Here is a 65,607-nt window from a genome sequence, read left to right on the forward strand (position 1 = left end):
TTCCACATAGAAGGAGACGTAAACTCCTTAATTAAACAGTAAGAAGTCTTTCTTATTGTGGAATAAACAGCTCCCGGCAACAAGGTGCCAATTCCTAAATAGGTCACAATAAAAATAATTATACATGTTGTTATTGTGCTTAAGCCCCTAACCCCTTCCCGCCAGAGGGAATTTTCGTTTTTGATTCCTCCCCCACCTTTAAAAAAAAAAAACTTACCTTTTTTTATTTCTCCGCTCTCAGAGCCATATGAGGTCTTAACATTGGCAGGACAAATTGTTCTTCATGAAGCCACCATTAATTATTCTGTACAATGTACTGGGAAGCAGGAAAAAATTCAGAATGGGGTAGATTTGAAGAAAAAGGGCATTTGAGCGACTTTTTTATGGCGTTCACTCTGTAGCCAAAATGACACATCACCTGTATTCTATGTTTAGATACAATTCCAGGGATGTCAAATTTAGATGGTTTTGTTTACAGTTTAACCCCTTTACAAAAATCTTAAAACTGTGCAAAAACAATATTTTTTCTAAGAGTCGCCAAAATGCAGATCAATGTGGTAGAATCCAAAGAATTCCACAAGACCAAGCTAGTGGTGCGCACTCCTTTGAAATACAGACCGAAGCCCATGGATGCAACCAAATACATTTTATTCAGATAATGCATTTCGGGGCATACACAACATTAAAACAAATGTAACCCTGTAACCCCCTTCATCAGATATGGGATAGATTGCTGGGAGCTGGGCTTTGGGAGCTTAGATTGCTGGGTGCCTGTCACCTTCTCATAATGTCACATATAAGCTCCCTAAATGCCACACCCAGTAATCTGTCACATATCTAGGAAAAGGTCCAGACACTGAACTCATTATCCAAAAGTGATTGGGGTGTCATCCTTGGTGTCTACACAATGGGGACCTCACCACAACCCCATCAAACACCTGTCCTGACCCTATGATCATCTGGCAAGGAATTATGACTGTTCTTAGTTATTTGGTTTCAAGGGTGCGACTTCTAGCCCTAATGGCATCACTCAGGGAGGAGACTGGGAGAGTTAACTGACCTTCCCTGAGGAGACAGAGGTTGTTCTACGTCCAGAAGTCATGTGAGGAGACTGAGGATCTCTTACTGACTAAAGCATGCACTCTGAAGACTAGCAATCAGGCTTCAATGAAATTCATTATCTTTTATTCCCATTTTAGTTATTGTATAATGCTTTTACCTGTATTTAATTATCATCCACTGATATGTATTTCTGCATATGTTCTTGGCCAGTACTGACCCACACGGGTTAAAAAATATTTAAAATTTATAAAGCTTGTTTTATATTATCCTACAACACCCAGGCACACTCACGGGGCACAAGTGGAAAGTAAGCAAGAAGGGCGATCACCAGGTGTACCAAAGCAGCTTTTATAAGGTGGCATCCTTCACACTCCTCTTCACCCGGTCTTCAGGGCCCAGGTTTTTTTTTGCAGATGGTCAAACACATACATACATATACACACACAAATATAGTTTTACATATCGATATAAAACTGATAGGAGATATACACTCACCGGCCACTTTATTAGGTACACCATGCTAGTAACGGGTTGGACCCCCTTTTGCCTTCAGAACTGCCTCAATTCTTCGTGGCATAGATTCAACAAGGTGCTGGAAGCATTCCTCAGAGATTTTGGTCCATATTGACATGATGGCATCACACAGTTGCCGCAGATTTGTCGGCTGCACATCCATGATGCGAATCTCCCGTTCCACCACATCCCAAAGATGCTCTATTGGATTGAGATCTGGTGACTGTGGAGGCCATTGGAGTACAGTGAACTCATTGTCATGTTCAAGAAACCAGTCTGAGATGATTCCAGCTTTATGACATGGCACATTATCCTGCTGAAAGTAGCCATCATATGTTGGGTACATTATGGTCATAAAGGGATGGACATGGTCAGCAATACTCAGGTAGGCTTTGGCGTTGCAACGATGCTCAATTGGTACCAAGGGGCCCAAAGACTGCCAAGAAAATATCCCCCACACCATGACACCACCACCACCAGCCTGAACCGTTGATACAAGGCAGGATGGATCCATGCTTTCATGTTGTTGACGCCAAATTCTGACCCTACCATCCGAATGTTGCAGCAGAAATCGAGACTCATCAGACCAGGCAACGTTTTTCCAATCTTCAATTGTCCAATTTCGATGAGCTTGTGCAAATTGTATCCTCAGCTTCCTGTTCTTAGCTGAAAGGAGTGGCACCCGGTGTGGTCTTCTGCTGCTGTAGCCCATCTGCCTCAAAGTTCGACGTACTGTGCGTTCAGAGATGCTCTTCTGGCTACCTTGGTTGTAACGGGTGGCTATTTGAGTCACTGTTGCCTTTCTAGCAGCTCGAACCAGTCTGGCCATTCTCCTCTGACCTCTGGCATCAACAACGCATTTCCGCCCACAGAACTGCCGCTCACTGGATGTTTTTTCTTTTTCGGACCATTCTCTGTAAACCCTAGAGATGGTTGTGCGTGAAAATCCCAGTAGATCAGCAGTTTCTGAAATACTCAGACCAGCCCTTCTGGCACCAACAACCATGCCATGTTCAAAGGCACTCAAATCACCTTTCTTCCCCATACTGATGCTCGGTTTGAACTGCAGGAGATTGTCTTGACCATGTCTACATGCCTAAATGCACTGAGTTGCCGCCATGTGATTGGCTGATTAGAAATTCAGTGTTAACGAGCAGTTGGACAGGTGTACCTAATAAAGTGGCCGGTGAGTGTATTTATAACCCCTTCTATTACTTAGTCCAGAGAATCCATGGTCCCGAGCAGCTCTCAGTGTAGTGGATTTGGGTCTATCATCTCCATGGACACCTGTTGGTTGTTTTACCCCCTATAATATTTACTTATATACATGCTACTTTCCTAGTGGTCACAGCCGTTCATTGGGGTCTCCAGCTGATGTACTATAGCAGAGGCTCCTATACGGACAGTACCATATACATTTTTATAGGTGGAGTACAGTACCTGTGATATTTCTGCAATCCTAGGAGTGACATTTCCTATTCTCATTTTTGTAGCAGAGGACGTGTATGTAATACATCCTTAATACTAATGGCGATTTCTCAGGATTGGTTAGGGCCAAGACAATTATCTTGGATTCATTTTACCGATGATAATCTTATCTTTACAATGATCCCAAGATCATCATCATAGCCCTTACAGATTCAGAGTGGTAATGGGGACAATGGAGAGAGCTTAGTAATCCTTACATCAGTGCTAATGGTCTTCTTGCTCCTTTATGTGTATTTATATGACTGGATGACTTGGCATGTCTCTCTTCTTGTTTTGTAACAAAGATACCTTAATAAAAATAAAAATTTGGAAAGGAAAAAAAAAACAAAATCCAAACACCTTGCAAGTGATGTTTTGTTTACAGGCATCAATGAGTATCGTGAGATAGCAAAACAATATATAGAAATATGGCCATTAACCATGCAACTGAATATAATGTTCACTAAAATTAATTCAATCTGATTTTGTTCATGTGTTGGATCTGACATGGATCTTGGGTCCAACTTCTCTGTCATACTTAAAGGGATCCCATCACTCAGAATTTTTTGTAGGTACCACTTCGGAATAGCCTTAAGAAAGACTATTCTTCTCCTACCTTTCGTAGTCTTCTCCGCGCCGCCGTTCGCCTACAATCCCGATTCTTGTCAGTATGCAAATTAGCTCTCTCACGACACTGGGGGCGTCCCCAATTCTGCGAGAGAACACACTCCAGCGCCGCCTCCATCTTCATCAGCAGAGTCCTCTTCCGGCGTTGGCTTGTAACTTCTAGGCCTCAGGCAGAGCCGACTGCACATGCCCCAGGCCACGAGAAAATGGCCGCTTGCACAGTATTTTAAGCGCCCATTTTCTCGTGGCCTGTGGGCATGCGCAATCTGCTCTGCCTGAAGCCTAAAAATTACAAGCCACCACCGGAAGAAGACACTGCTGACGAAGATGGAGGTGGTGCTGGAGAGAGTTCTCTCGCAGCATTGGGGATGCCCCCAGTACTGTTTGAGTGCTGGGGCCCGCCCCCAGTGCTGCAAGAGAGCTCATTTGCATACCGACAAGAACCGGGATTTTAGGCGAACAGCGGCGCAGCGAAGACGATGAAAGGTAGAAGAATAGCCTTTCTTAAAGCTAATCCGATGTGGTACCTAGAAAAAATTGTGTCTGAGTGATAGGATCCCTTTAAGGACCTTAGCCAACACTTGTGAAAGAAGTTTCCATATGTCAGATTTACTAATTGTACTAAAGTTGCATCTTAAGCCATGTTTATGTATCAAACGGGATATGGACTTTGTAATATGGATGTCCTATTTATTTATTTAGCTTACTTGTATAGCACCATCATATCCAGCAAGGCTTTACAGATATTTGTCAGTCACTGTCCCATATAGGGCTTACAATCTACATCCCCTATAAGTACGTCTTTGGAGTGAAACCCACACATAAATAGGGAGAACATACAAACTCCTTGCAGATGTTGTCCTTGGCAGGATCCTTAGGATAAATCATCAATAGAGAAGAGTGAGTACTATTCGAAACTACCGTTTCGAATATCACGCTCCCATAGTAATGAATAGGAGCGTCCATTCATTCCTATAGGAGCGTGCTATTCGGAACGGCAGTTTCTAATAGTACTCGCTCATCTCTAATCATCAATATTAGATCTGTGACGGTCTGACATTGAGGACCCTCGCAGATCAGCTGCCACAGGACAGCATGAATGGCAGTAATGTTTACATGTTGGGAGTTGTACTGCTTACTTGCAGTGGCTTTAGGTAGTGCAGCACTCTCCCACTAATGTCAATCCAGTTACCCCAAATAAATGGGTTTTCTAGGGACTGCTTCACAATTTTTTATTTTTGGACAAACTACAGGTTTCTGGAATGGCTCTGACCACAGGGACAAGTGAATAAAACAACCCCCTAGCCCCATAGTTGTTCTCCCATGGTCACTGATACTTACCTGTTAAAATTGTGGGGTTGGGGGTTGTTAGAGTATATCTTTATAATAAATCCAGCCTTTATAGCATAGGTAGCTAGCAGTGAACATGGGGAATGGCTCTGGGACCCAGAGTCAGAAACAGCCCAGAAACCCTTGGTTCGTCCAAGAGCTAAAACACTTCCTGGAGGACCCCTTTAAGACCGTCCTTGTAGGAGTCAGCAGCTTTTATAATTCTCCAATAGCTTCAGTAAATGTAATTATAATGCCATAAAACTCCCTCTGAACACATAAAAATGGATCCTCATATATCGCGGAACGGTTCAACGCAACATAAACCTTATTCTTTAGAGAGGAAGAATAAGAACAGGCGGATGGCTGTAGAGAAGATGAGTTTATTAATGGTAAAGCAGATCTGAGCAGACGGTGCTCACACAAGAACACAAGGAACGGGTGGGAGTGAATAGGGGTCTCCACACTCTAGATCCCGCTAAAAAGATAGCCAAAGTGGCGCCTCGCCACCTATTTTATACTTCACCCCCATACAGAACTGGCTTCTTCCAATAGGATTCTTACTTCTACACAAAATATCTGGCCCCAAGCGCTGTGTTAGGTGTATGTTCAATGCATGAGGTGCTAAACGTGCTGAGACACCCTAAGGTGCCCTCGGCATACACAAACACACACGGGGGGGGGGGGGGACCTGTATGACGACTCTACATAGAAGAACCACTTCTCGTTCCTTCCAGATCGACACGTGAGGCACTCATGCTCATTTTCACTCTAGTTCCACTTTGATCATATGTTCATCTTGCTCACCAGTCGCAAACATCCCGGCTCTCTCACTGCTTGTGCGCAATGCTCTTCATGTAGCTGGAGCAGTCTAGAGGACAGAACAATGTCTGTTCTTGCCTTGTGCTATGAGCTCTGGCACTTGCACCTAGTATTGCAACTTCATCCTACACTTCGGTTGCCCCTCTGCCAGATGGAAGGGACTTCGCAAAGAGGCAGGCTAATAAGAGGGAGAGGAAACAAAATGTCAGCTGTAATCTAGCTATAACCATAGGGCGGCTGTATAGCCAGGCTCTACTGATTCTAGGTTCTGCCCCGTCATAGAAGCACCTCCGCTAATATGTCACCATCCATCCGTCCATCCATCCATCCATCCATCCTGCGATACTCAGCTGTAGGGGGGACATTGAGCGCACACACAAACACACATGACAAATAAGCAGGCAGGGCAGGGAAGGACAGACACCAAAGTAGATTAAGGACACTCAATGGGAACAAGCAAGCATTCATAACTGTGACACAGACACACAACCCCTCACCCATTCCCCTCCGAGGGGGGAAAAAGCCACCCATTCAATCACACCTCCCTCAGCCAGCACAAGCTGGTGGGTGAGAGGGGACCAGTTCCTCCGTCTCCACTAATGGAGAGAGTTCCTGACATTCAGTTGTAAATTGGATGTGGGGGTGATCCTTGTACACCCGCCACTTAGAAACAGAAAACTCATTACAACTGAGGGGAGAGTTCTTATTGCCCCCACCTGCCTTGCACTGCTGGGGGATATTTCCTATCCGTGTGTTAGGCAGAGGTTCAGGGGGTGCTGTGAGAGGCATGCACAAATAACGAGAAAGATGGGGGGCACGTTACCCCTTATCCCCCCATACTCAAGAAGTCCCAAGCTCCCTCTAGATGGGAACTTCCTGCTGTATCCGTCAGGTAACTTCGTCGCCTACGGGCAGGGGTTTTCAGATTTGGTGGGATACGCTGGACGCTCCCCCACATGTGCTCCCCCCCAGATCGGTGAGGGGGGAGAGAGGGCTGCCCTCCTCAGGGCTCAGGACATATCCTGTCCTGTGCTGCTGACCAATCATGCCATATTATATGTCACTGGATTCTTCTCCTCGTCTCTCTCAGTGCGGAGGATTGAGTGATCCCTGTCCTCTTTGCTGCTTCTCCTTCTGCTGCATCAAGAGCTGTTCGAGGGCTGACGGACCCGGGTGCATCATTGTGGTTGACCAAATAGACTGAGGAGGAAAACGCACAGTCAGCGGAATCAAAAGACAGACATAGAAATGTGACAAGTTAAAAAGTCCCACTATCAAAAACTATCCTACAGTACAAATGTCTTCTAAATGACCCAACACATACAGTGATCCAGGAGGATAACATCAGGAGACGTCCACCATCGCACCCTCTGTATCCCAGGACTGATATCGGAGAATATGCCATAGATGTGTGATAGATCAGGGGGCCGCCTCTGGGATCTGCACATCTTAAAGCGGTTGTGCTATTAAGGATAACATTGCTAACAATAGCTAGCCATGAAACCGTGATCATAAAGCTTAGCATGATAATGCAGGCAATGTCGCTGTGCAGCCCTGGCCTTACATACCTGCAGATTACTGGGCTATAGGATATATTGGCAGAATTGTAAGACCTACAAAAACCACTACGATGCTCTAGTTACATGCAGGCTATAGAAGCATCAAGCTTTTCTGTGGCAGAGCAATATATCAAGTTATTAGCGAAGCTTCAGCTGTGACATGACATATGATGAGTGATGAAGCAGTAAATTTACAGGTTTCATGGTTTATTACAGCGCCCGCCATGACTGACTGCGGCTTTGTGGACCTACAGTGCCCTCTAGTGGGAATACTGTTGTGGTGCAATGGTAGCAAAATCTGCAAAATCCCAAAAGATAAGCTAAATAAACAGGGGGTGTTATCCAAGATGCTTGTCTGTTTCCTAGTAAAGGTCATCAATCTTTGCACTAAATTGGTGGAAAAAAACAAAACAAAAAACCTGCATTAGTGAGCCAGAGCAGGCAGCCTGCTATGTATAATAAAGAGGGGCTCTTCTGCAAGAATCCCCCCCCCCCCCATTCTAAATCTTTCACATGTGAACATCCAACATGGACACAAACCTTCAAGCTCTCCATAAGGGCAGCAGACGAGTCCTCTCTGGCATTACTTTGAGCTGCCCAAGCATTTGCGCTGCTGGAATTATTTATCTGGCGCCAGCTGTTCTCCGATGAGGAGGTCACAGACAGGTAGTCCAGACCAAAGCCGCCCATCGCTTGGTAGGGGAAAAAAACAACATACAAAAGGGTTAAATTTATGTACACTGGCAAAAGCAACCATTCATTGACCAAAGAAAAAGTCATTGAGAATACCTGGCTTGTCAGTCTTCCATCGGTCCACGCCACGTCGATCGCGGTTATCGGGGGTTCCTATAGGTCCGAAGTTTGAGAAAGGCTGAGCTGTGTGGTTATGGGTGGGTGGAGAGCTCGGTAAGCTGCTCGGGTTCGATGAATGAGGTGACTGACTGGCTGGTGTAGAGTGATCTACAAGACACATCAGTAGTCAAAGCATGAGACGCTTCCTCTATAAACTAGATCAGAGGTTGAAATATACACTATCCAGGTCTTTTCTCAATAGAAATATAGTCGGTTATACTCTATATAGCCTACATTCCCATTACATGATGCGTTTTCAGTAGGAAAGCTCCTGGGCGCATACATTACACGTATTCACGGACCCCATTTGCGCCCTTTTGGCCTCTGATGGGCTGATATGTCTGTATACCTTTTTTATTTAGCAGTATAGAATACATAAGATTGTACACTCCACAGTATACAGTTTTTAGTAAGGAAACCTATGGGTGACAAACATCCCTATAAGCCAATCATTAGCTCTCTGTGGTGTATAAGCCTCAATGTCCTGTACTCTTTATAGGGACCTTAACTTATCACGAGGACAAGGACACTGTAGGCTCTTCTGTATCTCTCTGCAGCTCCTGTTCACGTATTCTGCAAAATAAATGCCAATTCAGCCTGGTGCAAGTGAATAGCCTCGTTCACATGTAGCACGGGACCGTGTATTTTGGTCCTGATTTTGATGCGGGAAGCCAAGTCAGAATAGGACCAAAACGCACCTGCCGCGTCTTCCAACGGTCACGGCTTCCCGCTCTGGAGTAGGCCCAAATGAATGGGCCTAGTCCGGAGGGTGCTGTGGCGAGGCGGACGCCGGGGCTGACTCAGCCACGGAATCTGCCTGAAGGGGCAGTTCACTTCTTTTTTCTGTGAGCAGGAACATACCGATCACATAAAAAAGGAAGTCAACGGTCTGCATACATCTATATTGTGAGGGGCGGATTCTGAGGTGGATTCGGCGTCAGAATCCACCCCCTCTTGCCCTGTGTGAACGAGCCCTTATGGTACCCAGACTGCAATGGTGCTGTGCAGAGAAATGCAGAAGGTTCCTCAGCCCCGCCCTTTTTTGATCTCTGTCTGCAGCCCGCAGGTGACCGTATATCCCAGCATTACATGTCCAATTCTAACAGTCCTCCTTACCTGAGCTTGCTGGAAGAGATGGAGACCAAGGTTTCCCCTCGAATAGGGAATACAGAGAGGTCTCCTGCTGTCCGATGGGATTGCACACTTCAGACTTGGTGCCGCTGCAGGGTGACTTGCTGTACACGTCGTTGAAGACACTGTTACTGGGAAACCTTTCCTGTAAAGAGCAGATGGCAGCATTACAGAACAGTACGCGACCCCTTGTAATACACAGCTCCTGTCTCCTGTACATAGGCCGCTCTCCGTACCCTCCCTTACCTGGCTCAGTGAAAATCCAGTGAGGGAGAGGAAAGAGGGGGGCTGGGAGATCAGCTCAGATGGCTTTTCCAGAAGAGACTTCTCCAAAAGAAAGAAAGACAATTTACTGCCATGTCAAAAGTGCGATCTGCTACCAACGTCTGAGTGTGGAGGCAGGGGACGGGCACTTGGCTATAGCGGCAGCCTTTGTAGAAACACGCTCAAGTATACCTAGCTGGATCTAAGCTATATATACTGGCAGGCTTAGGTAGCCAATATGGCTGACATGCTTCCATACACAAGCTTGCGGCTTCCATCATTTTATAGATTCCTCGTCTGTGGATGACTGGTTTGCTCGCTTACATGATACTTAAGGGAGCAGTCTAGAGCTGAACACTTGCTCAGAAAAGAAAATCTTTTGCAGATGCTAAACAGCGATCGGCTTAGTTTATGGCGATTCCTAGGAATTGCCTATAGCAGACCACCACTTTACAGGGGCAATCCAATAATGACAACTTATTGTCTAGCCTGTGGATAGGTGGTATCTGATCTTCTAGGAACCGACAACTGGGACCTCCAATGATCATATAATTGGGGAATGGGGGAGGCAGCAGGAAGAATCCCACAATCCTGATAGGAGACAGCTCTGTATGCACGGCTGTTCTTTCCAAAGTCTATGGGATTGCCAAAGACAGGAGTTCAGTATTTGGGTGTCCCTGGCAGTTCCATAGGCTTTGTATGGAGCGGCCCCGTACTATTGTTCTGCACTTCACTGGATTTACAGGATCGGCATTGGCAAAGTATTAACATGGCCAGAGGAAGACACTAAAACACATTTCACTTGACAAATACAGGCACAGCAATGCAAAAATAGTATTAGTGTAGTATTTAGAAGTAATAATAAAGTAAAATGTGGCCATTAATAATACAAAGTACTTAGAAAGAGCCAGTAACCAGAAGCAGGGAGAAGCGCAGCACACAGAATACATACAAAGAGGCTTCGTCCAGGGAGTGTGGCCAGAGGGCCGAGCAGAGCTGGGTATAGGTCAGGAGGAGGGGGGAAAGCCAGCTCTTCCTCCTCCTCTAGAGCAGCCAGACTCTTTAACAGGTCCGGGGGAAGGAGAGGGGAACGCTTGGGTTCCTAAGTAAGAGACAGGCAGAAACAAAAAAAAAAAAAAATAGGAGGAAAGAGAAAGCAGAAAAATAAAATGGAGATAGTACGAGATAAGAGGTTATACAAAGTATATAGAATACAAGACAGTACACTACAAGATTCAGTATGCCAGGGGATACAGCAAAACTGCAACACGCTTCATTCTGTTCATAAGCCAGATACTTAAAGGGAGTGTGCCAGACACTTAAAGGGGTGGGAAGTGTACCTGAGTTAGTGTGTTACTTATTGCCGAGATATTACTGATTTTGTCATCCTGCAAACGAAGCAACAAAAACGCCCTCATTGCTCCAAAGAGCTCATCTGCGGCATTACAATGGAGGCAGCGATTCGCAAGGGGAAAACACAGAGTCAGGTGATTGTAACCTATCCATCTGCAGGGCTGGGGTGATATGCTGATGACAGACTCCCTTTAATGTTGATCTTATTAACAACATTTACTTGTCCATCTAAAACAAAGCAACTTTGCAAAACTTCAAGGTTTAAAACAGCCTTTCATTTTCTATTCATCACCATGGTTCAGACTACAAACAAACAAGGAGTATGACCACATCATTGGACTAGAAAAGAGGCAGCACGGTGGCTCAGTGGTTAGCACTGCAGCCTTGCAGCGCTGGAGTCCTGGGTTCGAATCCCGCCAGGAACAACATCAGCAAGGAGTTTGTATGTTCTCCCCGTGCTTGCGTGGATTTCCTCCCATTCTACAAAGACATACTAATAGGGAAAAAATGTACATTGTGATCCCTATATGGGGCTCACAATCTACATTAAAAAAATAATAATAATAGGACTACAAAAGATTGGTTTTAATCAAGACCAAATATAAAGTTGCTTCATTTTAGACGTAACAGACCAATTGGTGGAGAAAGCCTTTAAGACGACCAAACTTTGGTTCGGGTTTACAAAGAGGAAGCGCTTTATTCCTAAAAAAATGTAACGACCAGTGAAATAACTTCTAGTAAATATTACGGTGCTGGAATTTTGATGCCATCCCCATCAAATGTGCAAAAGAAAAAAAAAATGTGGAAAAGGAGGAAGAACTAGAAAGTCCAGGGAAGTCACTCACTCACAAAGTAAATAAGGAGAGGAGGAGGAGGACGGAGAGGAGCTGTCTGGCATGACACTGCTTTCACCCTATAAATAACATCCTACCTCAAATGGCAATCTCGTCATTGAATCCTGCCCTGAACGATAGCCAGCTGGTTGGCGTTTGCCCCTTTGGTTATTAAGCGACTGCTGTGCCAATAGAGCTCGGTTGTCATTTAGATTGTAGGATGCTTGGTCCCCCCAGTAGAAGTCGGACATCTTCATCTCAGAAGTGTTCTGGTTGTAGGCATCCATTGGGAAAGACTTCATCTTCTTCTCCAGGGGTTGCTGCTGCTGCTGCATGACGGGGTGCTGTAGGCACTGCTCCAGCATGCTCAGAGGTTCGGCGGGTAGACGGCCATCCATGAAATAGTTCTGCTTCATGGACGGCGGCAGCAGCTTTCCCAGCGAGTTTGGAAGTTGAGGAGAGTTCCATAACTGCTTAGATGTGTCTGCCGTCTGCTGGTACTACAAGACAAAATAGATAGTGAAATGGATAGAAGTCTTACCAGATGAAACTTATCACATATCACAATTCCCAGAGGGTTAATTGTGCACCATCACACCAAACAGGCACCTTATCAAAGCGCTTAAAGGGTTATTGCCATCATATAATGACATACAGTGTGAGCCCCTTCATTTTTAGGATTGGTGGGGATCCCTGTGGTTACAGTCTGAACCAATCATAAAGGTGTAGCATATTCTAGCAACATACAATCAATGTGAGATGGGAATAATCTAGGGCTGAGCAATGAATCACTAAAACCAACCATCAGTCTGGATGGGATTTATTTCGGATCAGTTAGTCCAGTATAGGCGAACCTTTACCTGCAGCTTTGTTCAAACTGAACACGTCTCAACTGGAACCATTATGATTATACTATGGGGTCTCTCCAGACCCCAGAGTATAATAAGCAGAGGCCCAGGGGAGGTGAACATACATAAAAATCAGAGTCAATCTTCCCTGGGCTCTGGTGCTGGTCTTTGTTTTCTTCCAGGCTCCTGAATAATGTCAGGGACCGCCAAGGCCCGTGATCAGGCCTCAGTGTGGTCTCAGTAACGTGGGGTCTTAAAAATATATAAACATAACAACATTGGTCGCGCATGCGTCTTTGGGTCCCAACGCCAAGTACCGCTGAGGCTCGATCACAGTTCTCAGCAGTCCATGACGTCATTCAGCAAAACTGAAGACTATGAAAACCAGTGGCGGAGCCCAGGGAATGTGAGAAGCACAGTTTATTTTTATCATGTTTGGTCACCTCCCCTTGGCCTCTGCTAATTATACTTCTGGGGTCTGGAGAGACCCCTAAAGTATAATAGCAGCTCTGGTTCAGACGTGTTTGGTCCGAACGGAAGCGCTGGGCGAACCTCATGAGATGAAGCTTGTAAGGGTCATCCTACATATACCAAAAAAGGAGTGGGTTTTAATTGCAATTTGATTAAAAGGTCATAAATCACCCAACCCTAGAATAACCCTTTGTAGTGGTTGCCCCAGAATAAGAGTCTGATCAGTAGGGGTCTGACTGCTGGATCCCCACTCATCATGAGAACAAGTGGATTGGTATTTGGGAATACACTGCTGCCCCATTCTATGGGACTGACTGAGACAGTAGAGTACAGCGCTCAGCAGTCCTACATGGTTTAAGGGGTACAGCAGTGCATGTTCTTGCCATCACTATATGTATATAGGAGACAAGGGATATCATGTTCTGATCATTACTAGGGTATCCCTATGCAACTGCCGGGACCATCACCAATCATGAAACTGCCGGTCCCGTGCATAGCCATCAACCATGTACATCGTTGGCACATTGTTAGTTTCAATTTTGGGAAAACCACTATAAATTAAAAAAACGAACAAAAAAAAAAACCACTCCACAATGACATAGTATACCTGCTGGAGAGAGGGGTGGTGTTGGGGGTTCTTTCCAAGTGACTGGATAGGTTTAGTCGGCGACTGTTGCTGCTGCTGCGCCATCACCTGAATCTGCAGCTGTGCGGACGTCGGTGTGCTTGGTTGAGTTGGAGAACTGGACTGTGCCTGTGACTGGCCAGGCAGCTGGTTACCAATGGCTCCTTGGCTAGGTGTCCCTGGGCCAGAGGGCCGCTGCTGACTGTAAGGAATGTGGGACTGTTTCCCTGGGGGCCCCTGACTCCCAGCAGCAGAATGAGATGAAGGCTGCAGGAAAGATCCAGGAACATTGACTCCAGGAGGAAAGGTATACCCAGAACTCATGGAGAATGCCACAGGTGGGATGACATAGGTAGGAGGGGGAAACCCTGCGGAGAGAATAGCGGTGAGTAAAGACTTGCAATACTGGGCATTACTAGAGAAATAAGCCAACATGGCAAGAAAGGTCATACCTGGTCGGCTAGGCAAAGGTGGGAAGGCTCCTGGATGGTGGATAGGTATGAACTGTGTGTTGGTGCTTGGACTTGATGTCGGGGTCACTGGTGTTTTCCTTGCCTCAGAGACCGGCGTTTTCACCTGCCAGAAAGACAGAAAGGCTCTTTCTGTAAATCATGGGAAAGCCACACTGTAATTCTACTAACCATCCATCTCCTCACAGTATACGGTATATACCTGAACAGCGATGCTCTGTTTGGCCGGCTCTTGCACCTTGTCAATACTGGCCTTCTTGGGATCGTTCTTCCTTTTGCTGTTATTATCCTTCTTGTTTGCCGCAGAATTAACCCCTTTATTAAAGTCTCTCAGCTCTTTACTAGCATTGGCTGTTCTGGAGTAGCTCCGAGCTGGCACCTCGCGGTTTACTTCCTGGGGTTTAATGTTCTCTTTAAAAGTAACCACAGGTTTTTCAGAAGATTCGCCATTGGGACTGCGCCCAGTGGAAAGTACAGACTTCAGACCAGGACTTCCCTCCGTTTTCTGAGTGTCTGCTTGTCTAATCTCCTGTGGTGAAGAAAAGTCTTCAACATCATCTGCATCTTCAATCATGACTTCAGGAATATCAGTGGAGAAGGAGACTTCACCTTGTACAGTGCGGTATTGCATCAGCCTGTCAATGTGATAAAATAGAAAAGAAATAGCTAAGAAAATTATGATCTATAACCCTCCATTCATGGTTACCTTCCATAGAAATAACAAGGTACTGGACTCCACTTTTCCCGCTGTTCAATCTCCAGGCCCATTATAAGCAGGGGGCCCAGTCTATTCACGTCTATGGAAGGGACTGAGCGCTTTACTTGGCTCTCTCAATCACTCCCAAAGAAATGATGGTCACATAGGTGCACTACTGTTTCATTCACACAGAAGACTTGCAGACTCCGATTTTTGCCATTGCTGAGGTCCCAGTGATCAGACACTTAGTCCCCATCCTATACAGAAGGGTTAGTGGAAAAAGCCATTTAACTTTTGCAAAAGGAAAGGGCAGTGACCAGGATCACTCATCTGTCAGCCTGATGATCAGATGTATAAAGTTCTATCAATAAATCATCTCTGGGTTACGAGAACTGGGGTGTTTGCAGTCCACATTTAAATAAAGCAAATAGTTGGACATTACATGCCGCTCTATTCATTTCAATGAGACCAACGGATATACTGCACAGAGTGCAGAGGTTTAGCCATCTATGGTGGTCCCACTGAAATGTATAGAGCAGAGGACACAGCCTGGCCTTACAGAGAAACATACCTGGGCTGGTTTTCAGATATCCACTTTCCTAATGATACAAGGCGAATCGGTCGCAGTCGGCGGTGCTGAGTCTCCCGGTCTCCAATAATGGCTTGGTGGCCTCTAGAGAAGTCAAGGTTTCTAAAATGGAATTTCGGAATTTTAGGCATTTTGCTTATTATTATAAGAATAAAAATAATCAGTGACGGGAAATTGAAACCAATGATGTATCAGTTTTGGATCTGATCAATGCTAAACTCTATTGACACATACAATATCATCGGTCACATGTTTACACTAAAATTAGACCATTTCAATGTGGTTTTCCACATGATTGTGTTCCGGTCCTTTATGATGGGCTGTCAAAGATTAGGTTCTGTCCTATTTGTGGCCATTGTCATTGACTGACAGATGAAACAGTCCGGCACGCACAACTATTTTTTGACTGCCAATTTCAGTTTCAAAACGGCAAACCCCATTACAGTCAATGGGTTTCATCGAGATCTGTATTTGTCTGCTATTGTAGAGGTCTGCCTGTCGGTTGTTCTGGTCCACAGACAGACAGACTAAAACAACAGACAGGCTGCTGAACAGTTTTTTTATAAAACAAAACCTTTCACAGTGATTCTAACTGGTTAAACTTTGCTTGTGATTTCCTTTATGTGTCAGTATAAAGGGACCCATACTTAACTATCTGCATGCTATACGGTCCCGGCACATTAAATGCGAACACTTTGTAATATACATTGTGTTGAATTCTCCCACCAAGTCAGACGACAAAGGGATTAGTCAGATTGCCTGCAGGTTTGTACTTCTAAGCCATGGCACAATGGAGCCTGCACTGTAAGACTCTATGACAGGCGGCTCATTCGTGCTGCAGCTGTTTTGACAGCTCTCTGCACCCCTGTACATTTACTTACAGGAGGGAGAGGAACATAAAAGTTACCAAGAAACAAGAGCAGCTAAAAGGTTTCTTAATAGGAGTCTGAGGAGTAAAAAACTTGCCTGAATGCTGGTCGAAGAGCCAGGAACCCTTGCAGCTCAAACTCCTCTGGAAGTGGCAACACTAGAAAACAAAAAAGTGAAAATATATCAATGTGAATGAGACAAAAGAACTTACCCACACTCCTAAGAAACAGAAATCTACATGTGGGGCCACACGGTGGCTCAGTGGTTAGCACTGCAGCCTTGCAGCGCTGGAGTCCTGATGTTCAAATCCCGCCAAGGGCAAAAAACCATCTGCAAGGAGTTTGTATGTTCTCCCTGTGTTTGCATGGATTTCCATCCCATATTCCAAAAAGACATACTGATGTATGAAAATGTACATTGTGAGCCCTATGTGGGGCTCACAATCTACATAAAAAAAAAAAAAATCTACGTAAACAAAAAACCCCACAGACAGACCAGATGAAAGGTCAACTCACAATGGGCCAGATTTATTATGCCCCACATGCCAGTTTTCTGCCGAACAAGGCATAAAAACTTTTTTTTTTGGCAAACCAGTGCTTTAGTTTCTGTGCCGCTAGCGACACTTCACAAAAATCGGACAAGGTGCGGGTGGGGCCATCACCCCATCAGATATACCATAAACAACCCCCTTAAAGGAGCAGTCTCCACCTGGGGTATTTATAACATATGTAAAGACATGTCATACTTGTCCAGTAGATATGGGCCCCTCAGCCATCTGGAGAATGAGGGTCTCTGACTCTTGTCTGGCAGCTATAGAGAGAGCAGAGTATGCTACAGCTATTCTTGGAAGTCCCATAGAAGTGAATGGAAAATACTGTGCATAAGTGACAAATTCTCCTCCCATTGCAGCCACGAGACTGGGGCTAGGGGCCACCATTCATACGACAGATGTGGGACCCAACGTGGGAAAGGTGGGATGGGAGATGGACCTCCTGTGGATGTGCCATAAAGGTTATAGATTGCAATACCTATTTTAAAGTATTGCTTAACAAATTTTGGCCACTACCTGGCAAAGAATGAAAACTAAAATTATACCGGTGGAAAACAAGTAAACTTTGACCTGTACAACAATGAATAAAAGCTCCTTGGTCATGTAAGGTCCATGATCACACAACTACTTACAGTTGGCACTGGTCAGGTCTTCTTCTAGCACATGGAAACTGTTTAACAGGGAAATCAGCCATGGCCATACACTGTAGGCAGAAGAACAAAATATTACACAATAATATGTCTGTGTGTACAAATAATATGGCTTTCATTAACAGCGGTGACGAGCGGCAGAGAGGTTCTCCATAGCTATCCTGGACATCCAATATCTTAGTCCCTGTGCAATGCAACACTGAAACCCAGAAATCTCAGGCCTCTGTCACAAAGTGGATAAGACAATTGATGTCACAGGTCGGTGTGAACAAGCCCCTCATTGTGCCACTTACTATTGTCTTTCCTCCACAGCAGTCTCCTGAAATACAGCGGGACGCAGCTTCATCCAGTCTAGAGACACCTTGATAGCAGGAAGAGGATCGGCACAGGATGTTTCATCACAGTGACGGGTCTTTGAGGGACTTCTGCAAAGGGTGCCAAGGAAAGACGCTGCAAATAGAAATGACACAGGATCTCAGTGTGAACATGGCAAAGGTACAAGTCATTAAAAATATATAGACAAAATGTAAAGAAAAAAAACAAAACACACACACACACAAAAGCATCAAGTACTGCAAACAGATGAAGTGACAAATGGTATTGTAGGCGACTAGCACCAGCAAGTGGTAAAATAAATATCTGTGCCGCTAAATTTAACACGATACTTTATAAATGTCTGATAGATGGGGCGCCATCTACCTACAGAACGGGGTCATTGACGTTATCATTCAGAAAGGATGGGGTTGGTTGGGATGGAGTAGGATGAGTCTTCCTATTGATAGGCAGGAGCAGGCCCTGTAGATCTGCCATAAATGTCTGAGATGGGGAGGAGCAGTAAAAAAATTGAAGTAGATATTTCCAAATGTATAAAAAAAAAAAAAAAAAAACGTGGAGTGGGGCAAATATGTAAAAATGCCAATCCATGTTCTGAATACAAACAATTTAGAAAAAGCAAACTTACTGAAGAGGGCCAGCAGCTGAGACCAGCGCAGGTCCTCGTCTTGGCTAAAGCTCTGTTGCTCGGCCTCAGTACCGAAATTGCGCAGGTGGTGAAGCTGAAACAGGTTGATGACTGTGATGTGGACCAGCTGCTGGGAATTGAAGGCTTTCTGAAATACCATAGTCTAAAAAAAAGAGGAAAACAGATTACATAATGTGGGTGAGGTTAGCGCCACATGGTTACTGCAGTACTTGTTTGCCGTATGTCACACATATCCACAGAACAGATTTACGCAACGGAGGTGAAATTAGTGTCCTCTTGGCCTCTGGCAGAATTTTTTTTTTTTTTTTTTGTATAATGAGACCTGTATAGGGCTACAAGTTGGAATCCCTCTGGTGATGTATACCTCATATATACACTGAAAACCCTGTGGGAACTGACTCAGACCAGTCTAAGTGGGGCTGAACTATAATGTTAGATATACTGGAAAAAGTGGCATTTTGTAAACTTACAAAATATATATATATATATATATATATATATATATATATATATATATATATATATATATACACACACACACACACACACACACACACACATATACACATTGAAAAGAGAAGTACTTCTGAAGAGTAGAATTCACAAGATGCTGCAAATCTGTCATGTGAAAATCCACTCTGCGGTCATCAGTAGTCTTACTAAGCTGGACACTCTGAAGGAAGGAGTTAAAACACATACACAAGGACTGGAATTTTTTAAGTCTAAAGCTCCACGCTGTGAAAATGCTGCCATATTTGTTGCAGATCTTGCTGAATTTTTTTTTTTTTTTTTTGGCGCCGAACCTAGTAGAGGCTACAGAGGAATGGGAAACATAAACAAACCTCTTAAGCCGAGTTCACACAGAGATTTTTAGACTGGATTTTGACGCGGAATCTGCCTCAAAACCCGGCTCCAAAAAAAACGCCTCCCTCGTCTAGCCGCGACTGGATGCCGCTGAAGGGCACCGGCATCCAGTCGCGCACTCTGCTCCAGATTAGGTCCAAATTAATGGGCCTAGTCGGGAGGGAGTCTTCACACCGCGGACGCTGCAGCTGATTCAGCAGCGGAATCCATGACAAGATAGGGCAGTTCGCTTCATTTTTCCGAGAGCGGGAAGAAACCGATAGCAGAAAAAAAAAAAAAAAAAAAAGAAGTGAATGGCTCCCATTGAAGTCAACAGGAGTTTTTTGGAACCGGTTTCTGTGTCAAAATCTGGTCCAAAAAACTCTGTGTGAATTCAGCCTAAGGGCTAGTTCACACGTGAACTGCCCGCGCGGGTTTTGACAGAGAGAGAGACGCGGCGAGCCACGTCTCTCTCTTGTCAAAACCCGCCCGCCGCGACCATCGCTGTCGCGGCTTAACCCTCTGCTGTCAGCTCAAATGAATGAGCCGACATAGGAGGGAGCTGCCGGGGACGGAAGCCGCGCGGCTGAGCCTGCGCGGATTCCGCCTGAAGAAAGGACATGTCCTTTCTTTTCGCCGCTAGCAGCAGCTCGCCGCTAGCGGAGAACAGAAGCCCGGCGGTCTCCATAGACCACCATTATAAGGGGAGGTTTTGGACGCGAAATCCGCTGTCAAAAACCTCCCCTTATACTCACGTGTGAACTAGCCCTTATATTACTTCTTTCTGCTCAATCCACTCTTAGATTTAGCTCAAGAAACCACAACAAAACCAGCAGAGTTTCCACAACATGGGACCATAGCCGGGTTCACACTGAGCATTTTTACCTAGAAAATGTATGTATTTTATATAAACATTTTAATTTTTTCAGCAAAAATGTAAATGCAGCCTCACCACCATTCCCAGAGCACACAGTTTAGAGGAAACAGCGGATATCACTGTGAAATCTGCAGCATGTGAATTGGTCTTGTTCATAGTCATGTACAACAGAATAGACATGGCAATAAAGGCAGACAGACAGACTTTAGGGTCAGTGGGGTAGATTTATGAAGCCTGGCATTGGCCACTGAGCCAACAGAGGGTGCGCCTTATATATGGTAAGGTACCTGACCCTCATAAATGGAGGCACACCCTGCCAGACTGTGAACCTTAGCAAAAATATATGCCACCTCCCCTATCATTTATGCCAGATTTCTGGTGTAAATGATTATACTGACCCTGCATGCCTTCACCATGGCAGAACAGGTTTAAATTTTAAAAAAAAGTCCCAATTTTTGGGGACAAAACCACATTTCTTAAGCCTTGTATGCCAGAAAACTGGCTTAGAAGGCATAATAAATCTGCATCAGTATGCCTGGGTATAAAAGACGTCACATTTTCATTCTGTTATCGCTTCATACATATGGTTCACGGTGTAAGAATGTGATAACAGCGTGCATGGCGGATTCCTGCAGTGGCCACAAAGCAAACTTTCTCAGATACGTGTTGCTCTGGAAACCTGGCTGCTTGGCTTCTCTTTTAATACGCTACTTACCTTGAACTGCTCCTCCAGTTGCTCTCGCAAATGGCTCAGTCTGTCCAAATTTTTTGCTAAATAAACATGTCCATGGAACTTAATGAAGGCCTTGATAAAATCCGAGACACTCCATCGTTTTTTCACCTCCTCCCGGCTAGAAAGAAAGAAAAAGAAAGGTGAACCCAAAATAACAAATGGAATAATAGAATGAATGGAGTGTAATGGAGATGGCCCGTACCTCTCTAGTGCTTTGGAAAGAGCCTTCTGCAGGTTTGTGGAGGCTGCTGGGAAAGGAAATTTAACAGCGATGCTGCGGCAGTAGTAAAAAATAGTGGTCAAATGATCCCCCTTTGAAGAGGCGAGAATAGCCAGCTGATTATATGGCTGACCTAGAAGAAAGAAGAAGAGAACCATTGGTGAAGATTCCCATCTGAAGTGTATAGGTTCTACTATCCAAACATAAAGGGATCGTCCCATCAGAAGATCAGAGGCCTCTGACACCCCATCAAACCTCTAAACCTACGAGGAAAAGCTGCGGCCAACCAATTACGTAGTATTACATGGAATAGTATTCAATGGCCCATCGTGAACACATCAGCTGGAAACAAAAAATAATCCAATAGAAAGTCTCTCTATTTTGGCTCATAAAATGGGGTCCCAAGCGAAGAATCCCATTCATGATATTGGTATACCCTATAAGGGCATAGGAAAGGGGTTATCCAGGATCATTTTTTTATTCCCAATCCTTAGGATAGGCCATAAATATCAGACACATGGATCAGCTGTTTGAGGTAGCTTCCAAACCCCATACTATACAGTCCATGGAGCTGGAGGTAGATGGCTCCGTGCCCTGTAGTGGCCAGGTGCTGCTACTGCAGCTCAACTTTCTCTGTCGTCAGTAATGGCACCCGGCCACTGAGCTATCCGCTTTCAGCTCTGTGCACTCTATCAGGAGTTACCTCACACAGATGAGCCGTGCATGGAGTATGTTGTTGGCCCCAAATGAAGACACCAATCAGATATCAAAGATGACCTTTCATGTCCTCATGAAGCCACGAGGAACACCCTTCTGACAGTGGGGAGATATCGGTGTCGAAATTAACGGCACCGATATCTCCACCACCAGGGCATATACCGGGAAAGAAGACAGAGCACTGAATTCAGCACACTGTCTGCTTCTGGCGGTATATAAAACCGTACATTCATGAGGTCATAAAAGGTCCTCTTTAATGGCATATTTTAAAGGAAAGCCCTTAAAAGACTTTTTCAAGCATTAAAGGGGTTTGCAAGACTACGAAAACATGGCTGCCTTCTTCCTCTTAGGAAATAACTAGAGATGAGCGAGTACTGTTCGGATCAGCCGATCCGAACAGCACGCTCCATAGAAATGAATGGATGCACCTGGTACTTCTGCTTTGACGGTGGGCGGCCGGCCGCGTAACCCCCCCCCCCCCCCCCCCCCGCATGCCGGCTACGTCCATTCATTTCTATGCGAGCGTGCTGTTCAGATCGGCTGATCCCAACAGTACTCGCTCATCTCTAGAAATAACCTCGCATCTGCATAAGACAGGGAATAAGTTGCAGATCAGTGAGGGGCCAACCACTCACACCCCTACTGATCAGGAACGCTTGGCATACACCAAGGTTAGGTCATCATAACCCGATTATAGAAAACAACCCCTTGAAGAGGCGTCTTCAAATGGTATTTTCCAGTGTCTTGAAACCTCAGGCCTAGGAAAACCTAAGAACACTACTCACCATTGGAAGGGACTAGTTGAGCAGCATGTCTGTAATAAGATTCAGCTTGGCTTGTCTGATTTCTATAGCGAGCTGGAAAGAGATGAGAATTATCGTTACGTTAAGTCCATTGACAACATTAATGGAAATGACTTGTGGTCTATTTTCTTGTCTGCTTCATTCCTGGTGAATCCACGCCCAATTCACATGATGTTGTTCTCATCAGGGAACATCTGACCCTATAATCCACAACATGAACACAACCCGCAATCCACAGCTCAGGTAGCAAAGTAAAAGCAACAAGCACCGGGCTGGAACCTTTACAGGAGAAAACCTCATGGGCCTCAGATAAGAGAACAAATAGACGGAAACATATTTGATATACAGTCTTCAAAGCGAGTGCCTACTCTAACAGGTAGCTTGTATACTCGTACGCGGCTATATACTTTAGATAGCGTTACTGAATGCTCTGTTGTGTTCTCAAAGGGGAGAGGCGAATAAGCTACTGGTAGAAGTGGCTAATGTCTGGTAAGAACAAGCTATTAAGTGTAAACATGCCCGACTCTTCCCCTGTCGCCCCGACCTAGTCCATCAGGAAGGACTGAGACACCCTCATGCATATTCAATGGTCAGCTGGTTTGGAAGTGACGGATTTGACCAACCTTCATCTAAAATGCAGTCGCCTTTACCCAATAAAACATCCACACCTAAGAGCTGTGCAGAATACACCGTACACAGCCACCAACTACAGAGAATGGGTAAAAGATTAGCCCGCACCTCCCGAAAACCAAAGCAGACTGAAAGTATTACCGATATCTCCAAGGTGAACCAAGCAGTGCTGGCAGATATAGGAGCAGGAACTAGACTGAGGTTTCACCACGGTCCCACAGTGCATCTGCTTATTGCTGATAATCCCCAGCTGAGAGGACTTCACACGGCATGGCAAATCCACATTGAACACAGTGCATAACTCCTGCAAAAGCTTCAGAGAAGCCATAAAAAAAAAAAATGTAAAAAAATTATGCAGACACAGAAAACGAGAAAATGAATACAAGTGATATTATAGGAGGAAGCTGCGGCCTCACCTGTGTATAGAAGCCACTAGCTGCCTCCAGGAATAAGGACAGATTAGCCTGCACCTCACTGCGATTTGGGTTGGACCGGTTTTTAGCTTGACCCTGCAGTGTCGTAATCTGGTTCTTGAAGGCATGATTCCACCTAAATGAAGAGGACATCAGGTAAATTCCGGCCCCGTAGATTTCCAGGTCCACACATGCAATCTGATGAATGTTATAGAGCAGGAGGAGCTGAGCACAGATGTGGTGATGAGAGCCCAGTTATGTATTTTTCTGTGGTGTATTATCACGTGTGCATATTAACCCTTTTGGCTTCAGGAATGTGGTATTTCTAGTTTGTAATCAAACCCCAGAGAGTCCCTTACACAGGTCTTTGTTGGCACACAAGTGCAAAACTCATTATCACAGCAGGGGAGACCTCGTGGAGCTGTGTATTGGCAAAAACCTCAGACTTATGGCTATAGCCAAAACTACAAAGGAAATACGGTTTTCTGATAATATTTCCCTAGGAGGACATGCTACAGTCACAGATAAATTCCTCAAGTGTGCAAGACGAAGGCGCGCAATTCCAGTCCAAACTCAGTACTGTTGAGAGCAGGTAAGAGGTCAAGACACTGAACGAATTGGGGTGTCATTCTTGGTGCCTACACGATGGGGGCCTCGCCACGAACCCCATCATACCCCTTGCCTGACACTATGGTCATCTGGCATTGAATTATGGCTGTTCATAGTTATTTGGTTTCAAGATGGAGGGCGGGACTTCCTTCCCCTCCTAGTGACATCCCTCAGGGAGGAGACTGGAAGAGTGAAATGGTCTCACCTGGGGAAAGAAGCTCTCTCTGACCCTAGAAAGGTGCGAGGCTTGTCATGCTGTGGAATTAAACCAGTGCCCTGAGGCCTAAGAGCTCTTTGTTCCTGGACAACATGTAGCGGACACATGCTCTTTGACTGACTTAAACACACGCCCTGAGGCCCAAGAGTGAGGCCTTAGCGAACCAGTCCACAATGTGGTATTATCCTTTTCTATTCTTTTATTCCCATTTTATTTTCTGCATTGCATTGTGCTGTTACCTGTATTTGCTTGACATCCACTGATATGTATTTCTGTATAGGTTAGTGGCTAGTATCGACCCACTCAGGTTCATAAATATATAAAAATTTATAAAGCTCATTTCATATTATTCTATGAACTCAGACACTCACGGGGAATGAGTGGAAGGTAAGAAGGGTTATCGTGGGTGTACCTAGCGGCTTGGCGAAGGCGGTATCCTTCACATTATAAGGGAAAGGATTCAGTATAACTTATTTTTTCATTTCAGCTCCTGCTCTTTCATGCTTAGGAGTCCAGTAGGCGGTCCTATTCAGTGCCTGACAGCTTCCTTGTAAGAGTATGTATACAAGGACCATCCACATGACCATGGTCAGAATGAGCACACAAGTTATCCTGGAACTTTTCTATCAAAACTATATCAATCTGCTCAGCGATTCCTGCGGACTGCAATGCATTTACAATCTGCAGGTATGTGTAATATGGGATTTCCAGGCTAAAAAATGTAAAATCTATTCTAAGAAGAAGCCGCTCAAAATGCTGCAATCCCCTTAGCTTCTGGGTGTAGTATTATGCAATCCACATATGCACAGTACACCCTCACCGGCCCTGGAACGTAAGGAATGGTGGTATGCATGTGCCACTAATGAACATCCCAGCCCAACCGTGAGAATACGGAGACTTTGTAATCTCTGCCAGGTTCTATTATTCTCCCATCAGCAGTGTACGGGTAGGTTCACATCCATGCCAGTGTCTCCTGTGGACTCACCGGACCCCATTATAGTCTAGTCCACGGCTTACCCCTGTTTTAGCGGTTTGGCTCTCAGTCATTCAGGTCCTATGGTGGACTCGAACGATGGAGAGCCCAGTGCAGGTGTGAACCTAAGGCAGGCAATAGATATGGAGGAGGCGTGAACAGTCTGCAGCGCCAGAGATGCCCTCGGTGCCTCAGGCTGATAGTTTGTGTAATAGGTTTTATAAAGATTACTTTACAAAAGAGGACCAAATTTAGAAAAGAAAACAACGTTCCATTCAGATGACCCTAAAGGTATTTTACTGTATGCAGAGGTCAATATGCCCATTACTGGTGACAGACTCCCTTTAAATCTACGAATACAGCAATTCCCATAGACAAACATAAGTCAGGAGCGGAGGGATGCAGTTACACTTAGCGTTAAAATCCTAATATCTAAAGTATGAGAGAACATATACTATGTATAGGCGTATGTGGACGTGTGCAATCTTAGATAACAAATTGGGAACTTACAGGTCTTGCTCCACCTTCTTGTCCAGCGCATACTCAAGATCGGTCACAAGCATCTTCTGGTACAAATCCTGTAGCGCTTGACGTGATGTCCACACCTCCGCTGTGCCAGGCTTGGATTCTGAAATTGAGAAACCGCAAGGTTATTTCTGAAAACAGACGACCAAGAGCTGCAAGAGATTGCTAATGCCCTACACAGAACACCCTGTTATGATGAGGGTATCCATAGGTGGCCTACGTACCAAGAAATTCCAAACATGTGCCAAATGTCTTCAAAAATAATGTTATGTGAACATGGGAACTAGCATGGGTTGGGACGCCCACCGGAGAACGAGGGGACGTGAATCACGAGATGTACTAATATCAGACAATGCCCATTTACGAGCAGCAATGTGTCTGAAAGGAGACCTCAAGAGTCTGGGTCCTACGGCAACTATGACGATATGCTGTGTGCAGAGTTATAAAGAGGGGTTAAACGAGTTGCCCAACTCATTGAAAAACATAATCTGGAGGGGCAAAAAACCTCCCTGGTGGCAGGGAGAGCTGAAACCAAAATTGAGCTATTCTCATCCCTCCTTGATCCTCTGTTGCAGCGCGGCGGCTCTGGTATCCTCATTGGTCCATGACGCCATGCACTACATGATGATGTCACCGACTACCCTTTCAGCCAATCAGAGGCTTGTAATTGGCTGAAGTGGAAGTTGGTGATGTCATCCTGCAGTGCTGGCCTCACAGCCTAGCAAGGGGAATGGGAGCTGTCGTCCAGCACTGGAATGAAGGCCTGTGAAACCTTGGCATTAGCACTGCGACTTATTAACCCTTTACTTGAAACCCCCCTCCTCACTAGTATACACAATTACTCTATGGTGAGCAGATTCCATTAAAGCCTTGTATACACAATGTATATGCACAGTGTGTAGCATTGTAATAGGAGGAAGTAAGATCGCTGGTGGAGAAGTATAGTAATTTCATATCCCGTCAATACCACCTTGCGTGATGAAGTCTATGGGCGACAACCACAAACCACCAGAGCAACATGGAGATCCAGGTGAGAATCACTTCCAGGATTACATAGGAAACTACAGAACTAGCAACTTCCTTATATATTATTATTTTTCTTGGACGTGGATCAGGTGATATCCTTACCATCAGTGCATGTTTTATCTGCTGTAAGTAGAACATAAACCTCATTTATAGCAGCCTGGAGTCCACCAGTGGAGCGCTCCTAGAGGCTTCCCATGGTACTGCAGGTAAGGAGGTGCCTACAATTTGAATTCCATACATCTATTTTTATCCGTACAGGTGGAATGAAGCTGAACTAGGTGATGTTCCCGTCACAGAGATTGTAAAACCCAGTAACATCAAGAGAAGACAGATCATAAAACACACTTACCTGTCATATCTGCTTTCAGGACTTCGGCCTGCCTGTATGAAGAGAAGAGTGGAAGATTCAATTACAACATGGGACATGGTACACTGAGAACCTATAGTAATAGAGCTGCTAGCACAGGGATATACCCACTTGTTCATCATTATTATGCCAATAAATTGTACTTTTTCCCAGGTTCAATATGAAGTTGGACAAATATCATCCCATTGATAGTCAATGAGGGAGTCTATGAAGTATGGCGCCGCACTCTGTTGCTTGCAAGGTACCAGCGCAGGGCCAGTCACGGCCAGTGCCGATTGCCATGAATTGTCTACACTTGATCTGATGCAAAAGATGTAGTTTTATCCTAATACCACATGTTTATACTGCTCCAGGTATAACAGACAGCAGGTTCCTAAATGTTACGGGTGTCCAGACCTTTGTCAATGGGTGCTCTGCATACGAGAATGAGCGGGCACTACCTGCAAGATGGCACGAATACTTCAGGATGGGGATGGTGGGGGGAGATCTATCCAAAAATAGTGTAAATAAATGTGGGGCAGGTGCCCCCAACACCAAGCTGGTTTTTGCAAAGTGTTCCTGTAAGTGAAGTCAAATCTGAGGGGTTTCAGGGGCACCAGATCCACATCTTCTTCGTACTGGTTTTGGTAAATCTTGTCCAATGCGACGATAAAAATCATATATAAAGTATCATTAATGATCTGGAAATTATTGTATGAAAATAAAGGGGGGGGGGGATAAAATGAAAGGTATTTTCCAGTCTTTAATATGGGTGACTGTGAATAGAGTTGAGCTGTAACCCAACATGGCCACTGCACCTTTGTACTTTGGGCTCCGTCCACTATACGGTTCAGGGCCAGCTGACAACAGCCAACTGGTGGCCATGCCAGGTAGTCTTATTTTTTAGGATCCGTACAATACATATCCAATCTACTGATGGGATAAGTCCTAGAACATTCTGAGTGAAGGAACAGGTGATGTTTTGACGCTTACAAGCTGAATCTAGAACAAATTCAGACGCGGGCACTTAAATGCAAAATGTAAGGTACAAAATGGCTGCGTGTGACCTCCTGAATGTTCAGCATCAATTATCTGCTCACTTCAATAAATGAGATCACAGGATGGGAACGGATAGAGGAACACGCTGCCACTGCGAAAGCAAGCACTTCATCTGTGCTCCACCGTGCCAAGCAGATGAGGAAACAGGAGCCATATCTCCTGGCATCAACAAAACCCGCTTGTCAGTTTAATTGCTACCTCCTCTCATCCTGCTCCTCCACGCAAGACACATAGTCAGGTCTGTGAAGCGTACATGAGAGACAGGGCTATTTACTGAGGACGGGAGGAGGGAGACAGGAGACAGGGCAGACAATATCAAGGAGATCCTCAGAGTCTTGTGGCTTCTATCACTGATGGAATGAAGAACAGTCAGACACAAGTAGAATACGGCAGAGCGCTCGGTGGTGGAGCACACGGCGTGGTCAAGTAAGAAAACACTCCATATACCACCAACATACTATATAGATAAACGTACAGGAGCTTTTAGAACATCCCTTGCTAACATGGAGTTAGTCCTCCTCCTGCAGCTAAAACGTCTTCCGCTCTTCTATAAGATTTCGGCCGAGAGAATTTGGAAAGTCAGATAGCGAAGTTGGATGAGAGGGTCTGGTCTGCAGTCTCCATACTAGGGGTTGAGGTCAGGGGTCTACCAAACACCCCCAACCATGCTTTGATGGACCTTACTTTGTAAGCTGGGGCACAGTCATGCTGGAACGGAAAAGGGCCACAAGGTTGGAAGTATAAAGGTCCGAAACATCTTGGTATAGTGAACCATTATGCTTTCCCTTCACTGGAACTAACGGGCCCAGGCTGATCCCTGAAAAACAGCCCATAGGTCTCCCCATCCTCCATCAGGCTTTATAGTTGGCACAATGTAGTCAGGTCGGTAATGTTCTCCTGAGATTTGTCCAGAGTCTAGTGCTGCCATTGTGCTTTATACCACTCCATCGGATGCTTGGCCTTGTACGGCTTGTATACAGCTGTTCAGCCATGTAAAGCCCTGCCGTGGAGCTCCTGCCGGGGTCCAGGTTTTGTGCTGATGTTTGGACTCTGCAGTTACGGAGTCAGCCAAGCGTTGGTAACTTGTACACACTTTCCTTCCAGCTTGCTGACCCCGCTCGAGTTGTGGTTCCTAACTGCTTACACTTTTCATTAATACCACTTACGGCTGACGGTAGAATATCTAGGAGAGAAGACATTACATGAACTGACTAGTAACAGCAATGGCATCCTACTACCGTGAGCGCCAGGGAACCAGCCATTCTGATGTTTGCAAAGGTAACTACATGACTGGGCCTGGATTATACCGTGTGGCAAATGGGACTGAATGGAAACCAGAGATTAAATGGATTAAGGGGTGGGGTACACGACAAGGATAACCATCCTCACAGGACACATTCCTATATATGTCCCATTATATTCAATTGGAATGGGACACCTATAGGAAGCTCCTATACTGCTAAATTCACTCCTTGCTTTGGCTTTAATATATTAAAAAACAAAACAAAAAAAAACAGCAAAAGCTTCAGTCAGCTGAGTGTGCTGTAGGTTGCACTCTGAAAAGGGTGGTGGTTGTCATTTCTGGTGGGATACAACAAAATCCCATTAAATTCCCTCAAAATATAGGAAACCACTGGTTCCTAACACTTACATGTAGTCATGACACAATGGACAGAAACCATTAACCCAAAGGGTTAAAATAATAGCAGAAACATTCACAAACCCCATAGCAGGCGGCTGGGAAGGGAAGGTCTCAGGGGAACCTAGGATATATGGGAGGAAGCGGAGCAAAAGCAGATTATAGATTTCTCATAGGCTGCTGTTAGCACATCAAATAATCGATTAATATTCTGGAAGTCGGACACATCACAGGCCACACGGCGAGGGAGTCGGACACATCACAGGCCACACGGCGAGGGAGTCGGACACATCACAGGCCACACGGCGAGGGAGTCGGACACATCACAGGCCACACGGCGAGGGAGTCGGACACATCACAGGCCACACGGCGAGGGAGTCGGACACATCACAGGCCACACGGCGAGGGAGTCGGACACATCACAGGCCACACGGCGAGGGAGTCGGACACATCACAGGCCACACGGCGAGGGAACCGGACACATCACAGGCCACACGGCGAGGGAGTCGGACACATCACAGGCCACACGGCGAGGGAGTCGGACACATCACAGGCCACACGGCGAGGGAGTCGGACACATCACAGGCCACACGGCGAGGGAGTCGGACACATCACAGGCCACACGGCGAGGGAGTCGGACACATCACAGGCCACACGGCGAGGGAGTCGGACACATCACAGGCCACACGGCGAGGGAACCGGACACATCACAGGCCACACGGCGAGGGAGTCGGACACGTCACAGGCCACACGGCGAGGGAGTCGGACACGTCACAGGCCACACGGCGAGGGAGTCGGACACGTCACAGGCCACACGGCGAGGGAGTCGGACACGTCACAGGCCACACGGCGAGGGAGTCGGACACGTCACAGGCCACACGGCGAGGGAGTCGGACACGTCACAGGCCACACGGCGAGGGAGTCGGACACGTCACAGGCCACACGGCGAGGGAGTCGGACATGTCACAGGCCACACGGCGAGGGAGTCGGACACGTCACAGGCCACACGGCAAGGGAGTCGGACACGTCACAGGCCACACGGCTAGGGAGTCGGACACATCACAGGCCACACAGCGAGGGAGTTGGGACACATCACAGGCCATAAAGCAAGGGAGTCGGACACATCACAGGCCACACAGCATGGGAACTGGCTTATATGGATACTACACCATCATAATGATAAATGCAAGGTCCTCTAATAGAAAGAGGCCTGAAATACATATAAAAGGCACAAGTGTACAAAAAAGAGGAATAAAATACAATCACCAGGGTACACTGCCTAATGTCAGAGGGAGGTCAATGGTGAAGATTGGAGAGCCAACTCTTTGACGTTCTAAGAACCTAAAGACAATATAAGGGGTCTGCTTCGTAAGAGACGTCAGATAAGGCCTAGAAGAAGGGTCTTCCATCGGATGATCATGTAGGACGCAGATGACAGCAGCAGCTTGTCCAGTAGTCTCCGGTAATTGGTAATGTTGGGAAAACGGACACAACATGAGGAGCCAGTCAGATCAAGGGATAGAGTCCATGACATACATGGGAAATAAAGGGTACAACAAATGAAAATGGGGTCCTCAATATGACATGGTATCTGCCGTCTGTTCCACTTCCCAACCCTGAGGAGAGGCGAGTCCTGTACTGGTCCTTATCAAACAGTAGCAATGGATAAGAGACCAAGCAAAGAGGTCTCCAGACTCTCCAAGGGCCCCAAAGCAGCTGCACGGTCTATATGGTACCATATGTAAGACGCGGCCAGACCTTAGGCAGCAACATCTCGCTCAACACTATAATCTCCATCCATCACGTCTCCTCCTTGGCACCAGCCATGTGTATGGAGGGACAGCGTATGGTACATTCTCTGTATGTTTTTGGCTTTATTGTGATCACTATTTTACATCTGTTTAGAACATCGTTTACATGGATATCAGAAACTCATACTTTTTCCATTGATTTTGTTTTACCATTGAGGTCTATGTAAAGCGATGGCCATCCGTTTGCGTCCATTTAATGCAGAAACCGTGATCTGAATGAATCCCTAGTCTTCCATTTATTAGTCTCCCTACACTACTAGATTTGTTCCGTATATTTGGCCAGTCTGAAACATTACATATAGGTTTATGTAACGCTTGCTTTCATAATATACTTGGGGTACATCCACTCAGAACAAAGTAACCCAATGCACATTGGCGGCAAAGATGAGGAGGACTGTAAAAGTTACCCACATGCAATAAAAAAAAATAAATCCACCCATTTTGGGTACTTTGCGCAGCATTCACATGAGCCTACTGCTGGTTTCTCTTGATGCCTACCATGACATTTTCTATCTAGGTGTTTTGCAGCTTTATTGGCCGCATTACTGTGAACAGGGAGGGTTTCTTACTGTTGTCACATAACCCCATATCATGGACTGGACCCCAATAATAAGAACATGTCGCAGGGCCACTACATGAAATCCTTAATTGACTACAACTATATATTAGGAGGGCACAAGAACAGCTGAAGCACAGTAAAGATACAGATATGTATGGCAGGTGACGGAAGGGTTGCCATTACTGGTAATCTCATATTATAGTCCTTGCTCTACACGCACAGCTGCGGCCGGAGGTGCTTGTACGAGGGTTCAGGCTGCATTAAGATCAAGGGAAACGCTCCGGTCTCCAGTGACTGTGGTAAAGCACTGGAGGCAGAGACATGTCAGAAATGTGATCTGTCATTGCTAACACTCACAATACAAGGGCGAGCAGGTGACAAGAACACAGCCAAGAGCTCCAGGAAACACCTAAGGAAGGTGTGCCGTGTCACAAAACATCTCACCCAACACACCCTGCAACATTATATATCAGCCAATGCTGCACTCGCACTTTATTGTAAGAATCACATTTTTGGTGAAGTTTATACACAAAGCAGCGGCATTACCATGCAGCAGGTCTGAGTGAGGACACCGGTGGGAGTCTGAATGGCGGCACATGGAGTGAGACTTATTGTTGTCTTGGTATGATACAGCAGTCGTACCTGCCCCATAGACTAGTACAGAGCATGTCAGCTGTGTACATGCGGTATTATAAAGTACTTCTAAAGACACAACCATTGCTGAAAAGTGATACAACTATTAAGGTGTTATCCAGGAGTTGTGGGATGTCTTGGGTGTATGTAAAATTCACCTTTCCCAGGTGCTCCATTGCCAGATGCTGGTTCCCTTTTACTCTTGCATCGGAGTCACGTTGCTGAAATCCCTGAGGGTCACGTGACCGTCGAGACCAGCGACATCACCAGTGACCACTAGTGTAACCGACTGGTCTCAGCGGTCCCAGGACTTCTGGCAATGCAGACACGGCACAAGATGGAAATAGCAGCAAACAAAGGTGTTGGGGACAGGGGAGCATGCTGTTTTTCTTCACCTCCCCCAGGACACATCATGGCTTGCTCCAATTCCTGCATAAACCTCTTAATCTTTAAATTCATAATAAAATCTAAAAAGCACAATTCTAGGCCTCATGTACCCGATTGACATGTTTTTTGCAGTTAACACACTGACCCATTCATTGCTATGGCCTCAGACAAAGCCAAGCCTGGGCCAAACCTCAGGACAGGTCCTATGGTCACTGACCTCGGTGAATGGGGCCATGGAGGCACGGACGGCACACGGGTGTCATGTTGTGTATGTCAGGAAAATTTGTAAAATGCTATTAAATTTTTTAATTGCAAAAAATGTTTAACTTTTAAATACCTACAAATATAAATCTAGTCATGTTCATGGGAAACCCCTTTACACTCTGCCCGTTGGCTAAGCCCTACCTTACGGGATACAGCTGAAAATGGAGCAGCTTGGTAGGAGATATTAACCCCTGTTCTCTAATGGGTTTATGAAAAATATTTTATGTCTACCATCAACAAACAATAGCCTTCTTCCTGGAAAGTCCCAATTTCTCAGGAAAAAAACAGGCTGACCAGGGCCAGGGCATTCCTACCAAAAGGCTTGAAGGGTCTACTATGGATGACGGACTACCTATGATCTAGATATCCATCGTAGCCATGTCCCAACAGCTTGCACCGTGTGATGCCGCAACTGAGCTTCATATAAATAAATTATACACACACAAAAATATACACACACACACATATATATATATATATATATATATATATATATATATATATATATACACACACACACACACACACACACACACACACACAGATATACAGATCACCAGAGTCTTCCTACAGAAAGATCAAGTCACTGAGATTTCACGATGCTCTAAGCAAATTTCACACTCAGAAGTTAGCGGTATATGAAAGCAACAGGTGTCTAGTACGGCTGTTTTCATACCACATGTGATCTTCTAGCAATGCCCCAAAACTTCTAGAAAGTACCGTACCCTCCATGACAAGTTTCACAGGATACCATCAGCAGATCTAACCCCCTAATTGTGACGAGTCTGGACGGTGGAGGGATCCTACAACGTAAATGTCTATTTTCGCAGCCTGTCTGTTCACCTGGTTATTAGGAAGCTAAAATGAGCAAAACAGATAATCAAAAATAGATGAAATGCAGAAGAGAGAGGAGAGAGAAGACTCTGCACAGATTCACACAGTCAGGCGCCTATTCAGCTTGCCAAGGTAAAGATCATAGATGGAAGGGCTGCTGAAACCTGCCGACCATCTAATATGGACAGGTATGTCCTGACTCTTCCATGATGGCAGATGTCAGGGGGAAGGAGAATTAGACATGTTGGATTTGACCATGCCAGGGCCTTGTCACTCATATCTCTTACAGCAGCTCCTTGAATGGCAGGCATTGCAATAGGTTTAGGGAAAGCCCTTTGTGAGTAACTCTAGATCAGAGCGGGGGCCAAGCGGGGACCCCCTTCTCCATAATATTAATATGCCTAGTAACACTTGGATGAGGCTGCAAAGTTGTGGCCAATTCAGATCGATTTATTTTGGTGGGATGAGACGCCAGGCTTCACAGGAAGGATTCTGGTAATACCAAGCTTGTGTGGTCACAGACTCATTCATCTGACAGCTGCAAACTGGGACTGAGAACGATAAGTGATGTTATATTAGAGGAATGAACAGCATCCAATGGATTAATAATATACATATAAAGTGCTTATAGTATACACTTACTACTGAACAAAATGAGTATACACCTATGTACAACAAGACAGAAGAATAACACATCAGGGCCCACGTGGTCAGGTTTATGGTTACATTCACATGTTGCAGATTTGATGCAGAAATTTTGCAACTTAACATCTGTTCCCCACACAGAATGGAGCGGGTTCTGTAAGTCATGTTCTTATTAATGGGACAGTTGCAGGAATTTCAGTAACAAATCTGCCACGTGTGAATATAGTCTAATGCTTGTACAAGGCCATCCAGCTTTCTTACAGTACTGAAAGGCCATCGTGCCAAATGCGATACAGGATTAATATAGATTATATATGGCAATGCTGAACAAAACTCACAAGGTTTACCTTGGCAACAAACAAAACGGCCATGGTAACAGGGTTTGGGCCGTACTGCTCATATTTTTGGCAGCTGGTGCTTCCACTTAGCAGGCCACTGGATGCAGCCACTGCTGTGACTACATGGAGGGGTGAGGACAAGGTGGAGACCTGCTGTGACTACATGGAGGCATGTGGACGAGGTGGAGACCTGCTGTGACTACAGGGAGGGGTGTGGACAAAGTGGAGACCTGCTGTGACTACATGGAGGGGTGTGGACGAGGTGCAGACCTGCTGTGACTACATGGAGGGGTGTGGACAAAGTGCAGACCTGCTGTGACTACATGGAGGGGTGTGGACAAGGTGGAGACTTGCTGTGACTACATGGAGGGGTGTTGAGGAGGTGGAGCCCTGCTGTGACTATATGGAGGGGTATCGATGAGTTGGACACCTGCTGTGACTATAATGGAGGGGTATCGATGAGTTGGACACCTGCTGTGACTACTGGGACATTAGCAGTGATGGGTTCTATTAGGTATTTGGGAATCTGTTCTGATGACCAGGTAAGCAGAGAGGAGAGGGGTAGGTGGCTGTAAATACCCAGGAGAGCTGCAATCTTGGTATCAGCAGGGGCAAGTGACTTGTAAGGTTAGGCTTGGATGTCTACAGAGACTGGACCACTTCTTTATTTGGCTATTGCTTCTTAGCTAGGTTGGTGAGATAATACCCAAAGGCATCTTCTTACCAACTCCTAATTTTAGAGCTGACCAATAGACCAGGCTAGGGGCTGACATTATAACACAACAGACTATTATAACAAGACTGGTCATACATCAGATGGCAATGTTCCATCCAATGGCTATGGCTATGTCCCATATGTTAGCATATATCATTGGGGACCATGTTTAGCCACATGGCTGGTTACATATTCAGATCACTTGTACTTCCGCCACGTACTCTGTGAACTCTGTGCCATCAGTCCGGAGTGTAACTGTATATGTACAAATCTGTTAGGAAATAAACCTGATCACATAACGGGATGTAGACACTATAAGGTAAAGTGTAACCTAAGCAGTCTCCTTCCTAATAGGCGCCTAGAAAATTCCTGGAACACCAACCCAGTGAACTGCAAATGTTGCAGGATGAGGAGCATTCGTTTACTTACATCGAACCTATAGACAGAGGAAACATACATAGCAGGGGTGCACAACAGTCTCTGGTCCGGGGACAACATCAGCGGACTGAACCACTGCTAAGGGTCCCAATGAAACTTACAAGTGCTACATCATCATCATCATCATCATCATCATCATCATCATCATCATCATCATCATCATCAGGGCAGTGGCGTTAATAGGCCAAACCATTGACTCAGACACCTCAATTGTACCAAAGTCCGACTCCTTCCTAAAAACATCTGACCTCCATGGTCCTTCAGAAGCAGTAAAGCTCCTCCAATTCATCAAAAAGCCAGGGATTGATCCCTATGAAAGTAAATATGTAACACACGACACATCTCATACAATATTAATAACTGAAAAATATCAAAGAAAATCGTCATTTTACTTTGAAGCAGAGTTGGCAACTTTTGTTCCGACTCCAACTCCACCCAAAATTGGTCCCGACTTTGACTCCCAAGTCCTGATTTCCATCGGAGATATTTATGCCATAAGTGTCTGCTACGTGGTGAAAGCCGCACCCATCGGGAGAATGGGAGACCATACTTCACCCCCATTTGACACTTGAAAAAGGAGGAGACCATCTATGCATCTAGGTCTCTCCAATGAAGGCCACAGATGTTGTAGAAAAATTCCCTAAGATCCATGAAAGATCCCTTCTCATTTTATAGGTATGCCAAAGTGAAGCTGGTCGCCGGGAGTAGGGGGTGTTGGTCCAGAGAGTCATAGGACTACCATGTCCCAATACTACCCTTACAGTATATCGGGTGCCTGGGTATAACACTTTACACTGCGGCAGCCAACTTGACTTTTATAGGATGACCATGAACGAAGAACTTTCACAGGCCACAAAAGATCCAAAAAGAAAGTCCCTGGAAGCTTTACTGTGCAGGCCCCGGAGAGGTGTCCAGTCTATATGTGATGTTCTCTGGGGCTCTACAGTCTCACAATGAAGCATCTGACTAACAAGGCATTCTGGGACTTTCACAATGACTGGAGAACCACATGGTGACGACCACAGCTGTAGGACATGACCAAATAACAAAAAGAACCTCCATTACAGCAGTACTCTGAGAGTTCAAGAAATGAAACCGGCCGACTGCAGGAAAGGTTACCAAGAAAAACACAAACCCCACAGAAACCTTCAGTGCTGCAGATGCTCTCCGCCAGTCTCTCTACTGTCCTAGATCAATGACATGTTATACAAGCAGGTGTCACCCCAGCGGTCACATGACTATATGGCACGCTGTCACTCTATAGACATAACAGACTGTGACCCCACCAGAGGTTTTCACAGGTAAGTAATATGCGCCTTTTAAATTTTATGGCATCCATTTCCAAGCACTATACCAACACCATCCTACCCAGATGATGACGAATTGATCCATGATCCCCCTATGTACATATTGATAAGGTTCTTCTATATACAGTCCTATGAAAAAGTTTGGGCACCCCTATTAATCTTAATCATTTTTAGTTCTAAATATTTTGGTATTTGCAACAGCCATTTCAGTTTGATATATCTAATAACTGATGGACACAGTAATATTTCAGGATTGAAATGAGGTTTACTGTACTAACAGAAAATGTGCAATATGCATTAAACCAAAATTTGACCGGTGCAAAAGTATGGGCACCTCAACAGAAAAGTGACATTAATATTTAGTAGATCCTCCTTTTGCAAAGATAACAGCCTCTAGTCGCTTCCTGTAGCTTTTAATCAGTTCCTGGATCCTGGATGAAGGTATTTTGGACAAACAATTCAAGTTCAGTTAAGTTAGATGGTCGCCGAGCATGGACAGCCCGCTTCAAATCATCCCACAGATGTTCAATGATATTCAGGTCTGGGGACTGGGATGGCCATTCCAGAACATTGTAATTGTTCCTCTGCATGAATGCCTGAGGATTTGGAGCAGTGTTTTGGATCATTGTCTTGCTGAAATATCCATCCCCGGCGTAACTTCAACTTCGTCACTGATTCTGGAACATTATTCTCAAGAATCTGCTGATACTGAGTGGAATCCGTGCGACCCTCAACTTTAACAAGATTCCCGATGCCGGCATTGGCCACACAGCCCCAAAGCATGATGGAACCTCCACCAAATTTTACAGTGGGTAGCATGTGTTTTTCTTGGAATGCTGTTTCTTTTTGGACGCCATGCATAACGCCTTTTTTTTTATAACCAAACAACTCAATCTTTGTTTCCAAAATGAAGTTGGCTTCTCCAAATGTGCTTTTGCATACCTCAGGCAACTCTATTTGTGGCGTACGTGCAGAAACGGCTTCTTTCTCATCATCTCCCATACAGCTTCTATTTGTGCAAAGTGCGCTGTATAGTTGACCGATGCACAGTGACACCATCTGCAGCAAGATGATGCTGCAGCTCTTTGGAGGTGGTCTGTGGATTGTCCTTGACTGTTCTCACCATTCTTCTTCTCTGCCTTTCTGATATTTTTCTTGGCCTGCCACTTCTGGGCTTAACAAGAACTGTCCCTGTGGTCTTCCATTTCCTTACTATGTTCCTCACAGTGGAAACTGACAGGTTAAATCACTGAGACAACGTTTTGTATCCTTCCCCTGAACAACTATGTTGAACAATCTTTGTTTTCAGATCATTTGAGAGCGGGCTGTCCATGTTCGGCGACCATCAAACTTAACTGAACTTGAATTGTTTTGTAGAAAGAAATGGTCCAAAATACCTTCATCCAGGATCTGATTAAAAGCTACAGGAAGCAACTAGAGGCTGTTATCTTTGCAAAAGGAGGGTGTACTAAATATTAATGTCACTTTTCTGTTGAGGTGCCCATATTTTTGCACCGGTCAAATTTTGGTTTAATGCATATTGCGCATTTTCTGTTAGTACAATAAACCTCATTTCAATCCTGAAATATTACTGTGTCCATCAGTTATTAGATATATCAAACTGAAATGGCTGCTGCAAACACCAAAATATTTAGAACTAAAAATGATTAAGATTAATAGGGGTGCCCAAACTTTTTCATAGGACTGTATTAGACATTGGAACCTGATCAGGAAAAACCGAACATGTTCTAGGAAAATTTTAAGAAACTTGCAGAAAGGAAGAATATTATAAGAAAAAGCCCAAGGAACCTATTCCTCTCCTGTGAAACCGCCTACATTCCCAGCGCCATTCTGGATATGGAGTCGTGGTAAAGATCACTGATCTCGTGTACCGTCCTGCAGTCATGTAAGGGATGGTGGGAATTTTATAGCTGCCGGACTGACAGGGAGCGCTGGCATTGGAAAGGAAGGGGAATTCAGAGTTGAGTAATTGTTTATTTTGGTGTTTTTTCGTTCTTTTTATACCATTTCCTCCTTTTGCAATTTTCTTAAAACCTCAGATAACCCCTTGAAGGTCAAGGTCAATTTATTTTTGGTCATCCTTCATGGATCCATATAGCAGTTGCCTAAGCCTATGGCGCCCACTAATAACCTACTGCATATACATAGGACAAGCAGTGACCCCCTAGGGGCGGTAATAACGGACGGCAGATTTTAGTAGGTCCATTCATGTCAAGTGAAGCTACAACAAAGAGGAATGAATGGACGCCGACCAAGAGACAAGCACAACACTAATCCAAGTGTGTCATTTTATTGGCAGACGGACTGCTCATACAGAAGTTATGACACGACTTCCTAGTGAGGTCAGTCTATTGTGTGTACAGCCGACCACTGTGGGAACGGACGGTGTCAATCATCAAACATGGCTGCGCTATATCCACAACTGTCTGATGATACTGGTAGGTCAGGGGTCCACAGTCCGCCACACAAGGAGACTACATGCACAGATATGAGATAGATGTGAATTGCTTCCTTTTAACTATTTCTATAATTATGTTTAAAGCCATTTTTTGGGATTTTAAGCAATTTACTATTAGAAGGAAATGGTCTAAAACAGAATAAGTAAAAAGGAACCAGGACTTAACCCAGAAAATCTCTAGCGCCACCAATGCTGCAGTCAACACCAGTCATGCTGCAATGACACCACGTCCATTGGTCATGTGACAGCTGCAGCCAATCACAGGCCTTGGTGGCGTTTATGCAAGCGTGACCTCTGAGACGAGTCATGGATTGTGGTGATCACATGAATGATGGATGTGATGTCATCAGTGCAGAAACGGTAGAGACCACTGGAGTGGCTGGGGACGTTTTATGTGCGTGTGCTAGTTATTGTACTAAACTTGTTTATTCCCTGCTTGCACATGAACTTTACAAATCCCTGAAACCCCTTTGGGCTACACGCACACTTACATTTAAGGGAAAAAGGCACGGACGGCATAACCTCAGAGTGCCATCTGTGCCCTTCACAGAGCCATGGGCCACAAGCCTTGTCCTGAGCTTTGCACTGAGCACATGGCCCTATACACAGACCCGTAATAATACCAAGGCATGTGTATTGCGCCATAGAAAATGATGGGTCTGTGTACTAGCTGTGAACAACACTAGCACAGTGACAAAGCACACAAGTGTGTACATGGAGACTTAATCACTGTATACACCTTAGTGTTACTTTCTAATACACTTTAGGGAGATACTAAAGAGGAGCCATAAAAACCAGTCAGAATACAGCGCTGCAATGTACAAGCTTACTGAAGGAGGATGAGAACCTGTGCACACCTAATACTTCTAAGGATATGTTCACACTACTGTTACTACAGTAGGATCCAAGCAATGGACAATAATGCTAGGAGAGTACTATCATGGTATGGCTGACACTTTCTACCGCCATGTTTGTTTACTTTGGTAATGAAATGCATGCAGGACCTTTTCTTCTGTCAGGAAAATAAAAAAAACATAATGGAAGAAAGCTTTAGTCCTATTTCATACATGGGGGTGAATGTACACGGACACCAGACACAGGGGGCGCAGCCTGACGTTTAATGTCTGCTGCTCCCATTATAACTAATAGCTGACAATTTGCTGCAAACATATTGAGGCTAGACAACGCTCTTCTGCCACACGGTCTGGACTCCAGGATGACGCATTTTACTTAGGCCTGGATCAAATCTACGTTTGGGCCATTTCGTTCCCCACTAAGCGTGAAAAACGCGGAAAGAAACCTCCTTCAAGTAGCACTTCTCTCTCTGCGTTTTTCATGTGGAAATAGAGCAGAAACCACACGGACCCCATTTAGTCTACGAGGTCCGCGGGTTTCCTAAGATAAATGCTTTTTTATGCAGGTTAGGTTTCCATTCAGGGGGTCTCCAAACGGAAACCTATGTGAACCTGGCCTTATACTGATACATTGTATCACACATTTAAGACAGGAGAGAGATGAGTCCATGTGTATATACCCAACAAGTGATTTCCTAAGCGGACAGAGTAGTAAGCTTGGCTGTGACTAGTGTGAGGTCTGCAGGCTCTAAACATGAAGGTCTCCATAACATCCCACAGAGACTGGAAAGTGATGAAGAACAGAGACAAAGTGTAGAAGACATCTGCAGAACAAAGATCACACTCCTTTTTACAGACATCAAGTCTTTAAGACGCCAACAACACAGGAAGCCACGCGCTACTCTGAGCTATGCTTCACTGAGGAGCTAAACAAAAATATAGCAGTCAGAAAGTTTACTGACAACTAGAATACAAACCAATGAGTAGCAAAAGTACAGTATTTAAGTGACGTACACACATTCAGAAAACAGGAGCAGCAGGCGTACACTAAACCAGGAGACGACCAGCAACACAATGTGATGACCACTGACCAGTACACGCTATATGGAGTGACCAGTATATATATGTCACATATAGTGTGTAGCACTGCAGATCCAGATCACAGGTGAACAGCACAAGAGTAGGTGAACAGCAAAGAAGATGACCAGCACACAGCACCGCGTGGCATCACTACTGCCCAATACACATCATATGGGAGGACAGTATACACTGCCACGCAAATGGTGACATGTGATCAGACTATGTACAAGGAGAACCTTAGAGATGATCAACATCACTGCCTAAGGTGACCATAATATACTATTATATGTAATAACCAGTATAGACCATCACATGGGTTGATCAATATAATTATAGATGACAGTATACACCGCCATATGGGGTGATCAACATAATTATAGATGACCATATGGAGTGACAACATAAAATTACAATGGCTAATGCTGGTCGCAAGTATAGACTGACAAATGCAGTGACATATTGTTATTATAGACGTGATCAGTATTCAACATTACAAATGACAAGCACAGACTGACAGAAGGAGTAACTTAGTATTATAGACATGACCTGTATACATTATTATAGATAACCAATATAGACAACCCAACATGGCGTGTAACATATTATAGATGTGACCCATGTACAATATTCTAGACCACCAGCATAGACTCCAGAGGTGGAACATAATATTATAGATGTGCCCAGTATATATTCTAAGAGACGATCAGCATAGATTCCAGATGTTATTAGAGACGTAAATGCTATTATAGATGAGCAGTATACAAGGTAATAGATGAGCAGAAAATAGCAGCACATGGCGAGGCCAACATAAAATACCAGTGTGTTATTATAGATGGACAGCACAGACCGCCAGATGGGATGTGCCATAGATTATTATAGAGGTGATCACTATACATGATTAGGAATGACAGCGTATACTAGATAGATGGCCCCCATACAGGAATATAAATGACCTTGTGTATACTATAGTAACCAGTATACACTACTATAAATGGCGGCGTATATTATAGACTGTCAGAAGGGTTGTACGATAGATTATTACAGAGGAGACCAGTATACAATATAATAAATGACCAGTATATAGGATTATAGCGGTAATCAGGGCTATAGAGGATACATGTTATTAGAAATGACAGTATACATTATCACATGGTGACCAGAAAGAGAGTAGCCCACATGCCCAGAGCAAGAGCCCACCATACTGTACCACATATGACAGAGGTGACCAGTATACAATATAATAAATGACCAGTATATAGGATTATAGCGGTAATCAGGGCTATAGAGGATACATGTTATTAGAAATGACAGTATACATTATCACATGGTGACCAGAAAGAGAGTAGCCCACATGACTAGAGCAAGAGCCCACCATACTGTACCACATATGACAGAGGTGACCAGTATACAATATAATAAATGACCAGTATATAGGATTATAGCGGTAATCAGGGCTATAGAGGATACATGTTATTAGAAATGACAGTATACATTATCACATGGTGACCAGAAAGAGAGTAGCCCACATGACTAGAGCAAGAGCCCACCATACTGTACCACATGACACAGAGGTGACCTGTATACATTATCATATACAGTGACCAGATGCCCAGCAGAGATCCCAGCAGGTGCCCAGTATACATTACCATATACAGTGAGCAGGTGCCCAGTATACAGCAGTATATGGGGTGCCCAGCACTGATGATAGGTGCCCAGTATACAGCAGCACATGGTGTGCCCAGGGGCAGCCCAGCAGTATACTCCCCCAGCACATGGTGTGCCCCCCAGCATACAGTACCCGCACATGGTGTGCCCCCCACTATACAGTGCCCCGGTGATGCCCGGCACACAGGGCAGCGCTTCCTGCTGTCGCTCTCTGACACATGACACTGTCCCCTAGCTCTGCCCCTCACCGGAGATACTGCGCACACAGCAGGCTCATCCTCCACCGGGGCTTTCTGCTTCGGTCTCTCCGCACAGGCTCAATATCGAGGCGGTCGTGAGTCAGCCATCTTTTCCGGGCCCCCCCACCGCCTGTGAGGTCGGGGCCCCGGGCCAGCAAACCCCCCCTGTCCCCCTGACAACCAACCCCCCGGAGAGTCCCACTGAACGCTTTCCCCTCCGGAAACAGCTATCTAAGCAGCACTTCCGGTCGGTGCGTCTTCTATATCCCTCCGGCTGAAGCTTCCAAGCTCACCGTGTAGTCACGCCCACTTACTACCAGGGCGCATGCGTGAAGCGCTTAACCATGGGAGTGACGTCACGCAAAGGTAGGCGGTGATAAGGAGCGACTGAGAGGACTCGGTTGCTGTAGCAACGGGTTCACTGCTGCTGAGCGGTTTCCTAGACAACTGAGTGCGGCGGCGGCGGCGCTAGGCCTGCTTATTGCGTCAGCCGGGGAGAGGCGGCGGCGGCGGGTCAGAGGAGCGGTGATACACTGCGTGTATAGTGGCTGATAAATAGATGTGAGAGCGGAGGCTATGCCGGGAGCTGTAATGGCGTCTGGGCTGGCACAGCTTGTACAGCACCAAAGCTACAGACAGATCCGAGCTGGAGAGTGCAGTGCACCACTACGTGTACATGAGAGTGCGCAGTACACCTGTATATATACAGAATAGCATGCAGGGCACTAGTACATTTACATGATAGCGTGCGGTGCACCACTACAAGTACACACTAGAGTGCGGTGCACCACTACAAGTACACACTAGAGTGCGGTGCACCACTACAAGTACACACTAGAGTGCGGTGCACCACTACAAGTACACACTAGAGTGCGGTGCACCACTACAAGTACACACTAGAGTGCGGTGCACCACTACAAGTACACACTAGAGTGCGGTGCACCACTACAAGTACACACTAGAGTGCGGTGCACCACTACAAGTACACACTAGAGTGCGGTGCACCACTACAAGTACACACTAGAGTGCGGTGCACCACTACAAGTACACACTAGAGTGCGGTGCACCACTACAAGTACACACTAGAGTGCGGTGCACCACTACAAGTACACACTAGAGTGCGGTGCACCACTACAAGTACACACTAGAGTGCGGTGCACCACTACAAGTACACACTAGAGTGCGGTGCACCACTACAAGTACACACTAGAGTGCGGTGCACCACTACAAGTACACACTAGAGTGCGGTGCACCACTACAAGTACACACTAGAGTGCGGTGCACCACTACAAGTACACACTAGAGTGCGGTGCACCACTACAAGTACACACTAGAGTGCGGTGCACCACTACAAGTACACACTAGAGTGCGGTGCACCACTACAAGTACACACTAGAGTGCGGTGCACCACTACAAGTACACACTAGAGTGCGGTGCACCACTACAAGTACACACTAGAGTGCGGTGCACCACTACAAGTACACACTAGAGTGCGGTGCACCACTACAAGTACACACTAGAGTGCGGTGCACCACTACAAGTACACACTAGAGTGCGGTGCACCACTACAAGTACACACTAGAGTGCGGTGCACCACTACAAGTACACACTAGAGTGCGGTGCACCACTACAAGTACACACTAGAGTGCGGTGCACCACTACAAGTACACACTAGAGTGCGGTGCACCACTACAAGTACACACTAGAGTGCGGTGCACCACTACAAGTACACACTAGAGTGCGGTGCACCACTACAAGTACACACTAGAGTGCGGTGCACCACTACAAGTACACACTAGAGTGCGGTGCACCACTACAAGTACACACTAGAGTGCGGTGCACCACTACAAGTACACACTAGAGTGCGGTGCACCACTACAAGTACACACTAGAGTGCGGTGCACCACTACAAGTACACACTAGAGTGCGGTGCACCACTACAAGTACACACTAGAGTGCGGTGCACCACTACAAGTACACACTAGAGTGCGGTGCACCACTACAAGTACACACTAGAGTGCGGTGCACCACTACAAGTACACACTAGAGTGCGGTGCACCACTACAAGTACACACTAGAGTGCGGTGCACCACTACAAGTACACACTAGAGTGCGGTGCACCACTACAAGTACACACTAGAGTGCGGTGCACCACTACAAGTACACACTAGAGTGCGGTGCACCACTACAAGTACACACTAGAGTGCGGTGCACCACTACAAGTACACACTAGAGTGCGGTGCACCACTACAAGTACACACTAGAGTGCGGTGCACCACTACAAGTACACACTAGAGTGCGGTGCACCACTACAAGTACACACTAGAGTGCGGTGCACCACTACAAGTACACACTAGAGTGCGGTGCACCACTACAAGTACACACTAGAGTGCGGTGCACCACTACAAGTACACACTAGAGTGCGGTGCACCACTACAAGTACACACTAGAGTGCGGTGCACCACTACAAGTACACACTAGAGTGCGGTGCACCACTACAAGTACACACTAGAGTGCGGTGCACCACTACAAGTACACACTAGAGTGCGGTGCACCACTACAAGTACACACTAGAGTGCGGTGCACCACTACAAGTACACACTAGAGTGCGGTGCACCACTACAAGTACACACTAGAGTGCGGTGCACCACTACAAGTACACACTAGAGTGCGGTGCACCACTACAAGTACACACTAGAGTGCGGTGCACCACTACAAGTACACACTAGAGTGCGGTGCACCACTACAAGTACACACTAGAGTGCGGTGCACCACTACAAGTACACACTAGAGTGCGGTGCACCACTACAAGTACACACTAGAGTGCGGTGCACCACTACAAGTACACACTAGAGTGCGGTGCACCACTACAAGTACACACTAGAGTGCGGTGCACCACTACAAGTACACACTAGAGTGCGGTGCACCACTACAAGTACACACTAGAGTGCGGTGCACCACTACAAGTACACACTAGAGTGCGGTGCACCACTACAAGTACACACTAGAGTGCGGTGCACCACTACAAGTACACACTAGAGTGCGGTGCACCACTACAAGTACACACTAGAGTGCGGTGCACCACTACAAGTACACACTAGAGTGCGGTGCACCACTACAAGTACACACTAGAGTGCGGTGCACCACTACAAGTACACACTAGAGTGCGGTGCACCACTACAAGTACACACTAGAGTGCGGTGCACCACTACAAGTACACACTAGAGTGCGGTGCACCACTACAAGTACACACTAGAGTGCGGTGCACCACTACAAGTACACACTAGAGTGCGGTGCACCACTACAAGTACACACTAGAGTGCGGTGCACCACTACAAGTACACACTAGAGTGCGGTGCACCACTACAAGTACACACTAGAGTGCGGTGCACCACTACAAGTACACACTAGAGTGCGGTGCACCACTACAAGTACACACTAGAGTGCGGTGCACCACTACAAGTACACACTAGAGTGCGGTGCACCACTACAAGTACACACTAGAGTGCGGTGCACCACTACAAGTACACACTAGAGTGCGGTGCACCACTACAAGTACACACTAGAGTGCGGTGCACCACTACAAGTACACACTAGAGTGCGGTGCACCACTACAAGTACACACTAGAGTGCGGTGCACCACTACAAGTACACACTAGAGTGCGGTGCACCACTACAAGTACACACTAGAGTGCGGTGCACCACTACAAGTACACACTAGAGTGCGGTGCACCACTACAAGTACACACTAGAGTGCGGTGCACCACTACAAGTACACACTAGAGTGCGGTGCACCACTACAAGTACACACTAGAGTGCGGTGCACCACTACAAGTACACACTAGAGTGCGGTGCACCACTACAAGTACACACTAGAGTGCGGTGCACCACTACAAGTACACACTAGAGTGCGGTGCACCACTACAAGTACACACTAGAGTGCGGTGCACCACTACAAGTACACACTAGTGTGCGGTGCACCACTACAAGTACACACTAGAGTGCGGTGCACCACTACAAGTACACACTAGAGTGCGGTGCACCACTACAAGTACACACTAGAGTGCGGTGCACCACTACAAGTACACACTAGAGTGCGGTGCACCACTACAAGTACACACTAGAGTGCGGTGCACCACTACAAGTACACACTAGAGTGCGGTGCACCACTACAAGTACACACTAGAGTGCGGTGCACCACTACAAGTACACACTAGAGTGCGGTGCACCACTACAAGTACACACTAGTGTGCGGTGCACCACTACAAGTACACACTAGAGTGCGGTGCACCACTACAAGTACACACTAGAGTGCGGTGCACCACTACAAGTACACACTAGAGTGCGGTGCACCACTACAAGTACACACTAGAGTGCGGTGCACCACTACAAGTACACACTAGAGTGCGGTGCACCACTACAAGTACACACTAGAGTGCGGTGCACCACTACAAGTACACACTAGAGTGCGGTGCACCACTACAAGTACACACTAGAGTGCGGTGCACCACTACAAGTACACACTAGAGTGCGGTGCACCACTACAAGTACACACTAGAGTGCGGTGCACCACTACAAGTACACACTAGAGTGCGGTGCACCACTACAAGTACACACTAGAGTGCGGTGCACCACTACAAGTACACACTAGTGTGCGGTGCACCACTACAAGTACACACTAGAGTGCGGTGCACCACTACAAGTACACACTAGAGTGCGGTGCACCACTACAAGTACACACTAGAGTGCGGTGCACCACTACAAGTACACACTAGAGTGCGGTGCACCACTACAAGTACACACTAGAGTGCGGTGCACCACTACAAGTACACACTAGAGTGCGGTGCACCACTACAAGTACACACTAGAGTGCGGTGCACCACTACAAGTACACACTAGTGTGCGGTGCACCACTACAAGTACACACTAGAGTGCGGTGCACCACTACAAGTACACACTAGAGTGCGGTGCACCACTACAAGTACACACTAGAGTGCGGTGCACCACTACAAGTACACACTAGAGTGCGGTGCACCACTACAAGTACACACTAGTGTGCGGTGCACCACTACAAGTACACACTAGAGTGCGGTGCACCACTACAAGTACACACTAGAGTGCGGTGCACCACTACAAGTACACACTAGAGTGCGGTGCACCACTACAAGTACACACTAGAGTGCGGTGCACCACTACAAGTACACACTAGAGTGCGGTGCACCACTACAAGTACACACTAGAGTGCGGTGCACCACTACAAGTACACACTAGTGTGCGGTGCACCTGTACAAATTTGCATAGTATCATGTGATGCATCTATACATGTACTTGATAGCGTGTGGTGTGCTAGTACATTTTACAGGATCGTTTTCGGTGAACTGTATATAGTCACGATAGTGTGCAGTGCACCAGTACCCTAAGGCTAAGTTCACACGTGGAGCGTATAGGAGGATTTTGGCACCGAGAGTGATGCGGGGAGCCGCGTCACTCTCGGGTCAAAACCCGCCTGCCACAACTGGCGTGGCTTCCGACAGTTGCGGCTTCCCTCTCCGGAGCAGACTCAAATGAAATTTGGGGCATATGAGGGGGGAGAACGGCATAACACTAGTGCTGATGAAGGGGGGAGAATGGCATGGCACTGGGGCAGATGAAGGGGGGGAGAACGGCATGACACTGAGGTAGAGGTTCGAGGGGAGAATGGCATGACACTGGGGCAGATGAGGGGGGGGAGAACGGCATGACACTGGGGCAGATGAAGGGGAGAATGGCATGGCACTGGGGCAGAGGAAGGGGGGGAGAACGGCATGACACTGGGGCAGATCAGGGGTGAACCTACCCCTTTCGCCGCCCGAGGTGAACGACAGAAAGCCGCCCCCCCCCGGGAGGAGGGGGTGTGGCTGAGCAAAGGGGTGGGGCGAAACTAGGGGGCGGTGCTTAGCGCCGTTCGCAGGCAGAGAGCAGGCACGGAGAAGACCTGCTCTCTGCCTGAGCGTGAGGGGAGGCTGCTGGATCTGCACTGCTCCAGTGGCCTCCCCAATCCACCGCTCGGTGCTAAGCCAGTCCAGGACAGCTTGTCCTGGACTGGCTTAGGAAAGGAAAAATGCCTCCCTCCCTGGGGCCCTGACATAGCACCGCCTAAAGCGCTTGCTTCAGGTCGCCTCATGGGAGGTGCGGCGCTGGGGCAGATGAAGGGGGGGAGAACGGCATGACACTGGGGCAGATGAAGGGGGGGAGAATGGCATGACACTGGGGCAGATGAAGGGAGAGAGAACGGCATGGCACTGGGGCAGATGAAGGGGGGGAGAACAGCATGACACTGGGGCAGATGAAGGGGGCGAGAACGGCATGACACTGGGGAAGATGAAGGGGGGATAACGCCATGACACTGGGGCAGATGAAGGGGGGAGACATGAATCTGGGGGAAGAGATGGGGGGGACATGAATCTGGGGATAGAGATGGAGGGGACATGAAAATGGGGGCAGATAAAGGGGTTATATGAAACTGGGAGAGATGGGGGAAATATAATTTACAGGTGACTGTAGGAAGATTATAATGTGTGGGGACACATGAAAAATGATTGAGAATGGGCGGAGTCAACATAAAAGTGGGCAGAGCTAAGTTTGCCGCATCTTTTGTCCCTCTTTTGGCTCTTCAAAAGTTGGGAGGTATGGTCACAGTACAGAGATAATACACACAGTGATGTCACAGTACAGGGATAATACACACAGTGATGTCACAGTACAGGGATAATACACACAGTGATGTCACAGTACAGGGATAATACACACAGTGATGTCACAGTACAGGGATAATACACACAGTGATGTCACAGTACAGGGATAATACACACAGTGATGTCACAGTACAGGGATAATACACACAGTGATGTCACAGTACAGGGATAATACACACAGTGATGTCACAGTACAGAGATAATACACACAGTGATGTCACAGTACAGGGATAATACACACAGTGATGTCACAGTACAGGGATAATACACACAGTGATGTCACAGTACAGGGATAATACACACAGTGATGTCACAGTACAGGGATAATACACACAGTGATGTCACAGTACAGGGATAATACACACAGTAATGTCACAGTACAGGATAATACACACAGTGATGTCACAGTACAGGGATAATACACACAGTGATGTCACAGTACAGAGATAATACACACAGTGATGTCACAGTACAGAGATAATACACACAGTGATGTCACAGTACAGAGATAATACACACAGTGATGTCACAGTACAGAGATAATACACACAGTGATGTCACAGTACAGAGATAATACACACAGTGATGTCACAGTACAGAGATAATACACACAGTGATTGCACAGTACAGAGATAGTACACACAGTGATGTCACAATACAGGGATAATACACACAGTGATGTCACAGTACAGGATAATACACACAGTGATGTCACAGTATAGAGATAATACACACAGTGATGTCACAGTACAGGGATAATACACACAGTGATTGCACAGTACAGAGATAATACACACAGAGATGTCACAATACAGGGATAATACACACAGTGATGTCACAGTACAGGATAATACACACAGTGATGTCACAGTATAGAGATAATACACACAGTGATGTCACAGTACAGGGATAATACACACAATGATGTCACAGTACAGGGATAATACACACAGTGATGTCACAGTACAGGGATAATACACACAGTGATGTCACAGTACAGAGATAATACACACAGTGATGTCACAGTACAGATAATACACACAGTGATGTCACAGTACAGGGATAATACACACAGTGATGTCACAGTACAGGGATAATACACACAGTGATGTCACACTACAGGGATAATACACACAGTGATGTCAAAGTACAGGGATAATACAGTGATGTCAAAGTACAGAGATAATACACACAGTGATGTCACAGTACAGGGATAATACACACAGTGATGTCACAGTACAGGGATAATACACACAGTGATGTCACACTACAGGGATAATACACACAGTGATGTCACAGTACAGGGATAATACACACAGTGATGTCACAGTACAGGGATAATACACACAGTAATGTCACAGTACAGGATAATACACACAGTGATGTCACAGTACAGGGATAATACACACAGTGATGTCACAGTACAGAGATAATACACACAGTGATGTCACAGTACAGAGAAAATACACACAGTGATGTCACAGTACAGAGATAATACACACAGTGATGTCACAGTACAGAGATAATACACACAGTGATGTCACAGTACAGAGATAATACACACAGTGATGTCACAGTACAGAGATAATACACACAGTGATTGCACAGTACAGAGATAATACACACAGTGATGTCACAATACAGGGATAATACACACAGTGATGTCACAGTACAGGATAATACACACAGTGATGTCACAGTATAGAGATAATACACACAGTGATGACACAGTACAGGGATAATACACACAATGATGTCACAGTACAGGGATAATACACACAGTGATGTCACAGTACAGGGATAATACACACAGTGATGTCACAGTACAGAGATAATACACACAGTGATGTCACAGTACAGATAATACACACAGTGATGTCACAGTACAGGGATAATACACACAGTGATGTCACAGTACAGGGATAATACACACAGTGATGTCACACTACAGGGATAATACACACAGTGATGTCAAAGTACAGGGATAATACAGTGATGTCACAGTACAGAGATAATACACACAGTGATGTCACAGTACAGGGATAATACACACAGTGATGTCACAGTACAGGGATAATACACACAGTGATGTCACAGTACAGAGATAATACACACAGTGATGTCACAGTACAGGATAATACACACAGTGATGTCACAGTACAGGATAATACACACAGTGATGTCACAGTACAGAGATAATACACACAGTGATGTCACAGTACAGAGATAATACACACAGTGATGTCACAGTACAGAGATAATACACACAGTGATGTCACAGTACAGTGATAATACACACAGTGATGTCACAGTACAGAGATAATACACATTGATGTCACAGTACAGAGATAATACACACAGTGATGTCAAAGTACAGAGATAATACACACAGTGATGTCACAGTACAGGGATAATACACACAGTGATGTCACAGTACAGAGATAATACACACAGTGATGTCACAGTACAGGGATAATACACACAGTGATGTCACAGTACAGGGATAATACACACAGTGATGTCACAGTACAGAGATAATACACACAGTGATGTCACAGTACAGGATAATACACACAGTGATGTCACAGTACAGAGATAATACACACAGTGATGTCACAGTACAGAGATAATACACACAGTGATGTCACAGTACAGAGATAATACACACAGTGATGTCACAGTACAGAGATAATACACACAGTGATGTCACAGTACAGAGATAATACACACAGTGATGTCACAGTACAGAGATAATACACACAGTGATGTCACAGTACAGAGATAATACACACAGTGATTGCACAGTACAGAGATAATACACACAGTGATGTCACAATACAGGGATAATACACACAGTGATGTCACAGTACAGAGATAATACACACAGTGATGTCACAGTATAGAGATAATACACACAGTGATGTCACAGTACAGGGATAATACACACAATGATGTCACAGTACAGGGATAATACACACAGTGATGTCACAGTACAGGGATAATACACACAGTGATGTCACAGTACAGAGATAATACACACAGTGATGTCACAGTACAGATAATACACACAGTGATGTCACAGTACAGGGATAATACACACAGTGATGTCACAGTACAGGGATAATACACACAGTGATGTCACACTACAGGGATAATACACACAGTGATGTCAAAGTACAGGGATAATACAGTGATGTCACAGTACAGAGATAATACACACAGTGATGTCACAGTACAGGGATAATACACACAGTGATGTCACAGTACAGGGATAATACACACAGTGATGTCACAGTACAGAGATAATACACACAGTGATGTCACAGTACAGGATAATACACACAGTGATGTCACAGTACAGGATAATACACACAGTGATGTCACAGTACAGAGATAATACACACAGTGATGTCACAGTACAGAGATAATACACACAGTGATGTCACAGTACAGAGATAATACACACAGTGATGTCACAGTACAGTGATAATACACACAGTGATGTCACAGTACAGAGATAATACACATTGATGTCACAGTACAGAGATAATACACACAGTGATGTCAAAGTACAGAGATAATACACACAGTGATGTCACAGTACAGGGATAATACACACAGTGATGTCACAGTACAGAGATAATACACACAGTGATGTCACAGTACAGGGATAATACACACAGTGATGTCACAGTACAGGGATAATACACACAGTGATGTCACAGTACAGAGATAATACACACAGTGATGTCACAGTACAGGATAATACACACAGTGATGTCACAGTACAGAGATAATACACACAGTGATGTCACAGTACAGAGATAATACACACAGTGATGTCACAGTACAGAGATAATACACACAGTGATGTCACAGTACAGGATAATACACACAGTGATGTCACAGTACAGGGATAATACACACAGTGATGTCACAGTACAGAGATAATACACACAGTGATGTCACAGTACAGGGATAATACACAGTGATGTCACAGTACAGGGATAATACACACAGTGATTTCACAGTACAGGGATAATACACACAGTGATGTCACAGTACAGAGATAATACACACAGTGATGTCACAGTACAGAGATAATACACACAGTGATGTCACAGTACAGAGATAATACACACAGTGATTGCACAGTACAGAGATAATACACACAGTGATGTCACAATACAGGGATAATACACACAGTGATGTCACAGTACAGGATAATACACACAGTGATGTCACAGTATAGAGATAATACACACAGTGATGTCACAGTACAGGGATAATACACACAATGATGTCACAGTACAGGGATAATACACACAGTGATGTCACAGTACAGGGATAATACACACAGTGATGTCACAGTACAGAGATAATACACACAGTGATGTCACAGTACAGATAATACACACAGTGATGTCACAGTACAGGGATAATACACACAGTGATGTCACAGTACAGGGATAATACACACAGTGATGTCACACTACAGGGATAATACACACAGTGATGTCAAAGTACAGGGATAATACAGTGATGTCACAGTACAGAGATAATACACACAGTGATGTCACAGTACAGGGATAATACACACAGTGATGTCACAGTACAGGGATAATACACACAGTGATGTCACAGTACAGAGATAATACACACAGTGATGTCACAGTACAGGATAATACACACAGTGATGTCACAGTACAGGATAATACACACAGTGATGTCACAGTACAGAGATAATACACACAGTGATGTCACAGTACAGAGATAATACACACAGTGATGTCACAGTACAGAGATAATACACACAGTGATGTCACAGTACAGTGATAATACACACAGTGATGTCACAGTACAGAGATAATACACATTGATGTCACAGTACAGAGATAATACACACAGTGATGTCAAAGTACAGAGATAATACACACAGTGATGTCACAGTACAGGGATAATACACACAGTGATGTCACAGTACAGAGATAATACACACAGTGATGTCACAGTACAGGGATAATACACACAGTGATGTCACAGTACAGGGATAATACACACAGTGATGTCACAGTACAGAGATAATACACACAGTGATGTCACAGTACAGGATAATACACACAGTGATGTCACAGTACAGAGATAATACACACAGTGATGTCACAGTACAGAGATAATACACACAGTGATGTCACAGTACAGAGATAATACACACAGTGATGTCACAGTACAGAGATAATACACACAGTGATGTCACAGTACAGAGATAATACACACAGTGATGTCACAGTACAGAGATAATACACACAGTGATGTCACAGTACAGAGATAATACACACAGTGATTGCACAGTACAGAGATAATACACACAGTGATGTCACAATACAGGGATAATACACACAGTGATGTCACAGTACAGAGATAATACACACAGTGATGTCACAGTATAGAGATAATACACACAGTGATGTCACAGTACAGGGATAATACACACAATGATGTCACAGTACAGGGATAATACACACAGTGATGTCACAGTACAGGGATAATACACACAGTGATGTCACAGTACAGAGATAATACACACAGTGATGTCACAGTACAGATAATACACACAGTGATGTCACAGTACAGGGATAATACACACAGTGATGTCACAGTACAGGGATAATACACACAGTGATGTCACACTACAGGGATAATACACACAGTGATGTCAAAGTACAGGGATAATACAGTGATGTCACAGTACAGAGATAATACACACAGTGATGTCACAGTACAGGGATAATACACACAGTGATGTCACAGTACAGGGATAATACACACAGTGATGTCACAGTACAGAGATAATACACACAGTGATGTCACAGTACAGGATAATACACACAGTGATGTCACAGTACAGGATAATACACACAGTGATGTCACAGTACAGAGATAATACACACAGTGATGTCACAGTACAGAGATAATACACACAGTGATGTCACAGTACAGAGATAATACACACAGTGATGTCACAGTACAGTGATAATACACACAGTGATGTCACAGTACAGAGATAATACACATTGATGTCACAGTACAGAGATAATACACACAGTGATGTCAAAGTACAGAGATAATACACACAGTGATGTCACAGTACAGGGATAATACACACAGTGATGTCACAGTACAGAGATAATACACACAGTGATGTCACAGTACAGGGATAATACACACAGTGATGTCACAGTACAGGGATAATACACACAGTGATGTCACAGTACAGAGATAATACACACAGTGATGTCACAGTACAGGATAATACACACAGTGATGTCACAGTACAGAGATAATACACACAGTGATGTCACAGTACAGAGATAATACACACAGTGATGTCACAGTACAGAGATAATACACACAGTGATGTCACAGTACAGGATAATACACACAGTGATGTCACAGTACAGGGATAATACACACAGTGATGTCACAGTACAGAGATAATACACACAGTGATGTCACAGTACAGGGATAATACACAGTGATGTCACAGTACAGGGATAATACACACAGTGATTTCACAGTACAGGGATAATACACACAGTGATGTCACAGTACAGGGATAATACACACAGTGATGTCACAGTACAGGGATAATACACACAGTGATGTCACAGTACAGGGATAATACACACAGTGATGTCACAGTACAGAGATAATACACACAGTGATGTCACAGTACAGGGATAATACACACAGTGATGTCACAGTACAGGGATAATACACACAGTGATGTCACAGTACAGGGATAATAAACACAGTGATGTCACAGTACAGGGATAATACACACATTGATATCACAGTAGAGAGATCATAAACAGTGTTGTCATAGTACAAGGATAATGCTCACAATGATGTCACAGTACAGAGATGTAATTAGAGGCGCAGTCAGTTTTCTACATCCCCTTTTATAAGATAAGATAAGAGACAAGATAATCCTTTAATAGTCCCACAGTGGGGAAATTTCAGCATGTTACAGCAGCATAGTAATACAGATACAGGATAATACACAGTAATATATTACAGGTGTAGACACACATAAGCCGAGAAGAGAAGATATACTAGGAGTCCATAGCAGCTAAGAAACAGAAGAGAAAGAAGGAAGACTTCATAATCATAATCATTAGTTCTCTGTGCGGAGTGATCTTCACTTGGCCTGATGTAAATTATACAGCCTGGTCGCTGTTGGAAGGAAGGACCTGCGATAGCTCCTTCTCACACTTGGGGTGAAGCAGACGGTCACTTACAGTGCTGCCAAGTCCCGTCAGATATAGAGATCACTAATTTTACACTAGATCCCAATGGAAATGACGAAGTTATTGTCCTACCACTCAGCTACTGACCACAAAGAAGAAACCATTGTTCATAAGTGGCAGGAGGAAAGCCTGCATGAAATATATGACTGGTCTGTGGTTACTGCTCTGATGGAGGGTGCACAGTGGGACTTGGGAATCTGTTCCTTTTGGGACAGAAATACTGATTTGGCAATTAAATCCACATCATGATTAAAAGACTTTATAACTGAGTTGTTCATGATGTTAAGGATGCTGCCCTCTATAGGGTGGTGTACAGAGTGCACTCTGTTCTCCTAATTCCATCCAGGAGAATAGATTTGCATATTTTTTACCCATGATGCCATGTGGTAATCCTGCATCTTGTAATTTACCATTTTAAAGAGACCCTATCAGGGTGATTTGGGCTACTAAACCACACACAGGTTCTTATGGGGCAGGGGTTTAGTATTTCAAATCGCCTTGTTATAAACGCAATCTGCAACTACATTAAAAATAAAAAATACTTTATACTCCCCTATCAGCTGAACTCCACGTACTGGCACAGTTCTTCAGTGAGGCCAGAGGAGTGCCCCTCCACTTCATTGTGCATGTGCCGGACTTCAGGTGCATGCGTAGTGAAACAGAGGTGTACTTCTCCTGCCAGGTCCAGGAGCAGCAGGGGTGAGTCTAATGAGACTCCTAGGACTCATCTCTAGGTAAGTCTAAAGATTTCTTATTTTTAATGTGGCCAGGGGCACACCATCCATGAGGCGATGGTGGAGCTTCATGGAATAAACTGGAGGACGGCATTTACTTTTCTAATCTGCCACTATTTATTGTATTATTGCAATAAGTAGTGGCTGAAACTTTTTACAAACCCATCCACACCCCTGTACTGGCCGGCCTCTGTTGTTGCACAAGGCGGCGCTCAGGGGTGAACCTACCTGTTTCGCCGCCCGAGGCGGACGACAGAAAGCTGCCCCCCCCCCCCGGGAGGAGGGGGCGGAGCGAAGGGGGCATGGAGGAGCTGCGTTAGAGGACTTGCTCTCTGCCTGAGCATGAGGGGAGGCCGCTGGAGCAGCGCTGGTCCAGCGGCCTCCCCAATCCACCGCTCAGTGACGGTGACGCTAAGCAAGTCCAGGACAGCTTGTCCTGGACTGGCTTAACCTGGTAAGCAAAAATGCCGCCCTCCCCAAGGCCCTGGCATAGCGCCGCCTGAAGCGGTCGCTTCAGGTCGCCTCATGGGAGGTGCGGCGCTGCACTTACGTCACAACGCTACGTGCAGTGTCCTGGTGTTCTTCAAGGTAAGTTACAGCGCACCTTGGGTGTGGCAGTGGAGCCGGCCTGCACAGAAGCGTGGATGGGTGAGCAAAAAGAATGCTGTATGGAGACAAAAAAGGGTGCTATATACTGTGGAGGGCCTAAAAGGGAGGTTTATATATTTTTTGGGGAAAATAGGGGTGTGGCCTACAATTTTAATTAGGGGGGGGGCCCCCATCACGCAACCAAAGATAGCTGGGTTGGATATCTCTTTTTTTCAGCAGGGAGGGGGTTAAGTGCTTGCAATAAGAGATGTCAATGACCGCAGCGTTGCCACGCAGGTTCCTGCTGTGTGAAACATTAGTGGCCTTACAGCTATGGCACCTGGGACCTGCAACTATGGCACCTGCAAGACTTTTAAGCGGGTGCCATATTTGAAGTCTCAGCATCTAGTGTACTATTATGGCAGAACAGAATTGTCAGAAACCCCCAATATTAAATGTAGCATGCGGCTGACTAAAACATTTACCCCTTATATCCTCCTGTCACTTACTAACCTAATTATACAATAGTAAAACAGGGATGTTTAAGCCCGCCTAGAACCTAAATATCCACGTCTTACCAGTAGCTCTAGCTGCCGTTCTGTATACTCTTACACTTTATCTATATACAGTCCTATGAAAAAGTTTGGGCACCCCTATTAATCTTAATCATTTTTAGTTCTAAATATTTTGGTGTTTGCAACAGCCATTTCAGTTTGATATATCTAATAACTGATGGACACAGTAATATTTCAGGATTGAAATGAGGTTTATTGTACTAACAGAAAATGCGCAATATGCATTAAACCAAAATTTGACCGGTGCAAAAATATGGGCACCTCAACAGAAAAGTGACATTAATATTTAGTAGATCCTCCTTTTGCAAAGATAACAGCCTCTAGTCGCTTCCTGTAGCTTTTAATCAGTTCCTGGATCCTGGATGAAGGTATTTTGGACCATTTCTTTCTACAAAACAATTCAAGTTCAGTTAAGTTTGATGGTCGCCGAACATGGACAGCCCGCTCTCAAATGATCTGAAAACAAAGATTGTTCAACATAGTTGTTCAGGGGAAGGATACAAAACGTTGTCTCAGAGATTTAACCTGTCAGTTTCCACTGTGAGGAACATAGTAAGGAAATGGAAGACCACAGGGACAGTTCTTGTTAAGCCCAGAAGTGGCAGGCCAAGAAAAATATCAGAAAGGCAGAGAAGAAGAATGGTGAGAACAGTCAAGGACAATCCACAGACCACCTCCAAAGAGCTGCAGCATCATCTTGCTGCAGATGGTGTCACTGTGCATCGGTAACAATACAGCGCACTTTGCACAAGGAGAAGCTGTCAGGGAGAGTGATGAGAAAGAAGCCGTTTCGTCACGTACGCCACAAATAGAGTTGCCTGAGGTATGCAAAAGCACATTTGGAGAAGCCAACTTCATTTTGGAAACAAAGATTGAGTTGTTTGGTTATAAAAAAAGGCGTTATGCATGGCGTCCAAAAAGAAACAGCATTCCAAGAAAAACACTTGCTACCCACTGTAAAATTTGGTGGAGTTTCCATCATGCTTTGGGGCTGTGTAGCCAATGCCGGCACCGGGAATCTTGTTAAAGTTGAGGGTCGCATGGATTCCACTCAGTATCAGCAGATTCTTGAGAATAATGTTCAAGAATCAGTGACGAAGTTGAAGTTACGCCGGGGATGGATATTTCAGCAAGACAATGATCCAAAACACTGCTCCAAATCAACTCAGGCATTCATGCAGAGGAACAATTACAATGTTCTGGAATGGCCATCCCAGTCCCCAGACCTGAATATCATTGAACATCTGTGGGATGATTGGAAGCGGGCTGTCCATGCTCGGCGACCATCTAACTTAACTGAACTTGAATTGTTTGTCCAAAATACCTTTATCCAGGATCCAGGAACTGATTAAAAGCTACAGGAAGCAACTAGAGGCTGTTATCTTTGCAAAAGGAGGATCTACTAAATATTAATGTCACTTTTCTGTTGAGGTGCCCATACTTTTGCACCGGTCAAATTTTGGTTTAATGCATATTGCACATTTTCTGTTAGTACAATAAACCTCATTTCAATCCTGAAATATTACTGTGTCCATCAGTTATTAGATATATCAAACTGAAATGGCTGTTGCAAATACCAAAATATTTAGAACTAAAAATGATTAAGATTAATAGGGGTGCCCAAACTTTTTCATAGGACTGTATATTAACTCCTTCCCGCTGCTGTAATATTTTTGGTTTTTTATACTCCCCACTTTCCTGAAGTCATAACTTTTATATTTTTCCATTTACAGAGCTTTATGAGGACTTATTTTTTTGTGGGACAAATTGTACTGTGCAATGGCACCATTCTGTGTGACGTACCGGGAAGTTGGAAAAAATTCAGAATAGGTTAAATCGTAAAAAAAAAATTTCACTATGTGGTTAAAATGAGGTGTTACCTGTATTCTTCGGGTCAGTCCGATCACAGTGATAACAAATGTATATATTTTCTCTTAGGGTAAGTTCACACAGGGTTTTTTGGTCCGGCCTCCGTGTCAGGTAGCCGGGTGCATCGGTATCCAGTCGCGCACTCCGCTCTGGATTAGGCCCAATGAATGGGCCTAGTCGGGAGGAGGGAGTGTCTTAATGCTGAATCGCGAGGCGAATCGGCCTGAAGAATGAGCATGTCGCTTCTTTTTTTCCGGGAGCTGGAAGAAACGGCTCCCGGAAGAAAGAACTGACCGGCTCCCATTGAAATCAATGGGAGCCATCTTTTTGGTCAGGATTTTGAGGTGGAGACAGGGATATACAAATTGAAGCCATTTTATGTGTAAGGCCTTATACACTCAGTCGTGCTATTTTCACTGGCCTAATGTCTATGAAAAACGGTCGTATATCTGTACAAGTGCATAGGCGGCCATTGTTCACATGACCATTATAGAACCCTTGAATTTCAATGGCCACCTTGAATATTCATATGCCACTATCTATGTCCATTCCTACAGACAAATATAGCGAATGTCCAATGTGAACAGATACATTAGATTCAATGTGTTCTCAAAACGGATGTGTCATGTGAATAAGCCCTTAGACCGAGGCCCCAAATGCAATGTTTTTCATTGCAGATTTTGCTGCAGTTTTTCGAGCTCTTAGGCTGGGGCCCCACGGTAAAATCATGGCCGCAAAATAACGCGGAGTATACGATCCAGGCTCCCATTGAAATCAATGGGAGCTTTTACGGCGCTCAAAGTCTCACACGCCGTATACGTGCCACATCATGCGGCATGTTACTCCGTGTGAACGCACCCTAAGAGTAAATATGGAGCGATCTATAAATCTAATTAATTATACAATATCAAAAATTGTATAATCTAAGTAAAAATAATTCATCATTTTATTTTCAAGCTCAGTCAGTAACTTTTTTCTGATTCCAACTCCACCCAGAACTAGTCCCACGACTCCAACCCAACTCTTCGACTCCAACTCCATAGCCATGGATGCAACACAAGTCCCAAAAGAATTGATTCTGCAAGTGAAAATCAATATAGAACCAATGTACCCCTACTTCATGGACAAACTGGTGCACAATAACACAACTAGGTCAGATTTCTATCCACTGGATGTGAATAATGAAGGTTTCTAGGGAAAGCAGAAATCTTGAAGTAAGTGATGAATTAATACAAAAAGGGCAAGTTCACATAATGAATGCAAAATCCACTGCGGAAATCTTCCATACACTGCAATAGGAAGTTACAGCAGAAGCTGAATATGTCAGGTAGTGCAAAATAAATCATCTGGTTCCATCTGAATTGAGATACAGATTCCACCACAAAATTCCACCGTGAGACCATGTGTAAAGTATTGCACACAATGAATAATAATTTCCCAAAACAGGAATACCCCTTTAGGCCGGGGCCCACATTGCATAAAAAAAACATAAACCTGGACAACTCCTTTTAAAGAAGACCTTTCATGTCCTCATGAAAGTGCGGTTTTATATACCGCTAGAAAGCCAACAGTGAAAGTCAGCTTTCCCGGAATATGCCTCGGAGGTGGAGATATTGTTAGTTTCGGCACTGATCTCTCCCCACTGTCAGAAGGGCGTTCCTTATAGGTCATTGTCATGACTGGGCTGTGAGGAAGGCCTCCCCCCCCCCCTCCGACAGTACTGCCATGTAGTGTCAGGGATGTTCCTTACCACCGAGCAATGATGCTGAGCTATGAGGAACGCCCTTCTGACAGTGGGGAGTTAACGGTGCCGAGATTAACAGCAACGATATCTAAGCCACCAGGGCACATACAGGGAAAGCTGACAGTGCACTGAATTTGGCGGACTATCGGCTTTCTAGCGGTATATAAAACCACATGTGCCTGAGGACATGGAAGGTCCTCTAACTTGTCGCTCACTTGATCAGCATTGGGCTTGTTTGCAAGGATGGACACACAATATGTGTAACCTGTGTAGTTACAGGGGCCCAGGAAGTAAGGCACTGTCCTGGAGAAGGAGTCCGCTATACTGCCATGCTACTGCCTGATCATGATCATCATTGGTCATCTGGACTAAATTATCAGTTTTGTCACCATGGCATTGTAGAACAGGGTTGAAACCTCAGGCACACCAGGGGGCAGTGGTCTGTGCAGGGGTTTAAGAGAAACGGAGCAGGTTACATCCAGCAGTCCAGGGGAGCAGACTTAGGGCTCATGCACAAGGAGTTAACGCGAGTGTATTTTAGCATAATACACCTGTATAGAATACACGTGTAACATAACACTCCCATGGACTTCAATGAAATCTTTTACACGTGAGATTTCACACAAGATTTCATTGAAGTCAATGGGAGTGTTATTTTTACACGTGCAGAATGCTAAAATAGGCTCGCGTTAATTCCGTGTGCACAGGCCCTAAGAGGGAGGCCAAGGAATGGACCCCAGAAGGAAGTCCCAGACTGAAATCTCAGTACAAGGACAGCAGACACCTCAACGGTCCCAACAACATACAAACCCCATAATAAAGTGTCTTACACCAGCTTTTCAGTTACACTTCTCACTGGATATGAGGAAATTGACCTTAATGCAACTTCTTTATATACATGTGTATATACTGTCAGCCATGTTTTATTCTGCAACCTATGCTATCTGATCATAAGAGCAGGTATATCCCACATTGACTTCGCCTGTGGTGCTTTGCCCAGGTCTCTATTGAATTAGTTGGCCTCTAACTACAGTGGATATGGGCAGTCACCAGAATTTTTATTTTAGTCCCAGCGATTCTTCTTTGCCTGCTACAAGAATATAAGGTCATTGCTATTAAAGCAAAACTATTAACGTCAATGGGGCAGATTTATTAAACTGTCTAAAAGCAAAACTGCCCAGAGCAACCAATCACAATGCAGCTTTCATTTATCAGGAGCAGAATGCACAATGAAAGATGCGCTGTGATTGGTTGCTTTTATACAATTTTAATAAACCTGCCCCGATATGTCTAGTCACATGTCTACCTTTTTTTTTTTACTCTGTTTTAACAGACAAAAATAATAGACCCTGTCTTATAATTGACTGTTCTAAGAGATCCCTCAATAGGAAGAAGTGTATGAGGGATCCTAGAAAACAGACGCAAAATTGGCATGAAGAAACTGACTGTTTCATCCATTACTCTGCACAGTTGAACGAATATAATAGTCCCATGTACATGAGCGTGTGAGCTTCCCATGTGGAGCTGCAGCGTTTGCAGTGAATGCAGTCGGATGACATACACAGTGACATCTGAGGCCCGGTTCACATCTGCATTCGGTATTCTGTTCAA

At 45.1% G+C, this 65,607-nt stretch overlaps 1 protein-coding gene across 4 annotated transcripts; it reads right to left on the reverse strand.

Moving 5' to 3' along the window:
• Positions 1-5,365: 5,365 nt before the first annotated feature.
• On the reverse strand, positions 5,366-44,589 carry SMG7 (SMG7 nonsense mediated mRNA decay factor). Of its 4 annotated transcripts, none has more exons than XM_075287451.1 (23): positions 44,452-44,589; positions 27,500-27,531; positions 26,110-26,227; positions 23,804-23,936; positions 23,529-23,700; positions 22,740-22,811; positions 21,220-21,370; positions 21,000-21,135; positions 18,544-18,706; positions 17,876-18,032; positions 17,565-17,635; positions 16,479-16,539; positions 15,495-15,614; positions 14,429-14,861; positions 14,209-14,332; positions 13,739-14,124; positions 11,911-12,312; positions 10,579-10,728; positions 9,609-9,686; positions 9,348-9,507; positions 8,169-8,339; positions 7,920-8,071; positions 5,366-7,020 (listed from the first exon to the last, which is right to left on the reverse strand). In XM_075287451.1, the coding sequence occupies exons 1-23, from the start codon at positions 44,478-44,480 to the stop codon at positions 6,907-6,909; spliced, it is 3,585 nt and encodes a 1,194-aa protein (XP_075143552.1). In that variant the 5' UTR covers positions 44,481-44,589; the 3' UTR covers positions 5,366-6,906. The 4 variants fall into 4 exon arrangements, with proteins under 4 accessions (XP_075143552.1, XP_075143550.1, XP_075143553.1 ...); XM_075287449.1 differs by having other exon boundaries at positions 9,609-9,689; XM_075287452.1 differs by lacking the exon at positions 10,579-10,728.
• Positions 44,590-65,607: the final 21,018 nt, after the last annotated feature.

This window comes from Leptodactylus fuscus, chromosome 9, assembly GCF_031893055.1.
Source record: "Leptodactylus fuscus isolate aLepFus1 chromosome 9, aLepFus1.hap2, whole genome shotgun sequence".
In the NCBI taxonomy this organism is placed as follows: Eukaryota; Metazoa; Chordata; class Amphibia; order Anura; family Leptodactylidae; genus Leptodactylus; species Leptodactylus fuscus.

What these genes read in the sequence shown, in the direction of transcription:
- SMG7 (XM_075287449.1), bottom strand. Translation starts at nt 44,480, where the DNA reads ATGAGCCTGCTGTGTGCGCAGTATCTCCG. An exon ending in GCTCTTCGACCAGCATTCAG is followed by an intron (nt 15,615 to 16,478) that starts GCAAGTTTTTTA and finishes ATTCCATTTTAG; the next exon opens with AAACCTTGACTTCTCTAGAG. An exon ending in ATGGAAGACTGACAAGCCAG is followed by an intron (nt 8,072 to 8,168) that starts GTATTCTCAATG and finishes TCCCCTACCAAG; the next exon opens with CGATGGGCGGCTTTGGTCTG.